This window comes from Podarcis vaucheri (assembly GCF_965113315.1).
Source record: "Podarcis vaucheri genome assembly, chromosome: 1".
Taxonomy (NCBI): Eukaryota; Metazoa; Chordata; class Lepidosauria; order Squamata; family Lacertidae; genus Podarcis; species Podarcis vaucheri.
In genome coordinates, this window is record NC_138759.1 from 44,263,652 (window position 1) to 44,328,136 (window position 64,485).

A 64,485-nucleotide genomic window follows, 5' to 3' on the forward strand; every position below is an offset into this window, starting at 1 on the left:
AATCCAAACTCCTCCTCCTCTTCCTCCTCTTCTTCTTGAGCTTTACAACCTGAGCCTACAATGGAGGGGTTTACAGCATTAACACCCCAACTGGGTCTTACTTCTTCCATAGCCGCAGCCTTGGATTCAAACAGAAATCAATCATCGCTCTGTGTCTCTCTCTTTCCAGCTTGCTGCTTTGCTTCTAGCTCACAACACTGCAACTCTTAACTCTGGCTTTGTCCTTATAATTTTCTGCAAGTTGGGGGAGGGGCCCCACCCATTTACCATCTCACACAGAGCCCCTTTCCTTTGTTCCCCCTAATGGCCCATCACCCAGGCAATTGCCTCAGCAGAAAGCTAGCCTGGCTTATTTAACATAAGCTGGATCCAGGGGTTAGAAGGGACTTCCCCCAGCCCCACAAAAAATAATAATAATCATAACAGTACTATAGTGTGCTTATTGGCAAAATTGTCATTATTTGATTTTAATGTTCACTGTTGACTCTATAATAAAACAAGCTCTCTCTCTCTCTCTCTCTCTCTGTGTGTGTGTGTGTGTGTGTAGTTACATAGTCCAGCAAAATTAACATTTGACCCAGATATTTAGAATAGGAAAGCAGAAAATTACATGGTATTTTCCTTTGGTAACCATGATAAGTCTACAAAGAGCCCCCCCCCCAATATCCTAGGGTTTTGTTTTGTTTTGTTTTTTGTCTAATATCCTCTAAGGGTTTTTGACCGTTTTGAGATGAAGAATGTTCATTTCAGTTAGTTTCAAATATAGCTCATTAGTTGCAGAGATGAGGGTTTTCCCTGCCGCAAGTTGGATTGGGGAGGGATTTTCAGTATGTTTGATACAGCTAGGAAATAAACATACTCTGCCATTTTCAGATTTACATTCTAAAAGTCCAGGGAATTTTATTGGACTACTTCATTTTTAGAGCACTCTTCTGGACAAACCATCCAAGTTTTTGAGTATGCATCATTTGTAAAGCTTGAGGTTTGGTGGACTTTCCGTATGATCTGCTTAATGCATACTGGTCTTACCTAGACACATTTTCCCTTGAAAACCCTTCCAACAGTGTAGTAGTAGAGATAAACGTCCCAGAAGAAAAGTGAAGTTGCTGGTGGCTGTACTCTGTGTTGGACTGCATTTCTTAAAAGCAACTTGGTTGACAAGAGGTAGCAAAAGAAATAACTGCAAAAGTAAAGTGGCACTTCATATTAGGATGGGAGGTTGGATGATGTGAGAATGTTCCTACTACTTTAAAAGAAACATTGCACATGCACACGCATGGCTTTTATACATCTGTATATATATCTTTAAAAGCAGAGACATCACCTTGCCAACAAAGGTCCATATAGTTAAAGCTTTGGTTTTCCCAGTAGTGACGTATGGAAGTGAGAGCTGGACCATAAAGAAGGCTGATCGCCAAAGAATTGATGCTTTTGAATTATGGTGTTGGAGGAGACTCTTGAGAGTCCCATGGACTGCAAGAAGATCAAACCTATCCATTCTGAAGGAAATCAGCCCTGAGTGCTCACTGGAAGGACAGATCCTGAAGCTGAGGCTCCAGTACTTTGGCCACCTCATGAGAAGAGAAGACTCCCTGGAAAAGACCTTGGTGTTGGGAAAGATGGATGGCACAAGGAGAAGGGGACGACAGAGGACGAGATGGTTGGACAGTGTTCTCAAAGCTACCAGCATGAGTCTGACCAAACTGTGGGAGGCAGTGGAAGACAGGAGTGCCTGGCGTGCTCTGGTCCATGGGGTCACGAAGAGTCGGACACGACTAAACGACTAAACAAACAAACAAACATTGAATATAAAAATGTGTTGCTCTCTATGAATTATGCACAGCATAATTCTGACAGGAGAATAGCTGGATACAGTTTATTCCATTCAACATAAAGTAAATCATAACCTTCCTACAATACATTTCTTTTCACAAGCCACCAGCCGCAACATGTTATTCGTGACCGACAATGACGCAACCTTTACCTTTTAAAACGTTTTTTTTTATTTGTTTTCAAGTTATTATGGAGCCACAGAGATAAGTAAACAGTAGCAAAAATTCAAGAATACAACAGACTAAAGGCAGGGCATCCGGAACGTAAACATATTAAATACGGTAATAACACCTGAGCTAAAATCATGACAGTCATATTTCTAGAGACGGCACAAGGAGTGAGATAACTGTAAATCTGAAACCAAAACTCTGAATAGAAGTGATCAGGATCTTCCTATTCCTTAGAGACCCATAACATATGTGCTATTTTGTTCTGCAATAACTAAATTACAGGGACTTTTATACCGTGAGGATATAGCTGGATTTGTCAATGATTTCCACTGTGTGACTTCACCCCTAAAGGCGCATGCCTCCATGATCTCATGAGACAGACAGATTCAACACCAAGCTGTAGAGAGCCTGTCAGCTGTCAGCAATGCTCTCAGCATCCATGTCAAAAGTTCATTTTGGTATAACGTCTTCATAGAGAAATACACTCTTTACTAAAGCATTATTAGAACACACTAAGCTCTCCCAAGTGTTGCAGTGCACTGTGCTTGTTACAGCTAAATAGTTTCTGGTCTCACTCATGAAGAGTGCTCGGCTGCATTTGAAATACTTAGCGCAGCTCAAGGGATTTCTGTGGTGATTGAGATTTTGCTGCTGGCACAGAGTATCTGGGGGCTGCAAATCTTACCTAGCCATCCCCTTTATATGAAATAAATCAATAGGCACCTGCTTATATCTAATCCCCTTGAAATGGATTTTATTGAGCTGTTACTAGGAGAGGTCGTTTCAATATGTGGTCAGCTTACAAAAACAGATACGGACTTTGCTAAAAAAATAACCACATACCTTTTATCAAGCTGCAGGAGAAAACAACATGCTGCCAATTCTGTGTATGTTTATTCAGAAGTAAACACTCACCGAAGAATCTTAAAACTCTACTGAGGCTAATGGAAGAGATATAAGCAGTGCTCTTTTTTTTCTTAAAATGTGTTCAGGAGTACATTCTGTCTGAGACCCAGGAAACACCGTGACAGGAAAAGAGGCTGCCATTGGGGGTAGCAACAGAACTGATGATTCACCGTGCTAGAGAAGAAACTATTTTTTTTTAATCAGTAGCTTCTTCTCCCGTTAGATTCACAAAATGTTTAGGGATATGCGCATACCCCCAGAAAAAAGTAAAAATGCTTCACTTTAGCTGTATATTTACAAGCATGAAGATTGCAAGTTCTGTAACCCAATCCTAGGCATGATTAATCATAAGTAAGTCAAACATTGTACAGTGGTACCTCGGGTTACATACGCTTCAGGTTACATACGCTTCAGGTTACATACTCTGCTAACCCAGAAATAGTACCTTGGGTTAAGAACTTTGCTTCAGGATGAGAACAGAAATCATGCTCCGGCAGCTTGGCAGCAGCAGGAGGCCCCATTAGCTAAAGTGGTGCTTCAGGTTAAGAACAGTTTCAGGTTAAGAACGGACCTCCAGAACGAATTAAGTTCTTAACCCGAGGTACCACTGTAGCTCTTTCTTATAAGGAAGTGCTGCAGAAATTCCGCCCTCACCCAATCATGCCAGTTGCTCTTTTCTGCAACTTTCCCAGCTCTGCGATATCCTTTTGGGGGTGTGGAGATCAGAATTGAAAGCAGTATTCCAAATGTGGCTTTGCCACAGGTATCATATGGACATTACAATATTGGCAGTTTTCTTTTCAGTCTCTCCCCTGGTAGTACCAGGAACAGAAGTTGTTTTTTCCGCAGCTGCTACTTGCCAGATCTGACCTCCTCACTGAGCTATCCATTGACCAAATATATATTTCCCAGTTAGTCACAGCCAGTTCAGACTGGATCATTATATATGTGAAGTTTGAGTGGGGGGCATTTCTGCATCATTTTACACTTAGATCTTTCCTTTTATTGTCAATCTATGTATACACTTGCAGAACTTTAACCACAAAGCTATAGCAACAATAACAGTAATTTTAAAATAGAATTTCCATTTCTGAGAAGGTATTTTTGTACATGCTATTTGGACTTAGAAACAATTCCAGCAAAGCCATAATTTAGAATAAAAGTTTTTAAAGGTGCTGGGAGAATATTGGAGTTTGTGGAATTTCCTAGCTCTTGAATAGGAGTTAATGGTGCAAATACATTGGTGCTATGGCCTAAATATCTAATTGGCTGTTCGTTACAGTGTATTTTCCCTTATGCATGTCAGAAACTGAAATAAAGATGGATATCACATTGTCACGATAATTATCTTACTTTTAAAACTGGCACAATAAGACACTAGCACAGTGTGACTTAATTATTCCCATTTAGTTCACTTACTCATGAAAAATAACTTGGATGTAATGCATGAATTATAATTACAAGCAACATTTTGAATGTTCTGCATGGAAATGCAATATATACATCCACAGCTGTTCAACTCTGGTGTGACAAAGTACGAGGGGAAAAACTGGAGTTCAAAGCAAGCGATTTCTATAAATTTGACCCTATAGCCCTGACAACACTGGGTCAGCTTTTACCAAATGCAGTGGTCCACTTTGCAAGTACAAAAGGTAGTGTGTCTTCTGCCAATGATATGTTCAGATGTTGATTCTGAATGAACATATATAACAGCCGCATTTCTCAGATTAGCTGACTCCACTTCTTCAGCCAGAAACCCCATCTGCTGGTTTTGCAATCCGTCCTCCACTCCCAGTAATGCCATTTTTACAGATCTGGAAACTTTTTTTAATGGAGGGCTCTTCCTTATCTTTATCTATTTATTTATTAAATTTGTATACCGCCCTTCACAGGGCAGTTCACAACATGAAAATACAAAACGAGAACACAGAATACATAACAGAAAACAAAAAAACAAGCCAATAACCGCCACCGCCCCCTTTACAGGCTGTACAGACTACAGGGCAGGTATGCACACAGTAGTAGAGGCTGATGGGACTGCAGAGCCAAGGAGCTGTCCGTTCAGCACCAGCATCATTACAGCATACCTGGATTACAGGGCTGGGCTGGGGCAGGGAGGAAGAGAGGGCAGGGCAGGGCAAACCCAATAGCAGGAGCTCTGCTGTGCCTGTGCATCCCCAACACCATCCAGGTAAGTTGAATGAATGCCAGTTTCAGGGGTCCACCGCACCAGCTGCTATGGACCACACATTATACAAGCTGAGAGCTTGTATACACCCTTGGCCTTGACGGCAGATCGGCTCTTTTTATATTTGTAGGGTTGCTGGGTTTGAGCTAAAAGGAAACTTCTCTTGCAGTGCTATTTTTTCACTGTGGCCCACAGGATGATCTGCCAAAGTGGAGCAGGTATTCAGCCGGGAAGCCTTGCGGCACATGGTACTTGACCTCTTCCTTTGATGAAAGTAGTTGCTAATGTGGAGTCGGAACTTGTTGTGGAGGGAGGCATAGATGAACGGATTGAAGCACGCAGAACTCATGGCGACCACATGACAGGACACTTGAATGACATTGACATATCTCTTGTCTAGGACAACAAACTCCTCGTCTATATCTATGATCAGATTAACCACCTGAAGAGGGAGCCAGCAACAAGCAAAGCACATGACTGAGATGACGAGGATCCGGAAAGTCTTTTGCTTCTTTTTAGTCCATTTCTCTTGGCCGTGGTAGGCAGCCCCTGGGACGCTCCTGTTCCGGAGGCGATAAGTAATGGCGCAGTAGGAGATGGAGACAGCAGAGAGCGGGAGCATGTAGGACAAGAGGAGCATCAAGCAAGAGTACAGCCACCTCTCGGTCTTGTGGTGCTTCCAGAATTCTTCACAGATGATCATGTCATGGCCAATGCTGTTGAGATCCAGGTAATGGGTGTGCATGGATGTGGGGACTGAGACCACGATGGAGAGCAACCAAATGAAGGCCACAATGTAGGCACAGGACTTGCATCTGATCCTTTTGCGAATGGGGTAAGCGACGACAATATACCGGTCCACAGCAATAGCAGTGAGGGAGAGGACGGACACAAACACAGTGGCCACTTGCATGAGGGTGACAAAGTAGCACATGAACATCCCAAAGAGCCACCCGCGAATCTCAAACGCGTATGAGGCAGTCAGCGGGACACAGAAAATGCACATGATCAGATCGGCGGCTGCCAAGTTCCCAATGAGGAAATTGGTGGTGCAGTGCAACTTTTTGGTGGTACCAATGAGGAGGAGGAGGAGAAAGTTCCCTGCGCAGGCCACCGTCACCAGGATGGCATAGAGAGGAATGAAGAGTGGCTTCAGTTCAAAGAGAAGGTCCAGGCCAGTGAAAACGGGAGTTGAGCTATTGGAGCAGGAGTCGTTGAGGAGTTGGTTGTCCACTGCCATGTTGGTTTTCCCTTGTGACGATGCTTCTGCAATAAGATAGAAAGGAAAGTTAGGTGGGCAATTTATGAGATGTGGGGGGCTGTTACATTCAGGGCCAATCTGCATACAGAATTCTTCTCCCCACAGTTCCCAGTATGTTAAATATCACTGGGAGATGAGGATAAGTTGTAGGTAAAGGTATAGGTAGAGCAGCCTTCCTTAGCCTGGTGCCCCCCAGACATTCTGGAGTAAAACTCCCATCAGAGCATGCAAAACGTCTGTATAACACCATGTTTGGGAAGACTGTAGCAGCATGTGGCAAAGGGATGTGAATGCCATGCCTAAACTTCCAGTCCCTATCTTTAAAATCCCTGCCCATCTTAGCCTTCGTCTTCTATCACCCTTAGCACCTCCCACTCTTCATAGTACATCCCTTAGAAATCCTGAGCAAATCACATTTCATTGCGCCTCTTCTAAGTTTATTCCCTGCTCCTCAGGCATCTTTACCTTAAGCACTTTTTCTCCCAAAGCTATGGAGTCCTTCGGGAATTCTTATTTGCAACTGTAAAAGTGTCCTTAACTTCTGTCTCCCCTCATCTTCTTTCTCCCGCCTACCATCTCCAATGGCTAATCCTGTGTTGCAAATCAATTTCAGGTTGAGACTTGTTTTGTATTTTATGTTTGAACGGTGATGGGCATCACAGCTGGTCTTTTAAAAATAAACACTAAATTGCAGGATTACTCCCATGATGGCAAATTAGAAAGTGGCACCCTTTCACGTCTTATTTGTAAAGCCTTGTGTCATTTTATCTTTGCAGCAGCTTGCAGATACTGTTTGCCAGCTCCAGTAGTTCTTTAAGAGCGCTTATCCCATGTCCTTCCTTATCTGAGCATTCACAGCATTGCATTGTAGCATCTCCGGTCCATCCACTCTTAGGACTTTAATCTCCTTTCTGCTATTCAGAACATGACCCTGGTCTTTTATTTGCCATGCTCTTTGGCTATGTCATGGTCGTGCATAGTTTACAACTGGGAGAATAAGAAGAAATGAACATAGGCTAATGCAAAGAGCATTTTCATTCAGTGGCTGATGTCCACTGATGACATAGAATCTCTTGAGGCAAGAAAAGTGTTGGCTGGAAAGAGCTTTCTTCATTAGTCCCACCACCCCCTGCCGTCCTTGATCAGTGTGTCTTTTTTAAAGGAAGTTCACATGGTGCCTACTGTGATGCAATTTAGCCACCAGTCAAGGTTATTTTAGTTTCCCCAGGCTTCTATTCCACTTGAACTTCTCCCTTCTTAAACAGTTGAACTCAGCTGTTGTTGCTGTGTTTGATGCATTTTGCGGGTGCTAGCTCGTGTGTGTGTGTGTGTGTGTGTGTGTGTGTGTGATAGTTATGTTACGTATTCATATTATTTGTCACCTTAGGAACTCTTGGGAGTTGAAGGTGCAGGGTACAAATGTATTAAATTCAAGAAGTACTGGTTTCAAGATATTGCTGAAGGGCAGTGTTAGAAACTGAGATATGAAAGCTAGGAGCTAAAATGTCCCCTTAAACCTAGGTTATGGGCACAACAACGGAACGTCTAGGCCCACTTTTTTTATATAACAATAATACAAAGCAGAAAATGAATGAACTGCAGCTAAAATATTGTGTTCATTTTTCACATGGTCCAGTCCTTCCCCTGCCCACTCCCCTAATATTCTTAAGAGGGTCTCTTCTACAGTCTTCAGAGAGTAGCTGGAAGTGGGGAGGCAGAAAAAGGTCCTCGTTTCCTTCCACTCTGCAGTTTTAATCTGTAATCTTAGGTGCAGTACCGTGCCCAGAGCTCAGAAACTGCTCACACTAATGAAATTCCCTGTTGCAAAATGCGCCTAGAACAATGGGAGTTTCGAACACTGCTGAAGAACTACCTGACCTGTGTTCCCAATTTCTCCATGTCTTCGGTACCATGTTCAGATGCTCTGTAATTAGCCATCATGTTGCTGCAGCACAACCCCCCTGTCTAGCTTTTAAAAGCTCTCTTCAGCCAATTCCATTCTGCCTTCTTCTCCCATATCCTGAAAGTCTCTTGCTCTCCAAAAAAACCCCTGCTCATTTCCACTTGCTGATGCATGTGCCTGAAATCCCCTTCTCAGCATAACACCTCCCTCCCCCCTCTCTCACTCTCCCTCCCTCCCTCCCTCCCTCCTTCCCTCTCCCCCTCCCCGCCAGGTCAAACCCTTTCTTAATACTCACCTTTTCCTATGAAGCCTTTGTCTTAACCCCTTGGTCTTCATTAAGTGTGCATTCATACATGATGGCCTGTGTGCACATAAACAAATGACACCAGCAATGTCAATAGTGTCACTTGTATGGATTTAACAAGAATTAGACTGAATTTACAAAGGCTGCTTCTCCCCAATGACAACCTTCCATTTCCAGTTAGTTACAACTATTCTACTGTCATCCGATATAAAATGAACTCTGCAATATGTAAAATAAAGGCATATACATCATCCTCATCCCATTTAACTGTATTGCTTATTCTCTCCCCCCCCCTTCCCTTGTTTCAACTACAATCAGTACACCATTATGGGTACAGAGCAGACTCACAGAGAAACAAGGAGGGGCTGCCTTTGCACCATCCTAGTACTTGCCTGGTCTGCTCTCCCAAGTCAGTGTGTGTGTGTGTGTGTGTGTGTGTGTACTGCAATTGTTGCTTGATCTGTGTATCATCTGGTTACAGGTAAGGGTGTTTGTGCTATTTGTAACAGAAGTTAGTGTTTAATTTCTGCCACTGGGGTTGAGGTGTGGTCCACTGCCCACTTTATTATAACAACAGGCCGAGGGCTGACCCCCCAAAGGGGCTGACCCCAAAGGAAACCCTGGGGCAGGGGTGCACAATGCTGCCAGTCAGGCTATAGAAATTGAAATATACTTGGAGTCAAGTGTGAATTTCATGCTCTTTATTCAGCTCGCAGTAGCAATAAATGAAATTTCCCCCCAAACGTGTAGCTATATATACATTATTTACACAATGGGCCCCGTGTGATTGGTTAATTCTGGGCTGCTCCTGTAGGCCAGTCAGGTTGCTGATTCACTTCATCCATGAGCCTGATTGGCTGCTCCTGCAGGCCAATCAGGTCGCTGATTCACTTCCACCTGGAGCTGGATTGGGTGGCTCCTGCAGACCAGTCAGACTGCTGCATTCTGAATCCTATTGTTCTAGGATTCAGCTCCGTACATAACAGAAGTGTAGGCCAAGCACTGCATGGGACACTTTGGATTGGGACAACTATTGGACTGTTGCTTTGGGGGGAAGGTAGTGAAGAGGGCCATGGCGGGGCAGCTGCAAGCATTCTTGGAGGACACAGATTATTTAGATCCATTCCTATCAGGCCTGGCCATGGATCTGAGTCAACCTTGGTTGCCTTGATAGATGACCTTTGCAGATAGTGGGACGGGTGTGTGTGTGTATGACCTTGCTCCTCCTTCTTGATCTCTCCTTGACATTTGATAGCCATTGCTTGTGGTCTCCTCTTCGACCAGCTCTGGGGAACAGGACTCAGGGACACTGTTTTGCAGTGGTTCCAATCCTATTTTCCAGACCAAATCTAGAGAGTAGCATTGGGAGAGCTTCTATATTTTGTTTACGGGTGATCCTTGCACCAGGCAAAACCATTTCCTTGAGTGGTTTAGGAGTTGGGACACCAATATACCAGAACTATAAGGGAAGGGGGTTATATATCCACAGTTTCCCACACCTGGTGAATAATACATTCCTGTTGATACACTTTCAAAATATTACTATCAGTTGGGAACATAAGGCATTCGCCTGCCTTCCACTGAGTCAGCCCATTGGTTCCTCTATTCCAGCATTGTCTACCTAGACCTTCCGGTGTCTCAAGCAAGAGTATTTCCTAGCTCCACCTGGAGTTTCCAGGGATTGAACCCAAAGTTCAGCAAAGTTCTTCTGAAGCTCTGCAAAGTACATCAAGAGATCTATCATTCGCTCAGTTGGCCACTTCTGTCTTCAGTATGATTTCTCCTTTTATAACATTATTCAGCACATGTTTTTATGTATGTCTTTACTCAATAGGGGCTCCATCCATAATGATCTAGGGTAGCCTGCTGTGTAGAAATGGGTGACAGATTGTATGGCCTCACCTTTGGAGCTCTGGCACCTTTTCATTTTGGTGTTAATTGGATTTGGCAATTAGCAGGATATAAATGGTACAAAGGCTTGAGGTCAAAAACCAGGAGGAAATGTAAACCAGCTTATCCTGACAGAGTTTTATCCTGCGGAAGGACTATCTAATAATCTCTAGTTAGGAGCAGCTCTTGGTTCAAAACAAACGAGATCAGTAGTTGGCATAACCAGAGCAATCTTCAGGGGCATCATTTCAGTTTTCAACTCCGGAGGGAAGATATTTCAATAGGGGGACAATATTCACAGCCAGCTTTAAATGTCTCTTTCACTATATTCAATTTTAAACTGCAAATAAAAATCAGTGCATTTTGAGATTGTGTTGTAATTTCCATTTACATCTTGTCTAAGAAACAATCACACATGGACAAATAAACCTGCCCTCCCTCCGTCTCTCCACACATAGCACGTTTTACCACTTCAAAATTGGTGCTATACCACACAACCAGTAACATAGAAATTGGGGGTGATAGCATTCATTGTTAGGGTCCAGGGACAGGGAAGGGGATACACAAATGGTGTGCTTTGGAGTGATGGTGAAAGCAGGGTGCTGATTCCTAGCACTGTTGGCCAGATTGGAAGTGTAATGACAAATTACCCCAGCATGGGGGTGGGGCTGTGGGGTGATGGCCCCAGGCCCATTTTTCTCAGGAGAGCTGCTCATGCCGCCCTGTCAGCCCTGTGTCGCTTTGTGAGGCTGAGATCTGATCTGAACAATTCTCCCGGAGAATCGTTCAGATCAGATCCCAGCCTCGCAAAGCAGCTTGCTGCTGGTGCCATTCCAGGCATCAGCGGCGAGGGCTCCTTTCACCTTCCATGCCCCACCCCCCTGGTGTACGCACATGCCCCTGGGCATCAGCAAACCACGCTACACCACCAACCCCGGTAGCATCTGTGATTAGATAGGCCTATGTCTCCTTTGAATAGGAAGGAGAGGATACCAGCCATTGAACTTCTGAGACCACTACAAGGTAAGTGATACAGATGTCCTGTGCAGCTCTATCATCACTGCTGCATTCTATAGCTGGCAGTTACTTCCACAACATCTCTGATGGAATATCCTTGGAAAAGGTAGACACTCCTATCTCCAATGACACCTGGGCCCTTCATTCAGTGAAGTTACCCAGCTGTGCACATGGTCTAGCTCACTCTGGTTTTACAATGTTCCCCTGCCGGCTTCGCTGATATACCGGAGACCAGACATGAGCATATGGTGTAGGTAAGATCCTCCACTTTATAATTGTCAGCTTTATAATTGCCTCATTTTACAGCAGTTACATTGAAAACAGCTTATGCTGAACCTCAGATTCAATTACACTCTGATTGATGGCAACTCCTCTCTTCTCTTTCACTCTCAAACCTCTTGGTGCTTTTTCGGAGTGGTTTAGATTTTATTTCCCTTCTCTGGAAAAAAAAAGGAAGTTGTTGTTTTGACACTGAAAATCTTCTAGCTTTTTCATTTCTATGAAAAATTGTGTTCTTTGTCTTCCATTCACCAGAGATTGCAAGAAAATTTGCAGTTAACATCCCTATGAAATTGGCAAAATGCCCATACTCTTAAGATGAGCTGCTGAAATTGAAGATTTATCTGCAAGATTTATCTGCAACCTATACTTATAGAATGGCTGTTGTATGGAAATTGGAGGGTTAATTAAGTTTAGATCCAGTTTCTATGTATAGTAAAACAACAACAACAACAACAACAACCAGGAATATGGATTGCTTCCTCCTCCTTGACGATCACTCGTAGCTGAGTAAGATTGTCTTCCATGAACATGGTCTTAAAAGTGAGTCCATAAGTGATTGTGGAGGCCAATTCTGGAGCCACACGTCCTTCCACAGTGAAGACATAGGCAGGAGTTGATCTTGGTGAAGGTTTGCCAAACATGCCTTCCTCTTAGCATGTCTCTCCCTTTCGTCCTGTGTCTGAGCGTCTTCAAAGTCTGTGATACCTTTGGTAAAGGCTGTTCTCCAACTGGAGCACTCGCAGGCCAGTGTTTCCCAATTGTCAGTCTTTATACTACATTTTCTGGGATTTGCCTTGAGAGAGTCTTTAAGCCTTTTTTGTTGACCACCAGCATTACGCTTTTCATTTCTAAGTTCGGAATAGAGTACACAGTTGCTTTGGAAGACAATAATCAGGCATCCGAGCAACATGACCAGTCCAATGAAGTTGGTGTTGAAGAATCATTGCTTTGACACTGGCAATCTTTGCTTCTTCCATTACACTGGCATTAGTTTGCCTTTCTTCCCAAGTGATGTGTAATTTTTTTCAGAGACACCGTTGGTGGAATCTTTCAAGGGGTTGGAGATGGTGTTTATAAGTGGTCCATGTTTTCTCTTCATCAAAGACATGGTCACAAGCTTAAATTTTTTTTAAAAAGAAGCTGTGGTGGCATTCAAAGGCTGGTAGCATTGTGCAATTGTCCCACTCACCACCAGGGTCCAATCCCAGCATTTGCTTTTCATTCAGACAGGGCAGGGACGTCCAACCAGTAGATCATGATCTACAGGTAGATCCCCGGCTGATCCTGGTAGATCGCGTGATCCTTATGTACAAAAAGTTACAGGGGAAAAGCAAAAAAACTCTGTGCAATTCTCCCCCCACAACTCTGGGCAATGCACCCACCCCACGCATGCTCCTCCTCCCTCCAATGACAATGGGTAAATCACTACCAGTTTTTTTATACTGGGAGAAGATCACAGTCTGTTGGGAGTTGGATATGCCTGAATAGGGCATAGTCAGATGATGAGCTTAGTCTCCAAACCTGTCAAGCCCTGCATGACACAAGAGGGTTATCCAGATTGAACAATGCATAGTCTATTCAATACCAGAGGGGTAAAGGTGGGGGAACACATTGTGAGTGCTTAACACTGGGATATTTAAAGGTCTAGCAACCTATATTTCCCGTGCTTTGCAAATGCTGCATGTATTTCAGTTTTAAACTCTGCTGGAGGTTCTTTTGGCTAGAGAGTGAGTCAACCCCACACTTTTGGAATTCAGGCAGTCTGCTGTTTTGTTTAGTAGTTTCTCACACACAAAGGACTTCAGGATTTATTGGTGTTCACCAGTTATTTCCCAACATCCCTAAACTACTCTACTGCCTTCAGGTTTGGTGGAGTACATCCCATTACCAGTTTTGAAGAAAGATCTGATGGCCACTGTGGTTGGCTCCTGTGTGGGGAATAGGGATGGGTGGAAGGTATCTTGTTCTTTTCCTCACAGACAGCGGCATTTTCCCTCTTCTTGAGCAAAACTATCTTCTAAGCCATCTGGGAGTCCACTGGGAGGCGGTCCTGTTTAGGGAAGTTTTTAATGTTTGATGCTGTATTGTTTTTAATATTTGGTTGGAAGCAGCCCAGAGGGGCTGGGGAAATCCAGCCACATGGGTGGGACATAAATATATTATTATTACCATTATTATTATTATTATTATTATTATTATTATTATTATTATTATTATGATGTCACACTGAGAATTTGGAAAGCACAGCCTTCAGCATAACCAATGGATTAAAGGGGGAGGGGACACAGCAATCCCAACAGCAGTTGATTCAAGAATAACATTTCCCACCAACAAAATATTATGAACTGAATGAGAATCCTCACAGCGGAAACACCTATAGAGCCAAAATAAGAATCTAGCACTACAAATGAAGAACCACCATGTACGTTTATGGGGGTGGAGGAGAGAATTATTGTGTAAATAAAGCCATCAATAATGCAAGCACATACACACACACCCATCCCTGTGTGACTAGTTACTCTTTGAATAATAGCTTGTAAAATTCAGGTTTTAGATTCCACATGATGAATGCCAGAATGCTTTTTTGGTGGGTAAAGGTAAAGGTACCCCTGACTATTAGGTCCAGTCATGGATGACTCTGGGGTTGCGGTGCTCATCTCGCTCTATACGCCGAGGGAGCCGGCGTTTGTCCGCAGACAGCTTCCAGGTCATGTGGCCAACATGACTAAGCCGCTTCTGGCAAACCAGAGCAGTGCACGGAAACGCCGTTTATCTTCCCACCGGAGCAGTACCTATTTATCTACTTGCACTTTGATGTGCTTTCAAACTGCTAGGTTGGTAGGAGCTGGGACCGAACAATGGGAGCTCACCCCGTTGCGGGGATTCGAACTGCCGACCTTCTGATCGGCAAGCCCTAGGCTCTGTGGTTTGGACCACATTGCCACCTATGTCCTTTCTTGGTGGGTAAAGGTAAAGGTACCCCTGACCGTTAGGTCCAGTCGCAGACAACTCTGGCGTTGTGTGCTCATCTCGCTCTATAGGCCAAGGGAGCCGGCATTTGTCTGCAGACAGCTTCCGGGTCATGTGGCCAGCATGACTAAGCTGCTTCTAGCGAACCAGAGCAGCGCATGGAAACGCCGTTTACCTTCCTGCCAGAGCAGTACCTATTTATCTACTTGCACTTTGACATGCTTTTGAATTGCTAGGTTGGCAGGAGCTGGGACCGAGCAACGGGTAGGTGTAAGCAAAACAGGAAAAAACAAATTGCCTGGAGAAAACAGCAGTGAGGTTGTCATCCTAAATCCATTTGCATCATCTCTCTGTGTGTGACTGGACTCCAGGGACTGACTACAACTCGGATTAGTAGCTCTCTGCCAAAAAGGTACAATATGAAGCAAAGCTGAGGATCTGCCAATGGATAATTTGGAGTATTCCATATCTTGCCACAAGGAGGAGCAAAATGTCCACTGAAAGAAAAGCATTGGGGAACTGATTCTTTTCGCAAGGAATAGTGAGTTGTATTCACTATCCAAAGCTTTGCTGGGGAAGTAAACTCCCAGTTTATGCCAATGAATAAGAATAAGAATAAGAATAAGAATAAGAATAAGAATAAGAATAAGAATAAGAATAAGAATAAGAATTTATTTATACCCCGCCCATCTGGCTGGGCTTCCCCAGCCACTCTGGGCGGCTTCCAACCAAATATTAAAATACAATTAATACATCAAACATTAAAAGCTTCCCTAAACATTATGCATTATGATGTTTTCCATCTGGGGAAAAGTTAGAAATGTGTGAATGGTTTTTAATAGGCACTCTAATAAGCAGTGGCTTCTTTACATAGCCAGGAATAACATGAATCCCATAATAGATCTGCTTGTCGGCTCCTTCCGAATCTTTCCCCCATCCCACTCCTGATATCAGCACTCTGGGGTGGTGAGTACAACACTGGAAGGGGAGCAGACCAATTCTGCAAAGTGAAGCAGAAGAGGGGCTGATTGTAATAGGGGCTTGTGAAAGGAATTTCACATGGAAACAGTTCCAATAAAGGGTGAGGGATTGGTGAAATGTGGGGAGGACTTCTATGAGGGAAGAGCATGAGCATGGCAAATAAGCACACATGTTGTGGGAAGGAGAGATTTTCCACGCATGTGAGCAGGAAATCAAACCTTTGTTTTCTTCACTGCAATACATTTTCTTAACATTTTTTGCTGTTTCCTACATCCAGACTGGTCCTGTTCAGTAGTGAATTCTGAGCAGATTGACTGAATGAGGATGACAAGAGTTTACAGTGCAATCCTAAGCATGTTCACTCAGAAGAAGCTCCTGCTGAGTTCAATAGGACTTACTTTCTAGAAAGAATGCTTGGGATTGTATTTTCCATGGGTAAGTCCTACATTTGTGTTGACCACATGCTAATGTAAGCAAAGCCCAATCTAACATCTCTACTGGCTTAAATGTGCAGTTTTACTTCCATGTTCCATCCAGCATCAGTGATGTTCTCACTTTCCACATCAGCAACAATCAGTACATCAATGTGAGATGCTTTTGGATATCTGGCGTGGAAACACTATAAGGAGCTTGCCTCCTCCTGTAAGCAGTTTAGTTCATTTCTTTTCCTTCCCTCAGTCAAGCAGAAACATGAGTGTGTTAGCTCCTGTGTTTGAATGGGAAAGGGTTTTTGCAGGGAGTTGTCCTGGTATCTGCTTACATAGGATCAATAAAATGTGTGTTGCTATTATTTCTGTTGTCCTGTGTGCTGCAAAATGCACAAGGAATCAAAGCAGATTTGCTTTATGTGTTATATTCAACTTATGCATGGAAGCAGGGCCAGATTTAGGTTTGATGAGGCCCTAAGCTACTGAAGGTAATGGGGCCCTTTATATGTCCAGCTGTCCTTTGTCAACAACAAATTGTCACTGTTTTTTGTGTTGAATATATGCTATATGGTAATTTATGAACTTAATAGGTATCTAAAGCCATTTGCACATAACAAAATATATATATTATCATAAAATACATATTTTATGTAGGCACCCTATATATAGAAATGAGCAAACCAGTGATATTTTAGGGAGCAGGCTAGCAGGCAGGGCCCATCACTTACATCACAGGAGCCTACGCAACAGAAAACACTATTGCTGTATGTAGGTTTTATTTTATTTGTTTTTTATCTTATATTTTGGAAATGTACATCCAGGTGTTTTTTCCTTTAATTCTTTTTTGGGGGCCCCAAGAGAATGTGGCCCTAAGCTATAGCTTGTTTAGCTTATACATAAATCTGGCACTGCATGGAAGATACTGTACATAGGAACTAACACCCAAACGGCACATGCACTATAATCCGACATGTGAGGGCTTTAAAAATGTGTATGTATCGGAAGTCATAGCTGCGTAGCAGACAAACAATCTATATCTATATACCAAGATAGGACTATCACATGCTAATATCTACAGATATGTTTCATAGTTATTCCTACTTGGAAGTACTTTCTGTGCAGGAATTGTGTGACTCTCAAAGTGGCCCTGAGTTCCATTAATTATTTGCTCACAGTTGAAGTTGCTTGCATGGCCATAAATGCAAGGATTACTCTTGCGTCTGCAGGAATCTAACCAAACTACACAAATCCTCTTAAGGTACTGACTAAGATGAATGCTTCAAACATGACACCAATGTTGCCTTGGGCTCCTTTGGCAGGAAAGGTTGGGTATAAACGTAATAGATAAAATAAACATAAATGTGATAAAATAGTGTTTTGCCCTTATTTTAAACCCCCTCAGATTTCAGGTGGGTGTGATTGCAGAAAAGAAAAAAAAATGATGATTTGCCAACAAGAAGATGGACCGCCTTGTTTCTGCTTCCCAGCCTGGTTCATCAGGATTCTCTTCCAGGTGGTGTGCACAGCAACCTGCAAACATTTTACTTACAGAGTTCACTCAGCCTTCCATCAGTAAAACCAACTTTGTATTCTTACCACGTTGCTTGACCATTTCAAGGGCACTTGCAATAAAAATTGTGCTGTCTGTTAATAGATCCTGGATTGGAGCATATCTCTTTCCCTTCTGATTCACTGCTAGGGAGACCCAAGGCAGCCTCATGTCATTCACACACACTCTTTGTCATCTGACGATAGAAAGCAGCTGGGTAATTGCCCTTCTCATTTCAAAAGGTAGTGTGCCAGCAGCATGACAAAAGAGGGCACAAAACCTATCAGGATCTGTAGAATGTTAATTAACATCATGACTTTTCCCAGTGCACTTTTTCTATAGAGAAAGCACTTCAGCTATAAGAGAAGGCAGGTAACCCACATGAGGTTTGGCCAATTCCAGCTGCTTAGCATGCAAGACACAGCTGCTTAGTAGCAAGACACAAGATGACAATAGGCACTTTCCTCCTGCAGGGTAGTGTTTTCTGTGGAGGGAAAGTGTAAGGTGTGGTGCAGCTCTTCACCCTCCACTCCCCAGCCCTCGCCACCAACGGGTGGGCAGAGGGCATGCAGTAGGGATCTCCACAGGGGGCGCCTGGTTCTGTGTGCCCAGGGCAACGGCCCCCCTGCCCCCCCCCACTATGCCAATGCTTGGAGGATTCAAAATACTTCATGCTGGTGTAGCATAGTAGCTTGTACAAAAACAAGTGCGGCAGTGGCTCAGAGGCTGAGGCTGCATATACACGCCATACCTTTAAAGCACACTCAAAGCACACATATATGCAGGGCTTTTTTTCAGCCAGAACTCACTGGAACTCAGTTCTGGCACCTCTCAGGTGGCTTCCGTTGACACTCTTAAGAGAACAAGGAAGGTGTTCATGGTGAATTCTGGCACCTCATTTAAAAGGGTGGTGTGTGTCTTTAGCTACATTCAAGAGGTGCCAGACTCTAATCTTTCCTCTTCCGTGAACTCACTAGGTGGCTGTTGTCAAGCCACACACTCACCAGCCTCATTAACCCCCCACAAAAACAACTACAGTATGAGGAATAATAATATTGGCAAACCAGTGGTGAGAACAGGGCAATTAGCTTCTGTTCTAATAAGATGCTTGGCAATTCCCACCCACACAATCCGTTATTTCACTACAGATCTGACAGTCCATGATTCAGATTTCACCTCTGCTATTAACTCAGCAGGTGGCCTTAGGCAACTCACTCTTTAACCCAGAAACGTCTCAGTCTGCAATATGGAGAATACTAACCTACCCTATAGGAGATTGCAACTAGATAAGGCATGTGACGTAAGCACAATTAATAATTATCATCTATTATTGTTATTGTTACTATTGAGGGATTTTGGGAGAGAGAGATGTGTTTGAACCCCTCTCCCCTGCTCCCAAATAGGTGACTCCAAGGAACTTGAAACAGGCAACTTGAAAGAATGAAGAGAGAATAGCTAAATGCCCCAGAGAGCCCCGGGAGAATTCAGGGCACTCACATTTGTTTGCTCTCTGAACTTCTGTGGTCTTCAGCGATAGTCACACGCACCCAGCCCTGCCACGTTGCTCACCATTCACTTGCCGCTTTAATGAATCCCGGACACTTATCTCGATCCTCAGTCTAAGCTCAGGGCTGAGATTTTTGCGCACAGAGTCACGCTAGGGGAAAATAAGTTATAAAAATAAAAAAGTAAATTTCCCAAACCTTTTCCTCCTGCCTTTAGGCTGCTGGCTCTTGCTTCTCCGCGAAGGAACACTTTAAGTCCCCTTGAAGTAGAAGGAGAGCCACAAGTGGCTTTTCGGCAGGCGGTTAAGTGTCTTCTGTAGATCAGTCTGGAGCTGCTGCGAAGACGCGGTTTCTTAACAGTGTGGTGGCTGCTCCCCTCTCTGCCCCCCTTGCCTTTCCGATAGATGTTTCAGAGAAGATTCAATAGCCTTCCTGGGCTCTAGGCTCGTCCCTTTGCTCCGCAGCATCGTCCAGGCTGGATCAAGAGAGCCCCACGGGGAGCTGTCCGCGCCTGTTGGTGCTGAAGCAACGCGCTCACTGGCTCTGCCTTGCAAAGCGAGCCGCAGAAACAGACCCTCGCCCCCCTCCAACCGCCGTCCTTTATTCAAATCAGCGAGCTCCTCTTCTCCTCCCACTTCATCCCCTTGCATCAAATTTTATTCCGCCCTTACCGGAGAAGAAGGGTGCTTGCGGCGGCAAAGAGAGGTCGCCTGCTGTGATGACCTCTTCCTCATGATCCGCCAGCATTCACTTTAAATGACCTCGGTGGCTTTCCATCTATGCAGAAATTCTAAACGAAGCCTGAAAGTTCTTTCACGCCTAAAGCATCGAGATTTTAAACCCCACTGGTTTCTTTCTTTCTTTCTTTCTTTCTTTCTTTCTTTCTTTCTTTCTTTCTTTCTTTCTAAAAGTTTTTATTTATGAGAAACAACCAAAGCACAACCAAAATTGCAAAACGTAGGAGCAGAGCAGTACAGAAGCCATGTTTTCCAAATAAGTACAGAGCAGATATTGTGGAAAGATGCGAGCTGCAAAACACACGGTGAAAGCCAAATTTTGCAATTTGGTGGGGGAAGAGAGCTTTGTATATCTGAATTTACCACGTAAGAAATGCAATCTCACCAAATGGTATAGGAACGTTCTGGGTCTTCCCTACTCTTAGAAACACGTAATATGTGAGTTATTTTCTCAGCAATAGTCAAGAGTCCACATATTCTTATACCACGACGAGAGTCTTGAAGCATCTTTGACTTCTGAGCCAAATAAGTTCTTGCTGCAGTCTACATCCATGTAAGATGTTCTTTACAGTGGAAAAGATTTTTTTTTATCACCCCACAAATTCAAAAGACCAAGTTGTGGGGAGGCTTAAATGGGGCATTTAATTAAAATAATAATAATTTCAGAATCATCAGCCGAAAATGTGGATGCCAAAGAGCATTCCCACCATTAAGTGGGAAAATTGCTCCCTGCTACCAGAGCTATGCTAACAATCCTATAGTATGGGTTATTTGATAGCTTATCAGAAAGCTGCAAAGCTGTATGGTATTACCTGTACATAACTTTTTAAGGAATATTCCATTCCATAAAATGAGGTTGATTTATAGGGCTTAGACCCCCAAAAGTCTTTCCCATTATATTCATCCATTTTCAGTTGTGAATTCTTCTCCCAGATAAGTTGAAGACCTTCTAATGAAACATAACAAAAAGTTGTTGTTGTTTAAAAATTAAAGCACAAATACTAACACTCTGCCCCAATAACCCAGATTTATTTTTTTTTAAATCCTTCGAATTTAGTAAGGGGTCTAGCCTTAAAGACAGAATTAGCCAATAAATGTTGAAACTGACAAATATGCAGCCAATTAAGCCCTGGGTCTCCTACAACTAGTCTGACTTGTTCAGTAGAAATTGAAGCATCATTGTTATAAAAGTTTAATAACCTGAATAAGTTCTCCCAATTTAAAATGATATACACTGCAAGCTCATATCCCCGCTATGTGGGTGGTAGTTTGTGGCATGAGCGGTGAACAAACTGGAGAAAGATGGTGCTGCCATGTCCCCCCATATCCTCAGTGTATAGATTGTAATGCAGAAGGAGTTAGATTAAGAAATGGCAAGACCCATACATCTTTTTCTTGTAACCTACCCTATTCTAATGAAATTCATTTCTTATTAACCTTCCTAATAATAAAACAAAGCTGTCCTATTTGAAATGTGTCTTAATATCACAACAGATTTGAAAGCCCCATCCCCTTCCATCTGGCCTATAACACTAGTTTTTCAATGCTAATCCAGGGTTCTTTTTTGGAATACAAAATTATAAATTAGATTTTGTCAATTTTTAAGAATGCCAGGATGGAGGGGTATGGGGAGTATCTGAAAAAAATACAAAAAAATTGTATTATTACAATTTGGCCTAACAAAGACAATTGGAGACTGTTTTATTTGTATTTGTATTACAATTTGTATTATTACAATTTGGCCTAACAAAGACAATTGGGGACTGTTCCATTGACCAGTATCATTTAAAACAACCACAACAAGAATAGCCGTTGGGAATATAATTTACAGTATACAAGTTGTTTATATTTTGTGGAATTTGAACTTGTAAAATTTATTGTCGTTTGGAATATTGGCTGCTTCTTTTAGCTTTGATTGCATACCTGGGGCTACATTAAAATACACAATTCAGGATTTATGAAGGCTAATAGGAAGACCTGCCATCTGTTCAGCTTGAAGTAGCTCCCTTGAACTAGGCAGAGCCTCTTGTGGGTTACTTACCATGCAGATCATGTTGTCTAGAAGTTTAAAAGATGCTCTTCCGCCTCTCTCCAGGACTCCTTTATATTGGGGTTAGAAAACAAAGTGATAGCTAATGGCTCCAGGGAGAAGTCAAAGAGCAGTGGAAACAAGGGGCAACAGGTGGATGTCCCTGTTGATAGATACGGGGCTTGCTTCAAAGGGAAGAGAATTCCAGAGAACTCTTGCCACAGTGCTAAAAGCATCTGCTCACACTAGAGTGTTTCTGACCACAGAGGTGTGTGGCACCATTACTTCAGATGGATTCCCCAGTCAGAATATATGCTATCTCAACTTCCTGTTATTTTTTAAAAAAATCAGAAATGATGTCAGTGTCTGACAATACCTGGTGCTTTGTGCCACTTCCATTTATCTCTCCCTCGGGTGATTTGATGATTATTTCCTAAGGAACACATTGGTAAGGAGCACACACTTACTTTGACTGGCTTCAGGACATTCCCAGAGCCAAATGAGGGGAAATGCAACTGTTCGATTCTTAATGGTGGGGGGGGGGGGGCTCTCTTAAAAAATAATAAGAATCAAGGCAGCCTGAAGCTGTCAGAGGAACAAATTTCCCCAGAAAGATCAATATGCTTTCAATGCACCATGCTGAGATGTTTTAATTATTTCCTGAGGTTAGACTCTGCAGTGAGTTGGTACACAGATTATGCAATGGCAACAATATTGAGAACTTGAGCAAAAGCCTACTGTTTCAGCTTCCATGTACTTATTTGAGAAGCCCTGGATTTTGTATTTTGTGCATGTGGATTGATAACAGATAATATTGTTTCTGGGAAATACTGGATAGCTTTCACCCAATAAACTGTACTCCAGGATGATAGCAAGCCGGCAAGTTGCTATCCCCATGCTTTAAAAATTGCTATGGACCAAGCTTTTCCTGGTGCTACTAATATACCACATTTCCTGCCCTCCGGTGATCAGTGTTATTGATTTTATTTATGTATTTTACCTGCCTCATTTGTACAGTTTGGATTGTTAATTTGTGTTTTATTGCTGCTAGGTAATTTTGAGCACCATTTGGTGGAAAGGAGAGCTTCAAAGTTAACAACCAAACAGCCAAATATTAAGACTAGGTATGTGCATGTAAAATTAGAATTTAAAGACACCGTGAAGTGTTGTGACGCCTTCATTTTGGAAATGGCAGCTGAAAGCAGGTAGGCTTTTTATAGTGGCTCAGATTCAAATGAACACACAGTGTTTTGAACCTGGAGCTTCACACTAGGAAGTGGGGGCTCTGTTGTGGCAAGTCGCATCCCAGACCATCTCTGAGCCTAGCTATGTTAATTGCAAGCAAGCAAGAATATCAAGATTGTCAACAGAAAGCAAACCACCGTTAAGGCCTCACCCCCTTGAGGCTGTCAGGGTAAACCCCTTTTAAAATGCACAACAGTATTAGGAAAATTTGTAACTTTTCCTTTTTTTGTTTCACTCCTATCCTTCCCTTCATCAGTTCATGATCTAGAGGTAGTGAGAATGAGAACCTTTTTCTCTCTTGAAAACTATGCAGAGCTGAAGGAAGAAGTTGGAAGAATAGCCCACTTTCCCACTTACGTGGCGAGTTCCCGCCCCCCACCAAGGATAAATAAAGACACAAGACATCAGAATTTAAGGTTAAATGGGCGAATTAGGCCACAACTTTATTGAATTCAGGAATGAGAGGCATTGGCTTAGGCATTGGTCCTATCGACTATCTGGCTCCAGCCCATTTGCTGGAGAGTCGGGAAGGGTTAACACCATAGTGGGGGAGTTTCCTGCTGAGGCACGTCAACTAGGAGCTCCCACTGCTCGGGGATGTGCCTTTGGCCCACACCTCCATAGGCTTCGGACAGGGCCACGCCCCCCCAGTCCTTTACTGGACCACCCTTCGTTCTCTGGGGCGAGGTGATGGCGTTCCTCCCCCCCCACAACCTCTTAACCCCTTCTTACCTATGCCTAACTTCCCACTTCTTTCAGTCCTAGGTGCTTTTCAAAGTTCCGATAATTCTAGAGGCTCTGAGTTTTACACAGGTCTCTGGAAAAGTGAAGGGGTGTGGGTGTTTTCTCTCTGCCTACTCAAACATCCAAATCACCTATAGAGCTGAAGAAGGTTGGCAGCCCCAGAGCTAAAATATGAATATACATGCATCTCACTTGTTAACAGAACAGCAATGTTAGTATTAATTTAGAGCTGGCTGGGCTAAATCAATCCCATGTACACCTTCAACTCTTGCAAAAAAAAAAATATCAGTACCAGGGGCAGCTGCATGTGAGAGGGGAAGGCCTCACTGAGATAGTATGTCCCTTTACTTATCGTCAACAGGTTTACCACACCTATCAGCCAATCACCCATTCCCACCACCCTTCTGAGTAATACCCCTCCCCACCCTCTCACTATATATAAAGGTCTGGTGACTTCTGTTTCAGTGTATCTGAAGAAGTGTGCATGCACACGAAAGCTCGTACCAATAACTAACTTAGTTGGTCTCTAAGGTGCTACTGGACAATTTTTTTAAAAATAAATAAATATATATATTCCTTTACCTATGTGTCTCTCTTTCTGCACAATGCTATGTATGTCCACTGAGAAGTTCCACTGTCTTCACTTGGGCTTACACCCTAATAGGTGGCTTAAGAATGCAGCTTTAAAATGCATTTCTATTTTGTATGCTTTTTCATTCATTTTGCTTTCTTTCATTTTTGGACCGCTGCACCTGCTTCTCTCTCCCTCTCTGTCTTTCCTACTACAAACATACGTTACAAAGGTTGGACACCACCCCCAATCTCTGCTGACCGGTAGCAAGATTCCAGGAGGTTCCAGACACTCACCTGGGGTCTGTGTTCCTCTGAGAATCAAGAGGTAGCTTTAAGAAATATGATTTCACAGATCAGATCAGATCAGATCAGATCAGAAGAATCTTTATTTGCATCAGCCGCTAGCCATAGCAATAAAATAAAATAAAATGTATTGAAGGTAGAGGTAAAAGCTTAACTATACAAAATACATTTTGGAGGTTTATATCAATAATCGAATAATAGAGATTTATTCACATATTTACACCTGAATAAAGATGGAGTGAATGACCATCTTACAACGTGGTCATCTCAAGAGGGGCTTGCTCCTCACAGCAACGCAGCGCTGAAGTCCAAGACATCTCTCTCAGCCTCCCTTCAGCCAGCCTGCCTGCCAAGATCTGTTCTGAAGGTATCTGAAGAAGTGTGCATGCACACGAAAGCTCATATCAAGAACTAACTTAGTTGGTCTTTAAGGTGCTACTGGAAGGAATTTTTTTTATTTTGAAGATCTGTTCTGTCTTAGTTCTCCTCCTCCTTCCTCTCACCCAAACAACTCCTTCCCATCTATCTCCTATCCCAAGCCTAGTTTTGTAGAAGCACATTTTTCCTGTGAACGCAGCCTGCCTGTTCCCCATCACCTTGGCAATCCCACAGCCCTGAGACCTTTCCTTAGATGTGCTAATGACCAGTAATTAGCACTTTTGTCTGTTAGTGGCTTTGCTCTTAACTAGCCCTGCCAATCTGGTTTGCATAAGCCAGCTCAGGGATTCCATGTCCGGTACAGTTCTACAGCTTGTATTTTTCATTCATATCCCAAATAATAAAAATCCTACCATTTGTTAATTTCTTAGGTTTAGGGGATCCCCCTCAATTTATAATAATATCAACCCTTCAGCTATTAACTGGGTTGTTCTTCATTGGGACTGCAGGCACAGCTAGTATGTCAAGTCTACAGCTTCCATTAGAACTGCAGTCTGTTATTCAAAAAATTCTGTAATTGTTTGTGAAGTTTGTACAATTCAAAGGCACAAAGAGTTAGGGCAGGCATAGGCAAACTTGGCCCTCCAGATGTTTTGGGACTACAACTCCCATCATCCCTGGCTAACAGGACCAGTGGTCAGGGATGATGGGAGTTGTAGTCCCAAAACACCTGGAGGGCTAAGTTTGTCTATGCCTGAGTTCGGGCTTATCTCCATACCTGTGGTGCAACAGATAGTCCATTAGCACCTTCTAACCAAAGCACCAATCCCCTTCTGCTTTGCTTCTTGCATGTACCAGTGGAAATACCATTTCTAAAGCAATTTTCCAGGGCATAATATAAACATGAGTCATTTTGGGGTTGCAACTGAATACTTGTATTAATACTCTGACATTAAGGTGCACATGTGATGTTTTCCTTCTAAGACAATCAGATGAAGGTGGCCCTGTGGTCTAAACCAGTGTTTTTCAACCACTGTTCCGCGGCACACTAGTGTGCCGCGAGATGTTGCCTGGTGTGCCGTGGGAAAAATTGAAAAATTCGAAAGATTTTTAAAAAAATAAATGTCAAATTTCCGCCCACTAGGCGGGCGCCGGACTGTGTCCACCCTATTTTCCATCCGTCCTGGGTGGGGATCAGATCGGATGGGATCGGATGAGAGCGGACAGGCGGTCCGCTCTCATCCGATTCCCCATAGAGAGCAGCGGGGCTCTGACATCTCCCTCTCCGCACACAGTGGTGGTGTGCCTCATGATTTTTTTCATGAAACAAGTGTGCCTTTGCCCAAAAAAGGTTGAAAAACACTGGTCTAAACCACTAAGCCTCTTGGGCTTGCCAAACAGAAGGTCAGTAGTTCAAATCCCCATGATGGAGTGAGTTCCTGTTGCTCTGTCCCAGCTCCTGCCAACCTAGCAATTCAAAAGCACACCAGTGCAAGCAGATAAATAGGTACCGTTGCGGTGGGAAGGTAAATGGCGTTTCCATGCACTCTGGCCTCTGTCACAGTGTTCCGTTGGGCCAGAAGCAGTTTAGTCATGATGGTCACATGACCCAGAAAGCTGTCTGTGGACAAATGCCAGCTCCCTTGGCCTGCAAAGCGAGATGAGCGCCGCAACCCTATAGTCGCCTTTGACTGGAGTTATCCATCCTGGGGTCCTTACATGTGGCGTTTTTCTTCTACGGCAATCAGTGCTTAATTTTGAGTGCTCATGTTCAGACATACTCAGCACGACACAAAACAGTCTCTCCTAAAACCATAATTTAAATTACCATTATGTCTGGAGACTCCAAGTGTGTTCTTCAACATAATTATTCCATATTTGTGTAATTGGCTATTCATGGTGAATCAGGTGTTGGACTAAGTCTTGCTGTCTGAATTTCACTGTCAATACATCTTGTGCGCTAACTTCCTTTGTTGCCTTTGGAGAAAAACAAGTGGGTCCTGCAACAAAATGTTGCAGCATGGGCTACCTGTGTTCATTGTTCTAATAAAACCTGCTTAAAGCCCTGCTTAAAATGACCATGCTGTAAGATTCAGATTCCCTCTATGGTGTCAATATGTGAATAAATCATACAGTACTTCTTAAAGCTCCAACAGTCACTGTCACGCCTTCAATTCTCTAAAGGAGCACAAGCCCTGGGTGAGCACCTTGAAACCCCTGGAATCTTGCTACCACTGGGCAGAGAGTGAGGATGGTGCCCAACTTTTTAAACATGTTTGCTCAGAAGTAAGTCACATTGAGTTCAATGGGACCAACTCCCAGGACAGTACGTATAGAATTGCATCCCAGCTCTCCAGTTTAATTTGGTGGAGTATGCACAGCTTGTGGATCTAACGTATAGAATAAGAGAACAAGAAGAACATTCCTTTAAATAAGATTGGAAAATGTTTGACTACATGGGGGAGGGGAATTGTGTACACTTGAAAACGTTGGCAGCATTAAGATAAATTCACCAGTGTAAATAAGTTTTGATGGAAGTAATAATCAAATACTGAATGGTTTAGTTGATATAAAATATGCCGGGATTTATGCTATGCAAAATGAACCATTGAAAGAGAAGAAAGGAAGTCACTGATATGTTAAGGTTGTATAAATGAATATTCTAAATTGTAAAATAGAAAATTTAATTAAAATTATATTTACCGTATTTTTCGCTCTATAACACGCACCCGACCATAACACGCACGTAGTTTTTAGAGGAGGAAAATCCGTAGGCTTCCCACCTGTAGGCATTCCCTCCATAACACGCACAGACATTTCCCCTTACTTTCTAGGAGGAAAAAAGTGAGTGTTATGGTGCAAAAAATACGGTATATATGTATATGTATATGTAGAGAGAGAGAATTTGGTGGAGTCTAATAGTGTCCAATCTGCATTTGAATTACTTTTTTTCAGTCATGTTCCTTGAGTACAATACATTAATGTCCAAAACAGAAGACCAAGAAGAGGAAGTTGAGCAATCTTTTCTAAAAATAATATAACAGATTCCTCAAATTATTCCAGGAACATTCTCAATGTTCTTTCATCTCCCTACCTCCACACCAAATTAACATACAAAGAGATGGCAGATAAACTATACAAAAATAAAACAGAGTCAAAATCAAAACATGCCTTTCAATTAAATATGTAATTTGTGTGGTCTTTAGAAGTCAGTGGTTACCATGGCAATCCATATCCTTTAAAAGCACTCAGCACTGCAAATCTCCTCCTTCATGCAGTAATGTTGTGGAAGGAAACTGAGGCTTTATAAGTCTACGCTGCTTTGGAAATTCCAATTTTTATAGTAGTGAAAGAAAATGCAAAAGATAAACACTGTTATTTCACAAAGCAGCTATAATTTCATTGAATATGGAAAAGAAAAAGAACAGATTCTGTTTTTCTGCAGATTTCATCTGTAGGCAAAGCATGTCTCCATCATCACCAATGAGGTGAAAATAGGTATTAAATAGAAATATGAGGTCCCTGAAGACTGGAGATGGGCAAATGTTGTCCCAATCTTCAAAAGGGGGGGACACCCAGATAACTACCAAATGGATACCAGGAAAGATCTTAGACAAAGGCTTTAGATTACAGTCCTGTACCCACTTACCTGTGAGTAAGCTCCATTGAACTCATTGTGCCTTACATCTCAGTAGACATGTATAGGATTGTGCTATTACATCTCTGTCATTGAAAAAAAATGAGAACTAAATGTACTAGAGTTTAGCAACAATCTGCTCTAAGTTTTTTAGTTATATATTTCTGGTTGCTACACATAATTCACCCCCTGAGCCTTCAGGGGGAAAGCTGGCAGAAAATGCAAATAAATAGATAAATTCATCACATGGCCCCTTTGCATTCAGGAAAGATCCACAGGAACACTTTATGAAAAATGCAGTGGAAGAAGCAGGTTTCTAATACCTAAACATAAAATACCATAAAGTGGCATTTATGCTCATTAACCTCAGTGGAAATTCTTAAATCTACAAGAGGGAGTGCAAATATGATCAGACAGGAGATAACATTCAAATACAGCATTCTACATTACCAGTACCAGGCAATGCTGTAATTACATTCTTACCCATTTTTAGAAGACCCTATCTAATTTTCTTTTTCTCACTGATGCATACTTTTCCTTGAGGAAGTGCAGGAGGGAATTGAGTAACAATATGTTTGACCCTTTTGATGCTTTTGAATTATGGTGTTGGAGGAGACGCTTGAGAGTCCCATGGACTGCAAGAAGATCAAACCTATCCATTCTTCAGGAAATCAGCCCTGAGTGCTCACTGGAAGGACAGAGCCTGAAGCTGAGACTCCAATACTTTGGCCACCTCATGAGAAGAGAACTCACTGGAAAAGACCGTGATGTTGGGAAAGATGGAGGGCACAAGAAGGGGACGACAGAGGATGAGATGATTGGACAGTGTTATCGAAGCTACGAACATGAGTTTGACCAAACTGTGGGAGGCAGTGGAAGACGGGAGTGCCTGGCGTGCTCTGGTCCATGGGGTCACGAAGAGTCGGACATGACTAAACAACTAAACAACAACAACAAAATGTTTGGCCCAGTGTAGGACCTCTTGTTAGGATACTGAATTTGGACATTCATCTTGAGGTAGCCTACTCACCTCCATCTTTAAGCATTTACCCAGGTTCACCCACCAAATAAATACAGTTTCAGACAAACATCTGGGACATGGATGAATACCTGCTCTAAACAAAGAAATGGATCTGCCAGGATGGTGAAGACATGGCAAGGCTGAAAAGACCTATTCCTACTTAATCTGGGAGTTGGCCTCATTAAACTTAATGAAATTTACTTCTGAGTAGGCATTACAATGTTGGCGTTTCTCTGCTGTACAGCCCTGAGTAGCTTACCACCAGGTGTACCAACACACAGATCCAAAAGCCTTCAGTTCCAAGTCTCAATAGATCCAGTCGTTTGCTATGTCGCTGCAGTATGAAATACGTAGCAGGCCATAATAAGGAAGGGAAAGGCCCATCTCCCTCATTCCCCAGTGCCTCCAAGGTGGGAACCTGAAGGAACCCATTGTTGGAGTCTCCAATAATACTGTGTGGCTGTGTTTTTGTATCTATGCATGTGTGTGCATACACACACACACACACACACAGTTATTAACGGAAATAATTTGCCATTAGATTTCAGTAAAAATTCCTCATTTCTATTTTGTTCTAGTATTCGAATTATAGGATTGGATAGGATCTTCATAACCTAGAACAGTGGTTCCCAATTGGTGGTCCGTAGACCCCCCCCCCAGGTCCACGTAACCAGGGGGTACATGGCCCCATTTACTAACAAAAACTACCATAGAGATACCTTGGTTCTCGAATTTAATCCATTCTGGAAGTCCGTCTCACTTCTGAAATGTTCGAAAACCAAGGTGCAGCTTCTGATTGGTGCAGGTGCCCCAGAAAACAATAGCCAACAACCACCCGAAAAACCTTCGAAAGCTGGAACACTTACTTCCGGGTTTTCAGCGTTTGGGAACCAAGGCATTTGAGTACCAAGGCGTTTGAGAACCAAGGTACCACTGTACATATAATAAATAAAATATGATAGATTCTAAATCACGTGTGCACTTTACCTTTCAAGCCACAATAAGGAAATTCTGATGAGATCTAGTGGCAAATTATATCCAGTAATAACGTTATTGGATAGGGGACACAGGTGGCGCTGTGAGTAAAACCTCAGTGCCTAGGACTTGCCGATCGCATGGTCGGCGGTTCGAATCCCCATGGCGGGGTGAGCTCCCGTCTTTCAGTCCCAGCTCCTGCCCACCTAGCAGTTCGAAAGCACCCCCAAGTGCAAGTAGATAAATAGGTACCGCTTTATAGCGGGAAGGTAAACGGCGTTTCCGTGTGCTACGCTGGTGCAGGCTCGCCAGAGCAGCTTCGTCACGCTGGCCATGTGACCCGGAAGTGTCTCCAGACAGCGCTGGCCCCCGGCCTCTTGAGTGAGATGAGCGCACAACCCTAGAGTCGGACACGACTGGCCCGTATGGGCAGGGGTACCTTTACCTTTAATAACGTTATGGGGGTGCGCGCGTACACACACACACATACACACACACGTGTACAGGAATATTAAGAAACAAAAACAGAGCAACAAATTATCATTGGAGTAGCATGTTGCCAACAATAGATCCCATATCCACTTCAAGCAGACATTTGGATGGCCAGATGTTAAGGATGTTCCTGTAGCTCTTGAGTTCCTCCACTAAGGGGTGTGTGGGCAGAAAATCGGAGCATCCTCAGTATGTGTCTGCCCAGCCTCAAAGACCTCCTCCAGCATGGGGAAAAGCCCACCATCCTGGCTCCATTGTCAAGCAGCTCTTACTTGCAGACTTTTCTTTTAATATTCCACCAATCTCTTCCTCCCTGCCCACTGGCCTGCTGTGGGACAGAGAGATCGCTCATGGAAGATAGCTAAGCTGATCACATGCTTTTGAAATTGGGCAGGCATAATGAGATACAAGGAGGCCTTTGCGTTCCGCTTCTGGCCCTCCTTAAAAAATCTGGCTGAATCCCGGTGACATTAAAAGGTGCAAAATCATGTATATTATATATTTATGCAAAAAAATCTAGGGGTTTCATTTTCACCCTCTGCATGCTGCACCAGTGAGGCTGAGTTATTGGTTACTGGGGCCAGATGTCAGACAACAATGTTCAAGGCCATGTGAGGGAGGAATATGTGTATGTTGTCTGGGAGGAAGCAAGACCTGCTTTTCTCAGGCAAAGTGTTCCTCAAGAGGTATCAGAAAGAAATGTTTGAAAATTGATGAACGACTATTATAGATAGATTAAAGAGGATTTACTCCACTCAACTATTTTGAGTACAGGTTATAACAATGTATAAAAGCCATAGCAGAAATTGATAACTGAACAGGCGATGTGTAGGGAGAAGGGTTGAGTGTATTTTGAAATGATAGTTGGGAAAGTGATTTTATTGGGACCAGCAAAGAGGCGACACCTGTGGGTGGGTGGGTGGGTGGGAAGTCAGCTTTTAAATTTGTATTGAATTTGTATTCATTTGGTGGCAATTTATTAAAAATTATGGAAAATCAATAAAAAAATATTGGCAAAATCAACACAGAGGAAATGGAAAAGTGTTTTAATTGATGCCTCTTCAGAGTCTAGGGCAATTGCTGTGATTAGCACTAACAGTACATTTTAAAATAGAAACAATATGATGTCATACCCACACACCCAGGAGTAGTTTGACCTGCCAGGATAGCAATTGCTCCATGGATTTGTCATTTAGCAGGAAATAATATTAACTGTGTAATGAACCCAGGGTTTGTGCCCATACACTGCATCATGCACAGGGACCTAGTTCTGCTTCGCTTGTCTCCTACTAAACAGGGAACACAAGCCTGGTTAACATGACATGGTCAACCAAATGGTGGCTTATTGAGACCATACAATCATCCAGGCTTCCAGAGATGGGCTTGCAGGTGCTCTGCCCCAATTCTTTTTGCTCCCATACTGAGCTTAGCTGAAGTTTGGCTTAGCATGCTATCCTAAGCAGGATAAGTTCTCCCTTCTAACCAGGAACATAAAGGTTGGTGGGGCAGTACCACATTTTCCCTAATGGATCAGCCTCCACTGGTTCTTGCTGTTCCCTAGTTTAAATTTGCCTGTTCCTAATTCTTCCCACTTAACCGTTCCCTCCTGCTACTTCTATCTCAGGTCCCAGAGTCTCCTTTTCATAGAATTATAGGACTGTAGAGTTGCAAGGGACCCTGAGGATTATCTAGTCTGACTCTTTGCAATGCAGGAATTTCAACTAAAGCATCCATGACAGATGGAAATCCAACCTCCAAGGAAGGAGGGCCCTATCCTTTTAATTCACTGGGAAAGGGTGTGCGTGTGTTCCTAACTCCTCTACACTCTGTATAGAGCCTAATGCACTGACGACACTAAATAAAGACAGCAAACTTTAAAAGCCTCAGTTCTGAAATCACATGTTCTTCTATCACAACACAAAAAAATGTGAAGAGCCACAAAGGTACATCACTCATACAACAGGCAAATGTTTTGATGGACCAAGACAGAAGTCAGTGAAACTCAATTTTGAAAAGGCATATTAACTACGCAAATAGACAACCTAGAGACTATCCCACCAATGTGACAGCAATATATGCAGTTCATCATCCATAACGTATTACCAGAGCAGAAAAACTCAGAGACAAGTGAAACATAAAATGATGGGAAATAATGTAAACATCCCCAATTTTGAGATGTTTTGTCTAACAAATTTCCAGATTATTTAAGCAAAACTGCAATTTTGGAGAGGAGGCAACCACAGCACACATTTCCAAATACTTAATAAACACATATACCTACTTGCATACTTTAACCGTGCTATGCTAATTTTTTTCCAGGTTCGGTATTTCCTATTTTGCCATCTTGGCTTGCCAGCAGTGCCAAACCCAATTCAGCTATTGCTTTGTTACCTTTTTTAAAAAAAGCACTCTGAGACCAGTGAAGTCACTATATGGCCATTCAGACATAACAACATCACCAATGGCAAACAAAAATATTCAAACCGAGTTTGCCTTCAATGATATCACCATGCAATCAGATCCGGTTGTCTGCATTATTGCAACTGCACTGTTTGCAAGAAGCAAAAAGTCAATGAGGGAAAAATGGCACAAAAGCAGCAACTGGCCTGGGCTGCTACGTATGTTGAAAGGTATCAGGGAAGGGAGCAGTGAAGGGCTATGGATGGCCACGGAGTGAGGGAACATAATGAAAATGAAGTCAAGGACATGACATGTGGCAGCAGCACAAACATTTTCACCTCCTTTTGCGTACATTGCCACACACAAAAAACACACACACAGAAGTGAATATGCCACAGGGAGTAAAAAGGTTAATGGAATACATCCTCCTTTTCCAGCTCACCACTGATTTCATACTTGGTCTTATTTATGCCAACTAAATTCCTACAGATTTAATTCCATATTGTTTTGGAATACATTTTTCTTTTCTTCTTGCAGGAAAGGAAACTGAGAGTGAAGAAGAAAGCATGGCTATTCTATTAGCTGGAAAAGATGCTTGGGGAAATCAGATCTCATGAATGGCAAAGCAAAGTAGCTCCATTCCAGAACAGTTTTAAATTCAGAGTTTTAAGAAAATAATTACATGAGGTGCTACACTTTTCAATTCAAGACCTGCTTGCTTGCAAGGACAAAGACAACAATTTTAACAAAAAGAGGGCTGTGTGGTTTTTTTCCAGTAGTAGACGCTTCATCTCTTTAAGACTGAAACTGAATGTAAAATGTAGTGGTGTGTATTTTATCCCCCCCATTTTTTTTCCTTCCTAAAACCAAAAGCAAAGGTTGCCAAGATCACTCACTTCACAGAGGAAAAGATACAGGCACGCTTGGGCTTAGAGAAAAAAAAGTTGGGAAAAGAGATACACACGAGTTTCAGTCTTAGAAGTCATACATTTGGGGATTATATGCTGTGAGGAAAGGAGTGTTTCCATATACTGAAATTTGAGAGTACAATGTTTCTGCACAGTCCATTGCAGTGCAAGGTGACGAATTGTCTGAAATAATGCAGTTTACAGGATCCATATGCATGCAAGTCCTCCAAAAAGAATACAACAAAAACCTCTGGGAATGATGCAGACCCAAAGAAAAGAGACCATAAAGGAGAAGAGCGAAGCAAATGGACGAACTCTTCACTCCCATGCCTGACTCCAGTCCATCTCATTATCCAAAGATTATATCCACTGCCTTTTATGTTCAGTCATCTTAGTAGATTCTTACATATGACTAGATTTAAATCTGCAACTTCAAAGCCACTGAAATTTAAGTAGTACAGTGGAAAGTGTGGTCTACTATCACCAAGCACTGGCACTTCCCTCCTCTTGCTGCTTTAAAAGAAACTGCACCAGCCCCCGGACTGGAGGCAAAGGTCAACATTTCACTGTTCTACAGCCATCATCAGTTCTTCTTCTGTCTCTTGCTTCTCCGTACGGGCCTCGAGCGGAATCAAATACTGCACTTCCTCAGTGCTGACAGCCACTTTCTCAGGCTGTAGCCAGCGCTTCAAGTGTTCCAGAGTGCTGAGAGAAAGCAGAAAGGGCAGGGAACAGTAAAGAAAGAAGGCAAAAGGGCAGGATCAGCCCCCCCCATCCCCACTAATCATTTCAACTATTTTCTACCTAAATGTAATGGAAGGAACTTTTGACTGTCAGATTAAAGTAAAGGCAAAGGGACCCCTGACCATTAGGTCCAGTCGTGATCGACTCTGGGGTTGCGGCGCTCATCTCGCTTTATAGGCCGAGGGAGCCGGTGTTTGTCTGCAGACAGCTTCCGGGTCATGTGGCCAGCATGACTAAGCTGCTTCTGGAAAACCAGAGCAGCGCACGGAAACGCCGTTTACCTTCCCGCCTGAGCGGTACCTATTTATCTACTTGCACTTTGATGTGCTTTCGAACTGCTAGGTTGGCAGGAGCAGGGACCGAGCAACAGGAGCTCACCCCGTCGCGGGGATTCGAACTGCCGACCTTCTGATCAGCAAGTCCTAGGCTCTGTGGTTTAACCCACAGCACCACCCACGTCCGACTGTCAGATTAGAGAGGCCCAAATTCAAATCCCACTCAGCCCTGAAGTTGGGTGACCCTGGACCATTCACTCTCTCTGTCCAAGCTACCCCACATCTTAGAAAAGGTTCGGGTTTGGGCTAAACTCCAACGGTTTAGGGAATTCTGTGACAAGCAGCTATTGAGGAACACCTATCAGTTCAGCACAGGCCCTCTCCAGAGAGGGCACACTGCAGATAGGTGAGTCCCTTGTTACCCTATGAAGAAACACACAGAAAACTAGCACAGAGAGAAATATCTCAGCTAGAACAGTTCTCCAATGGACTAGTTTTCTACATGAAACGAGTTTTCGACCTAGAGCAGAAACAGAAGAATACACAGATAATAGGAATTGGGGGAAAGTCTCCTCTAGGGTCGGACTAACAGGGCAATCCAAACCCAGACCAGGCAGTAACAGGGCGTGGTAAGAGTGGTAGAGACACCACTAGATCTGCAGCCCTGTCACTCACATCAGTTGGGGCAGAAGGCAGGGTGGGGGGGCAGGCAAATTGCTGCACCAGGCCATTGGCCAACAAGTGATGGCAACGGGGCTGGCTCAGGATCCAGTGGATCTTGGTTCAGATCAGCCCATCTTCCGGGATGCCCCATTTGGGGGCTTTTGGGGGCTACTGCAGGCAGTAAATGCACAACACCTGCACATTTGGCGAGTGGACTGGAGTTCCACGCCATCAGAGTGATGCTGGTATCACTTTACGGGGGAGGTCTAGGGGGGTGCTGAGCAGAGGGATGACTCTGCCTAATCCAACCCTGCTTCCCCACAGCACAAAGGGGTTTTTCCAGTCTGCGCATGATGCAGTCTGCACATGATCAGAAAAACATCTTAGTGGTTGACCTGAGCCCTGGCACTGAAAACAGGGCTGAGGGCAAACTGTGGCTTGAATTAAGAACAGCCCTCACTCCATAAGTGGTGGGCACTTCGATAAGATGCACACTTCAAAAGCCATTGCATGAATAAAAACCTCACTGAATTACCTCTCGTCAGATTCAGTTCCCTCCGTGTAAAATTCAGACTCAGACTTCTCCTGCAGAAACCTGTCCCAGCATTCTTTCTTCGCCTGAGAAAGAGTGTGCAGCATGTCTTTGGAGGTCACCTCCTGTGACAAACCCTTTATCCTCATCAATCTTCTCTCTAGAGGCAGGGAGGGGAAACCACACAAGTGTGGCCAAGGTATAGTCAGGAATTTTCAATCCAAACCATTTCATGGGTTTTCATATGAATTGTAAACCACCATTTAAGGCGGGGTGATTCACCAGTGGCTGTCCGTTGTGCTGGACCACCAACTCCCATCACCCCTGACTATTGGCTGCATTGTGTGGGACTAATGGGAGTTGGAATCCAACAACATCTGGGTTGGATGAGCACAGGTTGGGCTAGGGCTGGGTGATATACCGTCCAAAATTGGTTTGAAGTCCATATCGTTATAACTAGAGTTGCCATGTCCTCTTTCGGGGGCCAACATGCCCATCTGGGCAGATTTTTACATTTTAAAGGAAATGTCCAGGGTTTTTTTGGTTTTTCTGGGCTTCGGCTTGGGCAGCCCAGGCTCAGGCGTAAGATGGTGGCAGCGGCCCCATGCCTGCAGGCCTCTTTCTAAGGCTCAGGCTGTTCTCTTTTTTGCTCTTCAAGATATGGCAACCCTATTATCGGTTTCATAATTTTTGACCTGGCAATATATATCGCAAATCATGGTGGGTGGGTGTGCGCGTGCGCTATGCAAAAAGCACGATGAGGGAAGAAGACAGCCGTTGCCTCTACATACTTCCATCTTTATTTCAGACATTGTGATATATTGGAATACTGTGATGTTTAGCTGGTGATATAGCACAGTGTTGAAAACCAGGTATTGCCCTGCCCTAGGTTGGGCACCTCTGACTGAAAGTATCCATTTTACCGCAGAGCTATATTAGATATTTCTCTTCCATGTCCTGACTTTTGCTCATTTTAATTTTGTGAGAGAATTGGTAAAAAAGAACTAACATGCAATGCCTCACTAAACTACTTTTCCCTCCACTGCCCACTCATGTTCTCATTCCCAAACCCATAATAAAAATGGAAATCAGAAATGGTTCGGCATTAAATCTGTATCTACACTAAAATAAACAATGGAAGTACATTTCATTCTAAGTTAAGGATCACTGCTCACCCATCTGCCTAGAAATATTTGAAAGGAGAGACTCAATTGAAATTATTGTGTGCAGAGCACACAAGCAAGAAGTTTAATGGAAGTCTTCAAGTTCTTGTTCTGGAAATTTAGCCGCAGCAAATTCTTTTCTTCTCCCAGAACGCTAGATGGATTATATTCCTCTCTCGCTGCACAAAAGTTATTGGAAAGAACAATCTAATATACTCTTCAGAGTTTTATGCAGGAATAAATTAGACGAAATTGGGCAAAGGTTTTCTCTCACACATTGCCTGCTTCTGTACTGACAATTATCTTGTCATTCCAGTGCTCTTAAAAATAAATTGTAGAACCTTTCTGAAGTCCTGAGAAGATCCAAAAATGTACAGGAGAGACTAAGATCAATGATTTACACAAAAAGTAGCAATGGTCACAGATTTTCAGGCCATGTCCACCTATTGTGGAACAGATCCATTGTCTTTAAGAGGCATAGGCAAACTCGGCCCTACAAATGTTTTGTATGAATTGTACAAATGTTGTACAGTTCCCACCAACCCTGACCACTGGTCCTGTTAGCTAGGGATCATGGGAGTTGTAGTCCCAAAACATCTGGAGGGCAGAGTTTGCCTATGCTTGGTCTTTAACATATAATTTTGGACTGAATGGATTTTTAGTCCAAAAGCCTTGATTTTCAGCTGATCAAAACACTAATGCTTGCTGTTTGGGATTAATGCATACAGATGAACAATCCCCCCCCCCCCCGGCCATGTTACAGTATTAATAATTACAATTAATAATTACTACTCTCAAAGGTTAGGTATTGACTGCAACAAATTCTCCAACTCAGCAGCTCCCAATATACTGACCTAAAGATGCCAAATAGGCATCTGAATCCTTCAGTGGTGCCCAGGGCTTCATGCTTTCTTGGAAAGTGGTGTTCATGACTTCGTTCTGACTTTCCACATGAACGTGAGCATCTGTGAACGAATCTGCAAATGCATTGCTTGACTCATCATTCTTGTCCGGATGTGGCAGGGATGAACAGATTTCAGCCCAGAGGTCCTGGCTGGAAATCGTGACTATGGAGTCAATACTTTCAATCATTATCATGATGGAGAAATCCTGGGGGGGAAATATGTAGTTTATGAACTGTGTAATATAATACATACATCTATATATTTCCTTCCTCTTCTATCCTATAAAGATGAGAAGCCATGGGATTTTCAGTTCTCCTTTAAAACACAACAAACAAAAACAAAAACAAAAACCAGAAGTCAAACTGCACAAGAAAACTGAGTGCTTGTAAAAATCCAGGCACCTAAACATTTTGGCCTAACCAGTGGCACCCTCTACAGAGATCAGCTACATCTCATTAGCTCCTAGAATGCCCAGCTGGTGCCTAATTTTTTGCAGATTTTACGCATTCCTGTTTCCATGCAAAGGATTAGGCTGTACAGAGTGGATTTTTGGATATATATTTTTTGGAACAGTTAAGGCATCATGCTTATGTTTTAAATCACACACTTAAAGTTACAGCTTGAAGTACTTGTCTGAAGCTGCAATTCCATACCCACTTACTTGGGAGTTAGGCCCAAGAAAGCCAATGATACATAGCTATGGGTAGACATGTGTAGGATTGCACTATAAGTGAACTTGCCTCGGTTTAGTAAAATTACTATTGCTATGCTGCAATGTCCTGCACAGAGGCTGTACCTGTTCACCTTCCCTTTTAAAAATCTAAAACAAGACCTGTGTCCCACGTAATAGCCTCTTCAGGTCCAATCTTCATCAGTTCCAATATGCCATGTCTAGGGAAAATGTTACGAATTTGGAGGGTGGATCTGAGCAGACATAGCTGATCTGGTATGTGTCACAGACTGGAACAAAATAAACTGTGGGATGGTTTAAAATATGTATTAATGAACTGCCGTTGTTGCTTAAATTGTTGAGATATAATGAATATTCTAACACACTGCAGGGGGTTGGCTAGATTGGGGTCCCTTCCAGCTCAACAGTTTTATGATTCTAATTCTCTCAGTTAAGGCTGTAAGTTAAGTGATTAGGAAATAACTTAGAATATTTCACCTGAATCTCAAAAGCACCACAACAGTCTTGCACACAGCGTTGGAAATGTCTTAAGAGGCATATAAATGGTTTAAATAAATAAATAAAAGTGTTTAGAGACTTGGGGTGGGTTTGGGTATCAGTTGAGAAGCATCAGTTTGTAGGGGAGGGAGGAAGTAAAAAACAAGATTAAAGCTGGGGTATAGGAAAAAAATGGGGTTATGCTAAAGAACACTTAATGTAACAGCCTAGATGGTTGTCAAGCCAGGATATTAAACCAACTTCATACCATGAAGGAACAAAGGAAGGAATGGAAGAGCTGAGTGGAAGGGCATAAGGCTTGTTTATATATTGGTTTATCAAGCCAAGATATGATCGTTCAAACTCTCCCAACATTTAGACAGAGGAATAGTTTGGACAGAGAAAAGTACACGTATTTCACCACGTATTTTTATGCGTTTGAATCCCACGGTTCATGTTGCTGTGATAGATTTTATTAGTGATTCGTATTTTAATATTGTGTAGTGGGGGTTGTGAAGAAACCCAGCTTGCTAACCTTTATTGTCTTATAGCTACCTACCAACAAGATGACAGGAAGCTGTTTGTTCTTTAATGTAGGAAGTTACAGCGAGAGTGATGGTGGGGGTGTCAGTAAGGTGGGAAGTCACTGAGAAAATTGCCAGTGTCTGTTTCACCATATTGAAACATAAAACCAGCACGGGCATGTAAAAAATATCCAGGACAATTCTATCATTAGAGCCCATGATTGCTAGAAAAAGGACTACAACAAGGGAGCATAAAAACTCGGACCCTTCTAAATTAACCACATGGTTTAAATGTCTGGCCAGCCGGCCAACCAACCAACCAACCAACCACAAGGTTCAGGGCCAGTTCACATAAGCATCTAGGAAATAGGGGGTATTCCATAGGCAGGCCATCCGAATTGGCAAACCAATCCATCCTACATATCAATAGAAAAATCACTCTCCAAGTATGAATCTTTAGGTAGGCAAAAGAAGGAAGGTATCAGCAAGCTTGGAGGAAACTTCAAGGTGTGCAGCCATACAAAAAATATTTAGGAAAAAAATCTAAAGGGTGGGAATAACAGAAGAGGCTTTATTTAGCATTGTTATGTACTGAGTTGAATAGGATCCAAAATGCAGCAGTCCGATTGGTCCTAGAACAATAGGATTCAGAATGCAGCAGTCTGATTGGTCCTAGAACAATAGGATCCAGAATGCAGCAGTCTGATTGGTCCTAAAACAATAGGGTCCAGAATACAGCAGTCTGATTGGTCCACAAGAGCCACTCAATTCAGCTCCAGGTGGAAGTGAATCCGCAACCTGATTGGCCTACAGGAGAATCCTGGAATTAGCCAATCATGTGGGGCCCATTGTGTAAATAATGTATATAAAGCAGACATTCTAGGGAACTTCCATTCCTCCTCATCACTATGAGCTGAATAAAGTGCATGAAATCCACTCTCGACTTCAGGTATATTTCAAGCATAGACCTCAGCAAGTGTAACTGCCACATTCTGGGCAGAGTTAGCAGAAGTGATAAGTCTACACATATGCAGAAGGGGCAAACTAGGTATGTGCAAAGCAGAAATGTTTTTAAGTCGCTGCTTGTACTTCTTGCAACAGGGAAACCAATGAAAGCCCAACAAAGACTGATCAAGCTCAGTAGGCACACTTAATACCATAGGAGTGGGAAGGACAAATAGAAAACTAGCAGAATGGATTATCCTGAAAAGGGGGGTGGCAAGCACCCTGATCGGTATTCTACACAATGCTGCAGTGTTAAGAGTTTTGCTCTTGTATCGCAGTGTGTACCGGGAAACCAGAATTAAACGCAGAACAGGACATCTGCTACCGGTATTTCTAAAGGACGGTCGAGCCTGTCTACATGTGGTGTATCATTCGTGTGTGTGAATGTTTTCATGACCCGCGTTTCGCACGTACATCTTACAGCTACAGTCAAAATAGTCAACTGCTAAGCGACCGGCTCTTTCCGATGGTGTGAAGCAGCAGGTTGGGAGTAAGGCCTCGGGGGTCTGGGGGGGGGGGCTCGGAGAAAAGCCACAGCAGCCACCTCCCCTGGTCGCTGGGACCAGGCCAGGCTTCTGCCACTGGACTTCGGACACAGGACCCTCCAAGTCCACAGACCTGGGATCCGGCTGCGCACGAGATAAAAGCAATAGGACACCAGGGACAATAAGGCAAGGGGATAAAATCGTATTTCCCCACCATCAAGAAAAAGTGGGCGCTTTTGCAACCATAAATTGGGCGCCAGGACACACCTCCTGAGTCTGAATTGATTCTAGAATGAATTGATTTTAGAATGCACAGTATTTCAATTAAATGATTATGATTTTATGTAAAATGTGTTATTTTTTACTGTTGTTAGCCGCTCTGAGCCCGGCTTCGGCTGGGGAGGGCGGGATATAAATTTTAAAAAAATTATTATTTATTATGTGTGTTTGTGGCGGCGATGACGTTAGGAGCAATCCTGAGAGCAGCTCTTGGCATTAAGGTCAGGAGAGCAAGCGCGCCTGGCGGGAGAGGCCTCTCACGGTGGCTTTTCCAGGTGGTCTCCTGCCTCCCCCGGGGCCTATGGGCTCCCACGCACCCGCATCCTCCCCCCTACCGGCGTCCCCTCCTGCGCCCCTCCTGTTCGCCTACCTGGAGCGGCTGAGACTCCTCTGCCCCCTCCGTCGCTTTCAGAGTCCACAAAGGGCAGAAGTCTCGGGAACCAGGAAGGGCGGGGCGGGGAGCGAGGAACCCACTCTTGTCCCAAACTGGCCAATCAGGGAACAGAGCACAGCTTTCCCGCTCCCATAGGCTGCGGAGGGATACCAATCACCACCGATGCTTGGCAAGTAGCAAAGGAGAAGGCTGAATGGTTCGCAAACAAGACTTCCGGTTCCCCTTGACAAACTCGGGAGGTGCGGGGTAAGAACGGTGGAGAAATCAGTGAGAAATAACCTCTGGAGGCAGGGCGCGGCGGGCGTGATTGTTTCAGAGCAGAGGAACCAGGAGGACCTGTCAGCTTTATCGCTACGTCATTGACAATTTTGCATGGACATGCCCCCCCACCCCTCAGGCCCCTGAGCATGGAAGTGCCTAAACAAAAACCGGAAGTGATAATATCTTCATTTTATCCGATCTCTTTAGGAACCATCGCGCGCGACATCTTAAAGCCGGGCGGAAGTTTCTGATCGGCGGCTTCTCTCTCCCACTTACGTAACAGCGTAAACAACAGCAGGCCTCAACTCCCCCAGTTACTCTCAAATGCCGTAATAAGCAGCTGCTGCTGAAAGAGGAGGAGCTAGGAGGGCGAGAATGCGAGTGCGGAGGACTTAGTGCGGCTGCGCAGGTGAGTCCGCCTTTTTGTGGGAGGGGTGGGATCCTGGGGACGGGGTCCTGGGTCTTGGTTCTCTCTGGGAAGCGGGAGGGCTGCTCGAGACTGAGCTGCCTTTGGGGGGACAGCAGTCTGCTCTCTCTTCTTCTGGCGCTTGGGAGGGAGGCAGCAGAAGACCCTCAGAAGAGGAGTCGGAGCCCAGCCCAGCCCACCTCCTCTTACCACTAAGGAGCCTTGCATATGGGCTCTTCCCTTCCCCCACCTTCCCCATCATAAGACACCAAGAGGGGAGGGCGTTGACTCTTCAGTTGAAGTGCCTCTTTTTATGCTCATCTTTTAGTGGGGCGGACCTTTCCTTTTATTATTATTTATCAAATTCGTATACTGCCCTTCATCCAATGCCTTGTTTTTGCTCTGAGACACACATGCTTTGAGGAACAAATATGTATGTTTGACGATGGTAATAACACTGTGATACCATTAAAGGCTATCCCATTTATTATGGCATCGGGTTTTGTGGGTGGCAGTCCATTTCCTTCATATACATGAAGTTTCCTAAGTTACAGGTAGATATTTATGTGGGTGGAAATTGCAATCAGTGTGGTCAGAGGGAAATGCAATGCAAAAACAAACAAAAAATAACGCCAAGTGAGATAATTGTTATTTATGTTATTTGTGTGACCACTCACACAAGAAGGTTGGCAACTCATACAAACAGGTTGGTAATGCATGTAATATTTTATACACATAGTATTTTAAAAATCAATTTTCCCATTCGTTCTACAAGTTGGTGTACTGTAAGTCAGTGATCTAGCTTTGCAGACAATTGCAGTCACAGCCCAGTCTCTACAAAAAAGAATAGATGAGCACTATTGCAAATTATTTCACTTGTTAGCTTAACCTGCCCGCTTCCCTTTACTGGCCCTCACTGCCCACACCTACAGCCTTGGCCGTGTGAGGCGGCTGCCTTGGACAACACATCTTGAGTCCCATTAATAGGCAGCAAAGTGGCTGTTGTTATATTTTATAATTTTATTTTATAATGTTACAATTATTATTGTAGTCTTACTGCCAGGAAGGAGGTGTTTGTAGGATTTTCTGCCTCACGTGCCAAAATAGCTTTGATTGCCATTGGCTGCAATACGCTCTGATTGTAGCAAGGAGGACATGCCATGCACTGCTATGTGTCACTTGGCCTCAAACAATAAAATATCTTGGCCAACTCCTTACGTTTATCAATGTCCTTAGTTTATATTTATTTTTGTCATTGTGATGACAAATTTTATTTATTTATTAATACATGTGTATTCCACCTTTCTTTCCAAGGAGCTCAAGGTGGTGTAGACCCTTCTTTATCTACATACTCAGTGAGTTTCATAACACAGTGGGGATTTGAACCTGACTTTCCCAGAACCTAGTCTAATACTCTATCTCTCTTCTAACTTCTTGGACTGGTGTTTGGTTTTTTATTTTATTAAAAAAAAAACTTATTAGCAGTACTTTTATTGACATCCAACAGTCTGTTATTATTTGACTTAGACGGCAAATGTGTTCTCCAGATTTCCCTGTATTGCCTCTGTGCATCTGTTCTTAATCTTGGCTCCTTCTGTGTATGGAGGATTTGGTTTCTATGAGGCGTTACATGATCTTGCTCTAAATATAAAAAAACTTTCTCTCTTTGGCTCATTGTGACTGGCTGGCCAGGCTTGGGAATCCCCTGCACATTTTTATGGGATGAGCTGTACGCTGCCTTTTGCTACCTTGCTCATGGGACTCCTGCTGACAAGAACCATGGCCTGGACCTCGACTGGAAAGACACATGCGGAACTGATCAACAATCTTTACAGTAAGTACAATACAGAGCAAACAGAACCAAGGACCGGCAGCAGCCTGACGTGCAGGGCTCGCCTCTAAAACAGCTGATGAAATGTTTGGATACTGTCCAAAATCCTCACTTATTTTTAGCATTGTTGACTTGACACCTATTTCATGGAGTGGATGTCAGTGTGGAAACCTGTTTTAAAATTCTACCTGCATATGAGCTTTAAGATTCTGGGCTCGTGCCTGTCTGCTCTGCCTGTGTATTCAGCGATACAAGCAGCCACAAATGATACAAGAGAGAAATCCATTCTAAGCATCTAATTTAAGAAAGGTTATTCAGAGCATGCAGAGGCTCAGCTCCCCTACAGCTGAGGCAGGTAGCCACTTCTTCTAATGAGTTTCTTTGGGAATGCAATAATCCATAATTGTCATCCTCCTCAGGCTGCCTGTCTTAGATGGGAGCTTACTCAAACAGTACAGAAACCAGGAGAGTCAATCTGCCAGTGGCTAGGATGGCCAGAAAAAAGCAAAACAATTAACTGGGAACCTTTCTGTATTTGTCCATCCAACGATTTTTTATTTTAAAGAAAATGAGTACCGTATTTTTCACCCTATAGGACGCACTTTTTCCCCTCCAAAAACGAAGGGGAAATGTGTGTGTGTCCTATGGGGCAAATGCAGGCTTTCGCTGAAGCCTGGAGAGCTCTCCACAAGCCTTGGGAGCCCGGCGCGACTTCCCACCGGGCTCCCAAGGCTTGCGGATAGCAGCCTGTTCAGGGGGCTGGGGTCGGGGGAAGCTTGGGCTTCCCCCGCCCCAGCCCCGCGCCTGGGGGGGAAATAATTTTTTTTCTTTATCCCCCCCCCCAAAAAAAAAACACACCTAGGTGCGCCCTATGGGCCAGTGCGCCCTATAGGACGAAAAATACGGTATATTTTGCAAGTTACAGCCCTGCCATTGCACCTGCTTTTCCTTGGGCTCACCCAGGGCACAACTGCAACGTTAGGCCAATTGTGTGGATCTTTTCTGTGGAATGGATGATAATGTGTAAATGACATCCTAAGAGAGCACAGCATAATCTGTCCAGTTCTACAGGTGAAATCTGAAGTCAAGTTCATTTCCCCGGTCACACTTTCCCAAGCTGTTTTATTGAACGTCAAACCCAGCTTAAAGCACTGTCTCTGAGAACAGATCACTTTGTGTTTGGTATTTTTCTGTAAAGCCTTCATATGGAACAGGACTGATCAGGGTTTACTTTTACACAAAGCTATTGAGAGCAATTGCTTGTTCTCTTATTTTACATGAAGTGTAGCCAGAGACCTGAATGTGAGCCTGTTCCCAAATTGTCCAAATGAGCTGATTTCTATTTTGCGGCTCATGGGAACAGAGGGACCAATTATAATCGGGGCCAAGGACGAGCAGAACCTCCCCTGCATCCAAATCCCAGCTTGCTATTGCTGCTTAGGATGGAAGGTAGGGAGGGTGGTCCATTTTTGCTGCGCCATTCCTTGGGCCCCTTGGGGAATTTGTGGGCTTTGGGTCTGAAACCTCTGTTGCCTTACTCCTATAATGCCCTTATTTGGGGGGGGGGGCGTTTCTACTGGCTGCCTCTGGCAGGAGACCCACTGGCAGTAGTGTCCCACCATCTCGGGTGGAGCTTGGGCTTGTTATGTCATGGAGCCACACCGCAAGCAAAGACGTGATACATCCTAAACTGCCCACCTCTTAACACCAGAGGGTTAGGATGGCAAACCTGTACCAGCTTTTCACAGGCAGTAGCAGGGTGGTCTGCATATGTGGACTTATTTGCATGAACTGGAGCTGAGCAATGTGGCTGGGTTTCAGCATCAAAGGTTTATTTGCTGAATTTGGAGTCTAGAGCACGGGTGTCAAACACAAGGCCCGTGGGCCGAATCCGGCCCGCCAGACCTCGTCATGTGGCCCGTGTAGCCGCCGCCGGCCGCCAGCCTTCACCTTTTATTCTCGCTTTTTTTTTTTTTTTACACAAGAAAGCCGCCTCTTCAGCGCATGCGCGGCAGCCTACAAGCCAGAGAACATCTGCCCTCTAGCGGCGCCGGTCGTTCTACACGGGAAACCTCCACTTTACATGTCCTTGACATAGTCCTACAGATACAACCGGCCCTTTGAGGGTGACCAAACTGCTGATGCGGCCCCCGATGAATTTGAGTTTGACACCCCTGGTCTAGAGCAATAACCCCCTTTCCCTCTCCCTGGTGTGTTGCATGCATGTGTATGGATAGATAGTGGATACAATGAGAGCCTGTGTGGTGTGGTGGTTAGAGTGTTGGACTAGGACCTGGGAGTAAAGGTAAAGGGACCCCTAACCATTAGGTCCAGTCATGACCGACTCTGGGGTTGCAGCGCTCATCTCGCTTTATTGGCCGAGGGAGCCGGCATACAGCTTCCAGGTCATGTGGCCAACATGACTAAGCCGCTTCTGGCAAACCAGAGCAGCGCACGGAAACGCCGTTTACCTTCCCACCGGAGCGGCACCTATTTATCTACTTGCACTTTGACGTGCTTTTGAACTGCTAGGTTGGCAGGAGCAGGGACCGAGCAACGGGAGCTCACCCCATCGCAGGGATTCGAACTGCCGACCTTCTGATCGGCAAGTCCTAGGCTCTGTGGTTTAACCCACAGCGCCACCTGCGTCCCTTGGACCTGGGAGACCAGGGTTCAAATCCCCACTTGGCCATGGGTGACCTTAGGCTAGTCACTGTCTCAGCCTAACCTGCCTCACAGGGCTGTTGTGGGGATTAAATGAGGAGGGACAAACCCATGTCTGCCACCTTGAGCTCCTTGGAGGAAAAAGTGGGATAGAAATGCAATAAATAACTTATTATTTTTTAAAAAACAACAGAGTAAATTGAGTAAATGTTTCCTGCTTGGCAGGGGGTTGGACTCGATGGCCCTTGTGGTCTCTTCCAACTCTATGATTCTATGATTCTATGATTCTATGAGTACCTGTCTTTGGATCACAGTGCAGTAAAATTCAGTACTGAACAACCTAAAAGTGATACTAAATATAAATAGTAATAAAAGGTATTCTGCTGTCAGCCTTATTATCCTCTCTCATGTTTTTCTGTAGAAAATGGTGTGATTAAGTCTCAGCAAGTCCTTAAAGTGTTGTTGGCAACAGACAGATCCCACTATATCAAGTATTTTCCATATATGGACTCTCCTCAGTCAATCGGTAAGAAATGTTGCTATAGATTGCAATGTCACTTAAAGGAAATACTGCATATTTTAGAGACCATATTGTCCATAGCATTGACTTTTGAGAACTCTCCAAATCCTAGAATCTAAAGTTGGGAGGGATCTCAGAAGGCATCTAGCCCAGCTTCTGCTTAGATATCTCCAGCTCGCTACCTCCCAAGGCAGGACTGTTCCACCCTTGAGCCATTAAGAAGCTTTCCTAACCCTTTCCCAGCATCTGCTTCCCTGCTACTTCCACTTGCTGATTCTAGTCCTGTTCTCTGGAGCAAATCCCTGTGAACAAATCTACTCCTTCTACATGACGGCCCTTCAAATATCTGAAGGTGGCTGTCAGGTCTCCACTTATTCTTCTCTAGGCTAAACGTACTTGGCTCTTTCAAGCATTCTTCATAGGGCATAGTTTCCAGATCTCTTAATGATCCTGGTCACCCTGCTCTGGACACCCCCCTAGTTTCTCAATGTCTTCCTTAAAATGTGGCATCCAGAACAGGACTCTACCTCAGATGCAGCCTGGCCAGTTTAGAAAGCAAGTGAAACCATTATTTCTTCTCATCAGGACACTATGGCTTCTCTTCAGGCATTGGCTTTTTAGCAGCTGCATCACACTACTAACTCATTCAGCTTGTGCCAAGCCCGGTCTCCTCCACTCTATCCTTGCACCTTCATTTGTGTGCTTTGTACCTAAATGCAGGACTTCGCCTTTATCTCTGTCAAATGCCATCGTGTTAGTTTCAGCCCAGCGTTCTAGCAGCCCAAGATCGTTTGACGTCTTAATTCTGTAAGACTGGGAGTTGTCCTTTGTGCGTGGGCTGCAAAAGTAAGCTCTGAAAAAACTAGCAAAGTGGACAAAATATTCTACAGATAGTATGTCAAACTGAAAGCTGGAAATCCTTAGGTCTTTGAGCTGTCTAGGAAAACCGAAAGGGCGGATTTGTGGTGAGAAACGTCCAAATCGCTAGAAAATGCTCCAATTGTTGTAGTTATAACATGAAAAGCAAACTTATCCACAGCTTTCTTTCAGGGTACAAGGCAACCATCAGTGCTCCTCACATGGTAAGACATACTTTTACATCCAATAATATACAGTATATGCATTGATAGCATTCAGTGGTTGAGGAAGCACAAAGGCAATGAACCATCGCAGCTGCCTTATGCCTTATTCATTGGTTCATTTGTCCGAGCGCTGCTTTCTCTGGCTAGCAATGGTGCTGGTTTTAGGCAATCTTCTGTGGTCCTGCTGCCTGAGATCCCCTGACTTGGTGACGATGGTGAATTCTTTCTGCTAGGCATTGGCTGAACAATCCTGTGTGCTGGAAATGCGTGTAAACAAGCCCACCGGTTTTGGGGTGGTCCCAAACCCCTTAAAGCTTAGGACAGCTGTTCCTTGCTTCATTCAGGAATACAGGTTGCACTCGCTGCTGGCTGGCTATCAGGTCAGAAATGTCCTGCTCATCATGGGGCAGAAGTAGGTATCTTGGCCTACCGCTTGACATCACCTCCTTTATCCTGTCTCAAGAGACAGCATCTGCCTTCTTCAGTCTCAGGCCCTTCCCCTCCCTTTCCATGACTGCTACTGAGGCTTTGAAGCCACCAGGAGGAGCTGGAAAACTTGCAGGCCCTCTCAGTCTCACCCCACCCCTTGCATATCATCGAGGCTCCTTGGGAGCAGGCAGTCTAGTCGTTTCTTCTCCACACCTTGTGTGTGCCTCTATTGCAAACTTTAACATGCCTCGGAGAAATTCCTCAGCTGAAATATCTGTGGGCGTCAACTTAGCCGAAGCAACCTCAAAATCTTTAGTAAGACTGTGTATCTTAACCATCCTGCTTCTTGTTGCCTTTTGGCAAGGGGATCGTGAAAGATGCCGGTGTGGGAAGAGTGAAATATAGTTGCTTTCTCCCACAGCATGCTCATGCCCTTGAGTTACTGAAGGACCAGCTAGTGGAAGGAGCAAAGGCGTTAGATGTCGGATCAGGAAGTGGATACCTCACAGCTTGCTTTGCAAGGATGGTAAGCAGAATGGAAATTGAGAGGAAATCCTTTTTTTCTGTTTGGCTAAAAACGTCTACTTGTAAAGCTTACCTTCTTAAAGAACAGATGATCTTATGCATATGTTTGGTGTTGCTTCTCTGTAGAGCAGGATTTGACAGCTGAAAATGATTGAATTTGGATAAATTGCAAGGGGTCTGCTAAAGTGAATTTTAGTTTTAACACAATTTTAACAAAAGCAACAAGAAACGCCTCTCTACATATAGAATTCTGAAACTATTCCTCCACTGTCCTGCCAAGTAAATTGCCTAGCACTGGGGGAGGGGGAATAGAATGAGGCTGCAGTCCTATACACAGCTACTTGGGAGTATGTCTCATTAATTCAACGTGACCTACGGTAGTTCTGAGCAGGCATGCATAGAATTGTACTATAAGATTTTCCTCCATTGGAATTGGCCAATTAGTATATTTAATGATCATGTGGAACGCGGGACAGGTAAAATTGTAGGAATAACTGCAAAGGGACTGTTCATTTTCAAGGTAACCAGTCATTGGAACTAGCCTTCTGTCATTCTAAAACTGGATGGAGAAATAATTGGATAAAAATTATCAGGCATTGCAAAAAAGGGAACCTCTCTGCTCTCTCAGATAATTTTGTTTGTAGTAGTAACACAGATCTGAAGCACATGTGGCATCTCTTGACAGGTGGGTCCCACAGGGAAGGCAGTGGGAATCGAACACATTGAACAGCTGGTTCATGAGTCCATCAAAAACCTCAGAGAAGATGATCCCTCTTTGTTGAGTTCTGGCCGAGTGAAACTTCTAGGTGAGCATCGGTATCCTTTGCAAATTTGATGCTTTTGAATTATGGTGCTGGAGGAGACTCTTGAGAGTCCCATGGACTACAAGAAGAACAAACCTGTCCATTCTGAAGGAAATCAGCCCTGAGTGCTCACTGGAAGGACAGATCATGAAGCTGAGGCTCCAATACTTTGGCCACCTCATGAGAAGAGAAGACTCCCTGGAAAAGACCCTGATGTTGGGAAAGATGGAGGGCACAAGGAGAAGAGGGTGACAGAGGACGAGATGGTTGGATAGTGTTCTCGAAGCTACCAGCATGAGTTTGATCAAACTGCAGGAGGCAGTGGAAGACAGAAGTGCCTGGCGTGCTCTGGTCCATGGGGTCACGAAGAGTCGGAAATGACTAAACAACAACAACAACAAAGCTAGAACCCCTTCACACTTGTGAAAACTTTACTTGGCAGGAACGGTTTCAGCCTAGCAATAACCCTAAGATTTGTTTCATGAAAATGCCAAGTGAAAGGAAAGGTATAGGAGATGCCAAGTGAAAGGAAAGGTATAGGAGAATCTGCCATCTGAACAAGAACCTTCACTGCACATTCTCTTTCTCTCTCCACAGTTGGGGATGGCAGAAAGGGGTACCCTGAAGAAGCCCCTTACGATGCCATCCATGTTGGAGCAGCTGCACCCACAGTGCCAAAGGAGGTAAGAGAGAAAGTTGCCTGTCTCTTTCCTCTCAGCTCTGGCTTGGAACCTTTTTGAAGTGGTTAATTTACTAAGTCTAGAAGACAGTTGTGAAAAAAGTGTAACAATATGTTTCAGCTGTTATCATAAGGAAAGAGAACTAAAATTGAATAGAACAGAGACAATGTTTTACGTTCTGAAATCTCTGGCCTGGAGATTTGACCACGTTTCTATTGACATGAGGTGTAAGAAAAATGGTTCACGCTTGGCATTTCTCAGCAGGCAAAACATCACACAGAGAGTGTTTAGGTATAAGTGAGTAGCAAATGTGTTGCCATTTTAAATTTTAATTTTGGAAATGGCTGCTTTTCATGGACTACTTCAAGAGCCAGAGAACATTGTTCAATTTGTCTTTCTTCCCTTTTGTGTGTATGTGGAAACTGAATTTCTCCATTTTGTTTCTGTTTTGCCTTATTGCTCTTATTGATTCTTACTACTAGTTGCTGAATGAGCTGAAACCTGGAGGACGACTAATTCTGCCCGTAGGGCCAGAGGGTGGAAACCAGGTTTTGATGCAGTATGACAAAACCAAAGACGGGCAGATTGTGGAAAAGCAGCTGATGGGTGTGATATATGTCCCTCTGACAGACAAAGAGAAACAGTGGCCTCGGTAAATTAATAATAAGCTCCTACCCTCTTGTGTTCCAAGGCATTGCTGGATAAAAGCTCACTTTCCCCACACTTACAGCACTACTAAAAAGAGAATCCCTATCACAGGGTGTGTTTTATTAGGCAAAGATACTAATATGCTGTGAGCAACTTCGTAGTGAAACCATTTCTAAAAAACTGTGTATTCTCTTAAAACAGAGAGTAAACGTCTTGGGAAACATACAGGGAGTGGGAACCTTTGTCCTATGAACCAAATGTGGCCTTGCCTGGGTCCATTTGTCTCATAAGTCCATTTTTTCCAGATCGGAACCATCAGTCAAACCAAAAAGTTTCCCCACCCCAATACAGAGGTAACTTAATGTTCTTTTTAAGGCTATGTAGCACTGTGATTCCAGGCACTTTTGCAAGAAAGCCCAATTGAACAAAGCTAAGCTTATTTTTCAGTAAGTTTGTAGTCTTCTCACAGGCATCCGGTTGTGAGAACATGATTCCAGACTAGATGGGCCACTGACCTGACCCAGCAGGCTCTTTTTATGTGGATTTGTTTGTTTGTTTATTTATTGCATTTACCACCCACCTTTTTCTTCAAGGAGCTCAAGGTGGTCTTTAATTTAATCTCCATAGCAGTGAGGTGGGTTAGACTGAGTATTTAAAAAATGATATTCAACTGCAGTTTGACATAATGGCTAACTGTGGTTTAATTAAAGCAGGATGTAAATTCTAATGAAGTGGGGAGGACAGGACACTGAACTATGGCAAGCCAAGAGCTGAGTTTCCAAACCAGGTTATTATAGCTATACTGTTATTGGGCAAGAGAAAGCCAGTGTTTCCATTAGCCCTTGTTCACAGGGAAAATATAATACCAAGTAGTGATTGTACTGTGCCTCGTGATACATGGGATAAGGAAAACTCTATTGCCTCTTGTAAACACAGATGAATAGGTAGAATCTATGTTAAAAAAATCAGTCAGAATGTATATTTAAAAGGCCCACAAACATCAATTTTGAAGGTCAAAACTTTGAAACAGGTCCATAATATTTGGCCCAAGAAGATCCAGCATCTGCTGGGGGCATTTAATACAAATGATGCTATTGGCATGATCCTTCCCTGTGTGGAGGCTTTGCTTGCATGCAGAGACAACACCCACAAATGGCTATTTATTCCCGCTTCTATATGTAAAAAAATGTTTTTATATCTGAAGTTTAGAAAATCTACATTGCCCTTTCCCAATATTCATGTCACTTCCCAACATTAAGGTCTTATTTTTGTAAATGAAGAGTAAAACTCCTGAATCAAATGAATTGCAGAGCCATCATTTTCTTGGTGTGATCAAATCATCATAGATATTTGCATGTTAACCTAATGGCATTTCCCTTTTTATCTGTGATTTCATTAACTGCTTATATTACAGTCTCTACCACTTAACTGTATATATTAACTTTGAGAAAGTCAAGGCAAGGAATACCATTTCACTTTGGGCAATATTTTCATCTCTCCAGCTAAGTGCGAACACTTGATTTTTGCAAAAATATATTCATGTATGTTTATATTAATTGTCAATTGTCTCTCTTTCTTTAGGGGTGAACTTTAAAGATCTTAAATCACCTTTAAAGGATCTTTGGAAAACCTGTGAACTATGTTTGGAAAGAATAGGCATTCTTATGCTGTGCAGATAAATGCATAAGGCTCTGCTTCTTAAATGGACTTCTTTAATACTATTAAAGATAACAACCCTTGTAATGTGAGGATCAGTCCTTCCACTAGGCTAACAGATTCATTTTCTGTTAACTCCAAGAACTCTTGGAATTGGAAGGCAAAGCAGAGTAATAGGTTAAAGACTGATAACTAGCATCAGTCCAGCTGTTTCATAGGATACAAAAAAAATCCTGCATGCGGAAGCAAAAGAAAAAATTGAGGTGGGTGGGTGTGCACAATATGCCTTTTTGTTATGCAAGGAAGCAATGCTTATGTGGCCGTCTGCTGTTGGGAGAATAATTTAATTGGTCTTCTACTTCTGAAAAAGGACATAACTGAAAATAGCCTGCAATTGTAACATCTCAGTCTAATAAACTAATGAACTTGGATCTTGCTTTTCTTCTTTGTTTTTACTATTACACTCATAATACAATTTGTCCTGCTGGATGAGGACTCCCCTCAAGCATCTGTTTTCATCAGTAGCCACCCATCTGTTTAAAATCTCACATGTAAGTCAGGATACCTGTTTGTTCTTACCATTTGGTATTTGAAGGTGTACTGTCTCTACTCATGGAGGAGGGAATACTGCTACCCACCAAGCTAATACCGTCGCCCTGCAGCTTGTACATATTGTCATCTGTAGGGTTGGATCTTCTTGCTATTTAATACTGGATAGCAGTGGGCAGCGTTTTGGCATCTTGTGCTATGCCAGAAATGTATGACTCAATACAGAATGGGGTGTGTGTATTCTTTTTCTTTGGCAATCACTCATAGCCCAGTAAGATTGTCTTCCATGAACATGGTCTTAACAGTGAGTCTGTAAATGACTTTGGAGACCAATTATGGATCCACAAGTCCTTCCACAGTGTCGGACATAGGTTTCCAGGCGGGAGTTGATCATGGTGAGAGTTTGCCAAACATGCCTTCCTCTTAGGTTTCTCCCTTTCATCCTGAGTTCAAGCATCTTCAAAGTCCATGACACTTTTGATAAAGGCTGTTCTCCAATTGGAGTGCTCACAGGCAAGTGTTTCCCAGTTGTCAGTGTTTATACTACATCTTTTTAGATTTGCCTTGAGAGAGTCTTTAAACCTCTCTTGTTGGCTACCAGCATTACGCTTTCCATTTTTAAGTTTGCAATCGAGTAGTTGCTTTGGAAGATAATCAGGCATCTGCACAACATGACCAGTCCAACGAAGTTGGTGTGTAAAAATCATTGCTTCGATACTGGCGATCTTTGCTTCTTCCAGTACACTGGCATTAGTTCGCCTGTCTTCCCACGTGATGTGTAAAAAAAAATTGTAGTCCCTGGTGATTCTGATGGCGTTTATAAGTGGTCCATGTTTCACAAGCGTACAATAGCTTTGCAAACCAGCATTTTGGTTTCCCTGCGAATGTCCTGGTGTGGATGCGCAAAGTAAAATGGAACATAAAATTGTATGCAAGTATAGATCTGAAATTGTTGTTTATGGTGAACACTTTTCTATTCTCTAAATTTCTATTTTTAACTTTTCTTTCTTTTATTCTCTCCCCCCCTTCTTCTTTTTGAATATTGCTTTACAGATGTATAAATAATTATGTCCATGTGTATATGTATGAAATTTTTTCTTTATTTCTTTTCTTATTTGATACTCTTTTATTTATTTTGTATTTAATAAAATTTATTTTTTAAAAAAAATGGAGCTAGATGGCTATACTGTAATGTCCGCGTAAGCTTATCGGGGCCGTTTCCCCTGAAGGGCTTGCTTTACATATAAGCGAACTTCTGGCAGACTGAGCAGTCGCTTGTCAGGTCTGTCTTGTCGCGCGACATATCCGTCACCGAGAGCGAGCGCAATTGGTTTAAGTGGCCAGGTGTCACCGGGCAGCGCCGAGGAGCCGTGTCGCCGCGACGCGCGGATCATGCGGCTGACAGTGCTGCGCTCGGAGCGGTACTCGCGGTCGCTCTTAGCCGAGCAGGGCGCCCGGCGCGGGTTGGCAGCCGCCGCGGCCTCGCTCTTGCCCTACCGAAGCATGGAGGAGAGCCAGGCGGGCGGCGAGCAGGGGAGCTCCCCTCCGCCCGTGAAGAGGCTCCGGCTGTGGACCGGGAAGGGGAAGGCGAAAGGGAAGCGGCCCGGGCCGGCCGAGGAAGGCGAGAAGCGCTACGTGCCGCCTCCCAAGAAGCGCAACCCCGGCGTCAGCTTCGGCCAGAGCCACTTCGCCGAGACCAGCTACTACTTCGAAGGCGGTCTCCGCAAAGTGCGGCCCTACTACTTCGACTTCCAGACCTACTGCAAGGGCCGCTGGGTGGGCGAGAGCCTCCTGCACGTCTTCGGCACCGAGTTCCGCGCCCAGCCCCTCGAGTACTACCGGGCCGCGGCCGAAGCGGGCCGCCTCCGGCTCAACGAGCAGCCCGTGCGGGACCTGGGCGTCATCCTCAAGGTGAGGCCGGGACGGAGGGAGGATGTGGCGCCGGCGTCCGAGTGGCGGGAGATTCGGGGAAACGACGGCGGGGCCCTCCCGCTTGGCATTTTGCAGGCTGGGAGATGGCATGTTCGTATGCTGCCAAAACAGGCGATGGGGAAGTGGGGAACCACCCACGGGAAAGTAGTATACGTGGATCAGTTACCTTGCTTTCTGTTTTGGAGTTGACTTGCACACCTAAGTGGTAATAATAATTTTATTATTTATATCCTGCCCAACGGGGCTGGGTTTCCCCATCCAGGAACAGTTTGCCACCTTGCCTGTCCAACAAGTTGCAGAAACCTACATGCATGATTGATGGCCGGAGGGAGGGGAGTTATAAATAGTATGGTCAGGAGGAAATGGCATGCAAGTAGACAGTGAAAATTTTCCTGTTTAAAGTGATAAAAACATATCTGTGAATTGTCACTGTTAATAAGCTAATTACCACTCTCTGTACTTACCTGCTTATCATTTCCATCTGATCTCACTATATTCAATTCTCTCCCCCCCCCCAAACACACACACTTCAAAGTCATGACTATATTTGCCTGCAAGTCTGGACCATCATTTCCTGCATCTGACAAAGTGGACTGTAGCCTACATGCAAAAGCTTATACCATAATAAATGTGTTGGTCTGTAAGGTGCTCTAAGACTCTCCATTGTTTTTGCTAATATTCTTACTATTTCATGGGAGCATGTTATTATGTACATTAATGGCAGAAAGCATTTTTGTTTTAGTTTGTAAAGATGTAAATTAGAATTCACTTTGCTCCCTCTTGTTGTTGGAACAAGACATCATAGAAATTGACATAATATGAAGGCCTTTATCTGACACAGGATAATGTATTTTGGATACAACAGAATATTTTCAATGTTGTAGTTAGGATGCAATCCTAACCATCTCTACTAAGAAGTAAATCATATTGCATTCATAGTGGCCTATTCCCAGGAAGTGAGGCTAGGATTGCAGTCTTAGCTAAGTGCTAGAGTTTTATGACTGTCATCTTAATTATTATATATAAATTACACTGCTATATATAATGTTACCCACCTTGCACATCCTAGGGGGATATATAACCAATAGATAATAATATTCCCCTTTATTATTTTTCCCATTTTTATTTATTTTTTAGTAAATGGAGCTAATAACCACAATTCTTCACAAACAGGCTATTCTAGGAAGTTTCCTGCTCCTGCTAATGTACAGTAATTGTTTTGCTTTCAGAATAATGACTTCATCCAGAACACCGTACACCGCCATGAACCTCCAGTCACAGCGCAGGCCATTGAGTTCCTGGAAGAAAATGATGAGGTTGTGGTTGTAGACAAACCTTCATCCTTGCCTGTCCATCCATGTGGCAGATTTCGGCACAACACTGTCATTTTTATTTTGGGTAAAGAGCACAACCTGAAGGAGTTGCACACTATTCATCGGTTGGATCGCCTGACGTCCGGCGTCCTCATGTTCGCGAAGTCTGCAGAAGTGTCCAAGAGGATCGATGAGCAAGTTCGACAGAGACAGGTGAAGCCCCGAAGGTTTTTGTTCACATTTATAACCCGCCCTTGCTCCAGATAACTCAGAGAGACATACAAAGGTGGAGTTATACTCTCCTATTGTCCTCACAGCAACTCTGTAAAGTAGGCTAGAGTGACACCCGTTGAGTTTCATGCAACGTTCAAAATTCAACAGGCGCATTTTGCACCTGGCTGTCAAATGATGCACTTGTGGCCAAATGAAGATGCCCGGGCGCCAGGATGGCACCTGATGTCTCTCCACCATCTGGAGGTGTGTGCCTGGGGATCCTTGGATTTTGACTGTTTTCACACACTAGCAACACATCCTGTAGAATTCTACCTGTTATATTTTATCAGCACAATCAGAATGAATTTAAGGAACCCAAAAGTTATATTGACTTTCAAGCCATCTGGCCTCAAAATGACAACTAGGCATTCTATTTGGCAACTGTAGCCCTGGTTTAAGGAGTCATTTGGCACCTAGCTTATATATTTGAGTTTCTAACACTGGCTTCATGGTAGAAGCAGGGATTCAGACAGGCCCAACACTCCAACCACTATGACACATTATTGTTGTCTATAGAAAAATTCACAGTGAAATGAAGGGATTTGGTGGACATTACCCTTGCATAAAGCACTCAGATAGGCATAGGTACTGGTTCAGAGTCTTGCCAGATACCATGCAGTGGTCTTTGTGGGGCTTCTGCATTCTAGAACTTAAACAGATTCTCATTTTTGTTTCCTTCACCCCACTTCCCCATACCCCGCAATAGCTGGAGAAGGAGTATGTGTGCCGTGTACTTGGAGAATTCCCAGAAAATGAGGTGACGTGTGAAGAACCCATCCTGGTTGTGTCTTACAAAGTTGGGGTGTGTCGAGTGGACCCCAAGGGTAAAGTCTGTAAGACGGTCTTCCGGAGGCTCAGCTACAATGGCAAGACTAGTGTGGTGAAGTGTTTTCCTTACACTGGACGCACCCATCAGATCCGTGTCCATCTCCAGTTTTTGGGACACCCTATTGTTAATGACCCCATCTACAACACCGATGCCTGGGGTCCCAAAAAGGGCAAAGGTGGCCATATTAATAAGACGGATGATGAGCTGCTTCGGGCTTTGGTGGAGGAGCATCTTTCAAAACAGAGCTTGGGTATCCTGGACGTTGCTGAGGAAGATTTGAAACCCATTGTAGGAGACAGAGTGCAGGAGGCTGTGTTGGACACCGCTGTAAATGTCAGTTCTGGCACTCGTGAGGAATCTGCAGGTGGAGAAAAGAGCAGGATATCTGCATGTTCTCAGAATTCTGTTCCTCAGGCAGAGCTGCCCAAGACGGAAAGTGGAGAAACTTGCTCAAATGAGTCCTGGGACGAAAAGGACCCTCTCTGTGGAGAATGCAAGATAGTGAGGCCGGACCCATCACCCAAAGATCTAGTGATGTATCTCCATGCTTTGCGCTACAAGGGAGCAGAATTTGAATATTGCTCTAAGATGCCAGCCTGGGCACAGGATGACTGGGAAGAGACCTGAGACTTTTAAAATACTCTGTAAAGACTGTGTGTTAGTGTGTGTGTGAGAAAGAAATTGAAACTTGCATTCACATTTTACATGTTTAGATGCACACTGAATTGGTCAGTTCATATGTAATAATCCTGGCTTAGTAGATGATTTATTAAGCTGGGAACAAGGGTCAGACCTGCATGCTCCCTGATCCCTTGTGGTTTCTTTAAACCACAGTTTCCCATTACACCTGAAGTAGGGAACTGTGGGTTTACTACCCAGGACCTGAAATCATGGTTAGTAAACCAACCTTGAACATGTTTTCTGCTTCAGCTATAACAGGCAACTGTAAGAAACCATGCTGAAAGTGCCAAACAGTATTGGAAGAGGAGAGAACAGTCCCACTTAAAAAAGAAAAGAAAAAGCTGTGTCCATGTTGATCCATTCTGTCCTAAGTATACGGGGGGTGGAATGTGTGAAGATGCTTTTAAATAGGCTTCCTTTTTAAGATCTCTTCTCTGTGGCCAGTGACTTCATTGCTAATCCTGGTTCCTTTTCCATGAATGGGCCAATGTGTTTGAATGAGAGTACACTGCAGTGCTTGAAGCAACTGCCTTTATATCAAGAGGTGGGTAATGACTAGACACTGGGCCAAATATGACCCATAGTGTATTCAGTCCATGGCTGCCTCTGCCACATTTCCATGTTCTCCTTGCCCAGCACAGAAGCCAAACAGGTTGTCTAAGGAGGAATAGCTCAGAGTGTCTATCTCTCTGTGTGTAGTCAGTTGGGCCGTGTAGTGCTTAGGTTTGCATCAGCAACTAGCACTTCAGCTTTCTTGCAGACACAGCTGCACCTTATAATTGCTGAAACCTTATCAAGCATCATTAGGTCTGAAAAGTTTCAGAGAGAGTGCTTTGAAGCAGCAGCTTGGTTTTAGGTTTCTAAATGGATGCGGGTGAGGGGTGTGTGTGTATGGGGTGAATTGAGCAACAGTAGGGACGCGGGTGGCGCTGTGGGTAAAAGCCTCAGCGCCTAGGGCTTGCCGATCGTAAGGTCGGCGGTTCGAATCCCCGCGGCGGGGTGCGCTCCCGCTGCTCGGTCCCAGCGCCTGCCAACCTAGCAGTTCGAAAGCACCTCCGGGTGCAAGTAGATAAATAGGTACCGCTTACCAGTGGGAAGGTAAACGGCGTTCCGTGTGCTGCGCTGGCTCGCCAGATGCAGCTTTGTCACGCTGGCCACGTGACCCGGAAGTGTCTCCGGACAGCGCTGGCCCCCGGCCTATAGATGTGAGATGGGCGCACAAACCCCAGAGTCTGTCAAGACTGGCCCGTTCGGGCAGGGGTACCTTTACCTTTACCTTTAGCCCCTGGCATACAGCTCTGTAAATGTTGCCCCTGATGGAATGCATCCTTCTGCAGAAAAAAAAAGGTTCAGCTCTGTTTTATAAGAAGGAATGTGATGACAGAGCCTTTCAGATGGTTGCAACTACTAATCAAATGTACATCTGTGTAGGGTTGAAGCAGGGTGTTTATATGAGAACAGTGTATTATATTCCTGTCTACGAAACTTTTGAGCCTTCTTCCCCTTGGGCTTGAGAGACAATGGAAATGTCTTCATTGTGTGGGAGGTGGGAATGTTTTGCCTTGTCTAGGACTAAGTGTTCCCCTCCCTCTCTGAGAATAGAGGGCTTTTACTCGCATTTTCCTAAACACTGTCTGGTTCTTGCTCATGAACTGCAGTCATGATTATCTACCTAAGACAGTAGTACTATATTTTAATATCTAGTGGCCCTATTTTAAGTTTTCGGAGCAACCAATATGCCAAAAATAAAGGAGGCTCCTATCTAGGTGGCTTCCTTCCTATACAAAGCTTAATTGTAGAGATTACAAGAAAATAGTTTTACTATTGAACTGCATGTGTACAGTCTCAGCTTCCAGTGCACTCAACTCTGCCCACCCATCCCTTTCCCTTTGGTGATCCTGTCATCAGTTTTTCTAGCTCTGCTGGGTTGAGCAGGAGTTTCGCACCTGCTATGGTACACCTCTAAGGTCCAGGTGTCAGCCCTGTTACCATCCTGCAGGTTCTGGAATAGTAAAGATGTTATAATTTGGAGTTCACTGGGAGTGCTTTTTTTTTAAAAAAAGTTGCTATTACTGCAGAGCAACTCATTTAAATATTGACGAGCCCAACCCTGTACTTAAGGCAGCCACTATATATTGTAATAAGCCACATTTTATTTGCCCATGGTAGGCTTTAAAATTGATTTATTCAAGCATGCAGTGGACTTGCACCATTGAGGTAAGTACAGATTGTAAGGTCTGGCTGTCACGGTTTGGCAGGTTTTTCCACAATGCATGTTTCTATACTCCATGCTCAGTTTTACTGTGGCTGGCTGCCATTCAGCTAATCTGTTCCTTAATGGTTCTGTGTTAACCATTCCAATAAATTAACTGTACAAGGAGGCTCATTAAACAGTAACAAAGATAGTTAACCTGAGGAGCAGAATTGCCTTGAGGGAGCCCTTCACCACCTACTTCATTGCTTGAAAAATCTCTGTAATGAATAGAGCTCATTCTGGCCTCTTCAAAGCATTCATCTGTGGTTATAAAATCAGGAGGAAGCGAACCATTTCTAATAAAATACACACATTAAACTTCTCTTTGTAATTTTTGGGACAAGGTCAGTATGCTTGAAAGTGCCTGCATTATAGCCTCTGTCTATGCTTGTTGAATTTGGATTTTCTCACCTGAAGAAACAGCACTGTCCAGAGGTGCCAACTTGAAAGAAGTATTTTGGGGGAGCAGGTAAGCCACATAATCAATCACAAGATGCAGCACACACACCATTTGAATGGCAATGCTCATCAAGTTGGGGGTAGGACCCCTCAAATATTTATTTGGGGGACTGAAGAGACCTAGGAGTTGAGTCCTATGGTACTGTCAAAGGTCACATAGAGGCTATATTGTTAGGGAGGGTTTTTCTTATTTAAAACCTTTATTTTGCCTTAAAAAAAGAAAAGGCTCAGCGGGCAACAGAATTTAGCAATTTAATAGACCTGTTATCGCAGAAATATTCCAACACTTTTTAAAAAGCACTAGTTCACCCACACCAGCAATTTGGCAAATTAAAATAAATAGAGTAAAACCACAGACTACAATGTGGAAATCTTAAAAGCAGGAAAGTTTAGATTAATTTCTGGAAGACCATTAACAAAAGAGGTTGAATTGTGCCTTCCTTAGGAGGGAGTTCAAGGGTCTAGACACAGTCCCAAAACCCTAGTTTAAGAGTGAAAGCAAACACAGTGATGTGAACACGAGGACAAACATGGCTGAAAAAAAATGAGCACGAATTTCTACAATAGGAAATCTTTCCTCAGCAGGAGGATTTGGCCCAAGGTGATTGCATGCTTAAGTATAGACTTCCTTCAGATTGTTTTTTGTTTTATTGATTTAATATGCTGTACTGTAAACCGCTTTGAAATTTATCTTAAAACTATAAAGCGGTATAGAAATTTAAAAAACAAATAAATGAAAATATTAAAATAAAAAGCAGTTGCTATCTTTTCTCTGCAAAGGGTAGTTAGCCTGTTGCAACATAAACAGCTAAGAGATTTGTGCCACCTAAATACTTAAGGCTGACTTATTCAACTCTGAATAAAAAAATTCCTTCCAGTAGCACCTTAAAGACCAACTAAGTTAGTTCTTGGTATGAGCTTTCGTGTGCATGCACACTTCTTCAGATACACTGAAACAGAAGTTGCCAGATCCTTCTATATAGAGAGAAGGTGGGGAGGGGTATTACTCAGAAGGGTGGTGGGAATGGGAGATTGGCAGATAGCTGAGATGAGCCTGTTGACGACTCTTAACGGCTGCAATAGGTCTTACAGGAAAAGGCAAGGGGTGAGAAGGTGAAAAATGGCTAAGTCATGTATAATGAGATAAGAATCCAATGTCTTTGTTCAAACCAGGTCTCTCCATGGTTTTAAGTTTGGTAATGAGTTGCAATTCAGCAGCTTCTCTTTCCAGTCTATTTCTGAAATTCCTTTGTAGTAATATAGACTGTCCTGGGAGATTGAAGTGTTCTCCTACTGGTTTCTCTGTTTTGTGATTCTTGATGTCAGATTTATGTCCGTTTATTCTTTGGCGTAAGGTTTGTCCTGTTTGTCCAATATAGAGAGCTGACGGACACTGTTGGCATTTGATGGCATACACAATGTTAGATGATGAGCAATTAAATAGTCCCGAGATGGTATGTGTGATGTTGTTGGGGCCAGTAATGGTGTTGTCCGGGTGTATGTGGCAGCAAAGTTGGCATCTGGGTTTATTGCAGGCTCTGGTGCCAGTGTCCGTGTTAAGTCTGGTTGTAGTATTATTGTGGATTAGGAGTTGTTTAAGATTGGGTGGCTGTCTGTAGGCAATGAACGGTCTTCCTCCCAGAGCTTGAGAAAGAGAACTGTCATTGTCCAGGAGAGGTTGTAGATCTCTGATGATGTGTTGTACTGTTTTAACTTGGGAGCTGTATGTGATGACTAGAGGTGTTCTGTTATTTTCTTTTTGGGGTCTGTCTTGCAGCAAGTTCTCTCTGGGTATCAGTCTGGCTCTGTTGATCTGTTGTCTAACTTCATCTGCTGGGTATTTGACTTCTAAAAAGGTTTGCTGTAGATCTCTTAGGTGAGAGTCTCTGTCTGTAGAATTGGAACAGATGCGGCTGTAACGTAG

General features: G+C 43.6%; 4 protein-coding genes across 14 annotated transcripts; 2 read left to right on the forward strand and 2 right to left on the reverse strand.

Annotated features, from left to right (window-relative positions):
• Positions 1–5,208: 5,208 nt before the first annotated feature.
• Positions 5,209–19,740, reverse strand: LOC309542158 (prolactin-releasing peptide receptor-like). Of its 8 annotated transcripts, XM_082240747.1 has the most exons (4): positions 19,386–19,740; positions 17,603–17,663; positions 8,557–8,622; positions 5,209–6,363 (listed from the first exon to the last, which is right to left on the reverse strand). In XM_082240747.1, exon 4 carries the CDS (start codon positions 6,335–6,337, stop codon positions 5,216–5,218), a length of 1,122 nt encoding a protein of 373 aa, XP_082096873.1. In that variant the 5' UTR covers positions 6,338–6,363; positions 8,557–8,622; positions 17,603–17,663; positions 19,386–19,740; the 3' UTR covers positions 5,209–5,215. The 8 variants fall into 8 exon arrangements, with proteins under 8 accessions (XP_082096873.1, XP_082096871.1, XP_082096869.1 ...); XM_082240745.1 differs by lacking the exon at positions 17,603–17,663; XM_082240743.1 differs by lacking the exon at positions 8,557–8,622 and having other exon boundaries at positions 5,209–6,360; positions 17,600–17,663.
• Positions 19,741–34,644: 14,904 nt separating this feature from the next.
• Positions 34,645–42,886, reverse strand: CCDC32 (coiled-coil domain containing 32). Its single transcript, XM_082241277.1, has 4 exons — positions 42,743–42,886; positions 38,861–39,116; positions 36,847–37,003; positions 34,645–35,334 (listed from the first exon to the last, which is right to left on the reverse strand). Exons 2-4 carry the CDS (start codon positions 39,102–39,104, stop codon positions 35,193–35,195), a joined length of 543 nt encoding a protein of 180 aa, XP_082097403.1. The 5' UTR covers positions 39,105–39,116; positions 42,743–42,886; the 3' UTR covers positions 34,645–35,192.
• A 361-nt stretch (positions 42,887–43,247) lies between these two features.
• On the forward strand, positions 43,248–54,702 carry LOC309542275 (protein-L-isoaspartate(D-aspartate) O-methyltransferase-like). 4 transcript variants are annotated; one of them, XM_082241008.1, is made up of 9 exons: positions 43,248–43,436; positions 45,126–45,267; positions 48,350–48,454; positions 49,499–49,530; positions 50,381–50,485; positions 51,170–51,290; positions 51,885–51,970; positions 52,450–52,619; positions 54,197–54,702. In XM_082241008.1, exons 2-9 carry the CDS (start codon positions 45,156–45,158, stop codon positions 54,207–54,209), a joined length of 744 nt encoding a protein of 247 aa, XP_082097134.1. In that variant the 5' UTR covers positions 43,248–43,436; positions 45,126–45,155; the 3' UTR covers positions 54,210–54,702. The 4 variants fall into 4 exon arrangements, with proteins under 4 accessions (XP_082097134.1, XP_082097133.1, XP_082097135.1 ...); XM_082241007.1 differs by lacking the exon at positions 43,248–43,436 and adding an exon at positions 43,480–43,881; XM_082241009.1 differs by lacking the exon at positions 43,248–43,436 and adding an exon at positions 43,480–43,866.
• Positions 54,703–56,182: 1,480 nt separating this feature from the next.
• Positions 56,183–59,840, forward strand: RPUSD2 (RNA pseudouridine synthase domain containing 2). The gene is made up of 3 exons (XM_082236204.1): positions 56,183–56,731; positions 57,982–58,278; positions 59,045–59,840. The coding sequence occupies exons 1-3, from the start codon at positions 56,213–56,215 to the stop codon at positions 59,792–59,794; spliced, it is 1,566 nt and encodes a 521-aa protein (XP_082092330.1). The 5' UTR covers positions 56,183–56,212; the 3' UTR covers positions 59,795–59,840.
• The last annotated feature ends 4,645 nt before the right edge of the window (positions 59,841–64,485 follow it).

Coding starts and splice junctions, on each gene's coding strand:
- LOC309542158 (XM_082240743.1), bottom strand. CDS start 17,630: ATGAACCAGGCTGGGAAGCAGAAACAAGGCG. Junction 6,361..17,599: donor TGGGAAGCAGAAACAAGGCG/GTCCATCTTCTT, acceptor TTATTGCAGAAG/CATCGTCACAAGGGAAAACC.
- CCDC32 (XM_082241277.1), bottom strand. CDS start 39,104: ATGATAATGATTGAAAGTATTGACTCCATAGTCACGATTTCCAGCCAG. Junction 37,004..38,860: donor TGCCTATTTGGCATCTTTAG/GTCAGTATATTG, acceptor CCCTGCCTCTAG/AGAGAAGATTGATGAGGATA. Junction 35,335..36,846: donor GGAACTGAATCTGACGAGAG/GTAATTCAGTGA, acceptor GCTTTCTCTCAG/CACTCTGGAACACTTGAAGC.
- LOC309542275 (XM_082241007.1), top strand. Junction 49,531..50,380: donor CCATCAGTGCTCCTCACATG/GTAAGACATACT, acceptor TTTCTCCCACAG/CATGCTCATGCCCTTGAGTT. Junction 51,971..52,449: donor CACCCACAGTGCCAAAGGAG/GTAAGAGAGAAA, acceptor TCTTACTACTAG/TTGCTGAATGAGCTGAAACC.
- RPUSD2 (XM_082236204.1), top strand. CDS start 56,213: ATGCGGCTGACAGTGCTGCGCTCGGAGCGGTACTCGCGGTCGCTCTTA. Junction 56,732..57,981: donor ACCTGGGCGTCATCCTCAAG/GTGAGGCCGGGA, acceptor TTTTGCTTTCAG/AATAATGACTTCATCCAGAA. Junction 58,279..59,044: donor AGCAAGTTCGACAGAGACAG/GTGAAGCCCCGA, acceptor ACCCCGCAATAG/CTGGAGAAGGAGTATGTGTG.